At 39.7% G+C, this 69,343-nt stretch overlaps 6 protein-coding genes across 11 annotated transcripts in view; 3 read left to right on the top strand and 3 right to left on the bottom strand.

Moving 5' to 3' along the window:
* The first annotated feature begins 1,205 nt into the window (after positions 1–1,205).
* Positions 1,206–12,180, top strand: LOC145499384 (secreted frizzled-related protein 2-like). 2 transcript variants are annotated; one of them, XM_081478904.1, is made up of 4 exons: positions 1,206–1,232; positions 6,592–7,202; positions 7,600–7,674; positions 10,867–12,180. In XM_081478904.1, the coding sequence occupies exons 2-4, from the start codon at positions 6,713–6,715 to the stop codon at positions 11,196–11,198; spliced, it is 897 nt and encodes a 298-aa protein (XP_081335030.1). In that variant the 5' UTR covers positions 1,206–1,232; positions 6,592–6,712; the 3' UTR covers positions 11,199–12,180. The 2 variants fall into 2 exon arrangements, with proteins under 2 accessions (XP_081335030.1, XP_081335029.1); XM_081478903.1 differs by lacking the exon at positions 1,206–1,232 and having other exon boundaries at positions 6,410–7,202.
* Positions 12,181–12,783: 603 nt separating this feature from the next.
* Positions 12,784–29,380, top strand: LOC145499383 (CCR4-NOT transcription complex subunit 11-like). The gene is made up of 16 exons (XM_081478902.1): positions 12,784–13,765; positions 14,954–15,059; positions 15,596–15,730; positions 15,981–16,088; positions 16,742–16,798; positions 18,180–18,292; positions 19,379–19,431; positions 19,999–20,078; positions 20,640–20,715; positions 21,004–21,068; positions 22,178–22,243; positions 22,957–23,036; positions 24,296–24,365; positions 24,823–24,927; positions 25,850–25,900; positions 26,967–29,380. Exons 1-16 carry the CDS (start codon positions 13,728–13,730, stop codon positions 27,087–27,089), a joined length of 1,326 nt encoding a protein of 441 aa, XP_081335028.1. The 5' UTR covers positions 12,784–13,727; the 3' UTR covers positions 27,090–29,380.
* Positions 29,381–31,923: 2,543 nt separating this feature from the next.
* On the top strand, positions 31,924–50,848 carry LOC145499819 (beta-1,4-N-acetylgalactosaminyltransferase 3-like). 3 transcript variants are annotated; one of them, XM_081479338.1, is made up of 17 exons: positions 31,924–32,949; positions 33,135–33,211; positions 35,398–35,503; positions 35,827–36,122; positions 36,502–36,688; positions 39,468–41,215; positions 41,525–41,580; positions 41,838–41,916; positions 42,017–42,038; positions 42,539–42,652; positions 43,519–43,568; positions 43,704–43,807; positions 44,327–44,399; positions 47,228–47,302; positions 47,512–47,590; positions 47,749–47,875; positions 49,151–50,848. In XM_081479338.1, exons 1-17 carry the CDS (start codon positions 32,820–32,822, stop codon positions 49,383–49,385), a joined length of 3,558 nt encoding a protein of 1,185 aa, XP_081335464.1. In that variant the 5' UTR covers positions 31,924–32,819; the 3' UTR covers positions 49,386–50,848. The 3 variants fall into 3 exon arrangements, 1 of the variants encoding a protein (XP_081335464.1); XR_014050992.1 differs by lacking the exons at positions 47,512–47,590; positions 47,749–47,875; positions 49,151–50,848 and having other exon boundaries at positions 44,327–44,916; positions 45,987–47,250; XR_014050991.1 differs by lacking the exons at positions 47,228–47,302; positions 47,512–47,590; positions 47,749–47,875; positions 49,151–50,848 and adding an exon at positions 45,170–45,955 and having other exon boundaries at positions 44,327–44,916.
* Positions 50,849–53,974: 3,126 nt separating this feature from the next.
* On the bottom strand, positions 53,975–57,143 carry LOC145501689 (acyl-coenzyme A synthetase ACSM3, mitochondrial-like). The gene is made up of 4 exons (XM_081481104.1): positions 57,088–57,143; positions 56,544–56,640; positions 55,185–55,307; positions 53,975–54,333 (listed from the first exon to the last, which is right to left on the bottom strand). The coding sequence occupies exons 1-4, from the start codon at positions 57,141–57,143 to the stop codon at positions 54,241–54,243; spliced, it is 369 nt and encodes a 122-aa protein (XP_081337230.1). The 3' UTR covers positions 53,975–54,240.
* Positions 57,144–58,388: 1,245 nt separating this feature from the next.
* LOC145500745 (5-hydroxytryptamine receptor 1E-like) lies at positions 58,389–61,011 on the bottom strand. The gene is made up of 2 exons (XM_081480267.1): positions 60,346–61,011; positions 58,389–58,737 (listed from the first exon to the last, which is right to left on the bottom strand). The coding sequence occupies exons 1-2, from the start codon at positions 60,943–60,945 to the stop codon at positions 58,699–58,701; spliced, it is 639 nt and encodes a 212-aa protein (XP_081336393.1). The 5' UTR covers positions 60,946–61,011; the 3' UTR covers positions 58,389–58,698.
* A 1,544-nt stretch (positions 61,012–62,555) lies between these two features.
* Positions 62,556–69,343, bottom strand: part of LOC145499742 (acyl-coenzyme A synthetase ACSM4, mitochondrial-like) — a 6,959-nt gene continuing 171 nt past the window's right edge. Inside the window, exons 2-9 of one of the 3 annotated variants that reach the window (XM_081479267.1) lie at positions 67,871–68,225; positions 67,278–67,358; positions 66,419–66,520; positions 66,258–66,309; positions 66,026–66,101; positions 65,099–65,195; positions 64,329–64,451; positions 62,556–64,022 (exon numbers count right to left, since the gene is read on the bottom strand). In XM_081479267.1, the coding sequence (XP_081335393.1) occupies positions 63,939–64,022; positions 64,329–64,451; positions 65,099–65,195; positions 66,026–66,101; positions 66,258–66,309; positions 66,419–66,520; positions 67,278–67,358; positions 67,871–68,225 (970 nt within the window). In that variant the 3' untranslated portion in view covers positions 62,556–63,938. Of the gene's footprint in view, positions 64,023–64,328; positions 64,452–65,098; positions 65,196–66,025; positions 66,102–66,257; positions 66,310–66,418; positions 66,521–67,277; positions 67,359–67,870; positions 68,462–69,343 lie in introns of those variants that run through there. The other 2 variants (XM_081479265.1, XM_081479264.1) reach the window with 2 other exon arrangements.

Here is a 69,343-nt window from a genome sequence, read left to right on the forward strand (position 1 = left end):
TTATGACCTGTATTGGAGTTATCAGTATGAATGTATGAACGTGTTTCAACACGCCTTTCCCTTTTACTGGAACACATTCATCCGACGTGAACATTATTCTCAAACTCAAAAAAATCATGACCGTGACGGTGTTGGATATCTGATCTTGATAAGCATAGATTTTTTACGACTTTATTTCTCCGTTTTCTCCTTGGTTTTAGCTTCGATTGAAAAGATATATGAAACACGAAAGACTGTACTTGACCACATTTCCAAACCCCTCATATGTCGTCAAAAGTACCCCGCAACGCGTTTTATTTTCAACTCTCTTCTTGGTGTTTGGAAATATGATTAAACACGGTCTTTGGATATGCCAAATCGCGCCCGAATTCAGTTTGAAAGCCTTCGGAATTTTAATAATCTGATTATTTCCCAGATTGGGTAGCTAGGCCAAGCTATGGTTGGGATGTAACTAGATAACATTAATAACAATTCCAATGATCCGTGTCCAGAAGTACTGCCAAACGAGGTCAAACACGACTTGGCGGCCGCAATTGTGGTTAGAGTAAGTTTTTAATCCAATCTTTTCCCAAAACGACAATTCTGTGGTCCTTTTTCGTGGATATTATGCAGATTTTGGTCAATGCTGTTACGTTTGCAACAAAATTGGAATATAAACTAATTTATCCTCTTTTAAACTAATTTAGACGATTTTGTCGAAGATAAACTAAAACAACAAAAAAGAGCAAAAGCTTAATAGGAATTTCCATCGAACTAGTCACGTTCCTGACTTAACTCATTACATTTCCTGAATTACAATAGTCTCCGCAACTTTGGATTATCAGAGATTCTTTCGCGTGGTTTATCTTGCCCTTTAGACCTTTTTTCTTTACCAATTTCCTTTGAGACTTGCCGGCCAAGAAAATTTTCTATGCTTTTAAGGGAATCAACCTCGCGACATTTAGCAAGAATAACTGAGAAATACAAACACCATTAAAAGAATTATGCAATTAACAGCTTTACTATGAAATAAGTCGCTTATCACATGGAAATGTTTATTAACTTAAAGCTTTCCTTTTCGGATGTGTTGAAAGTAACATTTTCGAGGGTACGTTCCGAGACTTAATTATAATGAGCTTTATTAATGAAATGTCTGGCTAAGCACGCCTATTAAACCCACTGTGGCTAGAATACGTTCTTCAGTTGCTCAGAACGTTCGACAAATTTGTCGGTTGACTCAAGGCGGAGTGAAGGTAAGTTTATAGCAATGTACCATGTAGGACAACAGATACTTTCTTGGTAGTTTCGATGGAAAAAGCTGAACATCAAATTGCTAAAATACGGACTAGTCGTATTTCTTTTCCTACTTTTTTTTCTGTCGGTGATAACTATCGAGGTTTCATTTTCTAATTAACAGTTTCCGTCGAAGTAATATCTTAATTCCAGTTCCCTGCAGTTGTCCATCTTGTTAGTCCCATAGATTAGTCCAGCACACTCTGTCTGAAAACGTAATTGAACTGAAACTCTGGCAGTTTTTTCATTTTAATTTCGTCAAGCTGTCCAAAAGCTGCATATAGAGTCTATTGAGTGCCTTGATGACAAAACGAAACTCATTATCCTCAAAGAATTTATTATCTTTCATAGTCAAAGATAGATGAATTTTGTTATAGGTATTATTATCATTATTATTATCATTATTATTATTATTATTATTGGAAACGGTGTGGCAAAATTTGTTATTTTACAATTGTTGTTCTTTCTCCATAAATAGCTTTAATTGGTATGATGATTGACAAATTGCCGTTGTTTCTCTTGTTACGGAATTTCTAATTCCACATCTTAAAAACAAAGGTTACTTACTATTTTAGGAAATAACTTTTCTAACCGTTTTTTTTTACGTCTATGGTATTAACATTTATTCAATTATGAGCTGTTATGCGATATTACCGAAGCCACTATTTGCCTTCACCGGACGTCCCGTTCCCCCATTTTTCCGTCAGTTTCGCGCTGCTCCCAAGCTAAGGCACTCAGAAGTGTACTGTTTTGTTCAGAAATAATTTCAATTCATCTTTGGGTGTGAATAAATTCAAATGGATAGTAACAGGAGTGGTAACGTTTAAAAGCAAAATACTTAAATAGGGTCAATTTAAGGAGTTTCCTAATTAAGTATGGGACCTATGTCATTAGTCAGCCTGAAAGGAACACATTCTTGCTAATGTTCTTGTTTGGGAACGCAACTGCCCCTCACAAAGGTTTTACAAGAGGGACAACTACACGCGGTCAGAGTGATCAAAATCCAACTTCTCAATTATCGGTTCGTGCTACATTTAACCAGCGTGTTTCGAGAATAACCAACATGACCATCTCAGCTTAGAGTTCTCTGGAAACTGCAGGAAAAGGAAAAGCTGAATTTTATCCTTGACTTTTAGAGGTACAGTCTGCGGCAATTTTGTAGCAGTGTAAAAGGTTTGCTAGTTTTCACACTGTTTAATTTGTCTCTCAGATCGTGAAATAAAGACGGGTTGTTGACCATGCGTGAGGTCAAGATGGCTGGATATCGGCCAAGATCCTTTTTACGTGTTTACGGACCGAGACATCTTCCAGGTCCATAAACACGTAAAAAAGAACGAGGCCAAATATTCAGACATGTTAATCTGAACAACCTTGGTAATTAAATGATTTAATTACCAAATTAAATGATTTATTACTGGGCATCACTGGGCACCACTTTCTTGATAGATGGAAACAGAGGTTAATCCCCGCTCCGGTAGCCAATTGCAGTGCAGGATTTGGCTATATCTTGCTAACTCGTGGAACTTGCCACGTAACAATAAGCGATAAAAGTCGAAATTTCCCCTCACGTGCCGGTAGCCGTGAGTGGAATTGCGCACGGGGCGGTTTTTTTGGCGGTAAATTGTTCGCAGAAAACTTCTTAATTTTTCTGACAGATTACAGATTTTGTCCGGCGGTTTTCCGCGGGAAATAAGAACAACAACAAGAGTTACAAATAACACAACACTATCTTATGTAATTAATCTGTCGATATACTCTACAGTAATATGAGTGAAATTTCCTCTGACAAAATGAAGAACTTAAAACTAGAAGAAAAAAAAAGCCGCTTTCATTTTGGTTGTTGGCCAGCGCTTCAGTAGCATGGTTAAAAACTGTCGACAGTCGTATCTTCAAGGACCTGTTCTGTGCACATCGTCGAGTTAATAAACTTATTTATACTCTGACCGTGGGTCCTTCTAGTCAGATTTCTTTCTGAAGGGACATAGATGTGATTTCAAACTTCAAGTAACCCCTCTTCAGAGCATGTTGGTGGTTACAATCGGCGCGTTCGCTCTGTGCCAACTCTTCTAATTAGCTCAGAAAGTTATGTTCTTTTCCGCCTTGAGTTATTTCCTCGGTGAGAAATTTCGATGTAAAGGCAGTGAGTAAAGTACAGATCTTGTTAATCACTTTTTCCGAAAACCCTTTTGAAATTAGATCCACTGCCCCCTTGAAGCATGTATTACTTTTGTTAGAAATGTCAAAACAAACGTTAAACTAAAAACAATCCATGGGGCCATCACAATAAGGTTTATTGAATTTTTCGGAAATAGTACTTTAGATTTCAGATTCCATAAAAAACAAATTCTTGTAGTGAGCCCTTCTCTCAGACATACATTCTTTGGTTAGCCCACAAATACTTTATATTTAATCATTAAATTCGTATGCGTACCTTTCTCTGAACTAAATAGACATGTACAACCTGTTTTGTTTCACCTCGGTTCGCTGAGCATAATGTTGCACGTTTTCCGCGATATCGGTTTGGCAAGAGCACAAAAGGATAAAATTCTCGAGAGTGTACTTGGCACCTGGTTCTCAAGCGCAAACTAACTGACAAGACATCCTTTGTGACATTTCAGTGGAGACTGAGAGGGTGTGATCGAAAAAGTATTTCTGTCACTGCAGAAGCACATTTATAAGTTATAGGAACCTAAAAAATATTCTCTCCACCAGGTAGTTAGTCTGCTAAGGATTTTTTTTTCTGCGTCTCCTTTCTACAATATGCTTGATAGTCTGATAAGTTTTGCTTGAGTCGTCAAATGCTGTAAACTCTTCTTTTCAACAAATTTGGGTTAACGCCAGTTGTTTAAAATAAAGAGTTATGTTGTAAAGGAAATGCTAAAACTATTTGCCGTCTTTGAGGTTAGGAATTGCCAGCCTTGATTCACTGAACATCTTCATAGTTTGCTGTCTCCCAGAATGTTCAAGCCGGACAAACGCAGGTTTTTCTTTGTTCAGCCGGAACTTTGAGTCCTTGCCAGCCGGATTAAAGTAACGTTCTACGGGTTACGTGCAATGTGACATTCATTTCTTCGCCGGCGGTTTCACTCGGTGCGTTGTTGGGAGAGCCGCCGTCCTTCGGGCAAAGACATAGCAGTCATTTTTGAAACCGCAATAACCACTTAAAGTAAGTGTCACTTTCCACCTCAAATCTTTTGCGGTATTGGAGGTTTCCCTCGCCTCAGACACAACAACAGATTACAGCCTTCCTCTTTCACCCATAAGCTAACCACCATCGTGACAAGAGCTGAAAAGAATTATCCCCGTGTTACGCTCGACATGTTCCTCGCCAGAGCTACTTTCTGTTCGTGTTAATCAGCAGGCGGCTCGAGCGGTATTTCACGAGGCAATCCATTTCTCTCGTCCAAACTTCGGATCGCTCAGTTCAACAGGGAAGTGCCCGCCTGTAGGTAATAGTTTCCTTCGGCAGGTGTCTAATTGGAGAGTTCAGGAGTTGCAGTTCAGCTGTCGCCCCAAAAAAGCAACAACAGGAAAGTTAGAAACAGAGAGCTTTGTCACGGTTCCAAAACAAGACTAAAACTGATGATTTAATAGTCCTGCTATCTGATTAACCATTTCCCGGCTTTTATTAATAAACAGCACTTAAAGTTGTCTACATACTGCACGGTATCCTGGAGGAAATGACCGAAATTACTTAGAGATGCATGTTCAGACGGAAGCCACAGTAACAGAAATGCTGTAACACAGATTTTGTTTTTGACGCTTGGGCACAAATTTGAATTGATCGAGGTGATACTCGTTCCGACGCCTCGTTAGCATCCCTGCTTATGTCGCAACTCCGGGGATTGTAACTGATAACAGTTTCTCCTCTAGAGTTGTAACGAGAAAAGAACATGAGGCTCCGTGTTCTTGCATTTTTTCTGGAATGGTAACAAGCAAGAGATTATAATCTAGAACATAATCTCTTGTAACAAGCCAATGTAAGATGTAGAAACGGAAAAAGGGAATGTGGTAAGGTTTGCTCTTCAATCACTCGTTTGAGCATACAGTGAGATGTGACAACTGAGGCTAAACGCAAGCTGGTCCTTGGGCCTTTTGACAACCACTGCCTCAGACAACGAACGACAACCGAGCTACGGGGATTGCTCGTGAACGTCGGAATTCTGCCGATACGACAGTCCAGACACGGAATTCGAAGGTTTCCAGAAAAAGCCACACTGTTATAGGTTATACTATCATATAAGGCCCACTAAGTTTTGATTCACGACACTACAAAATTCTCATGTAAAATTCTCTTAGGCTTGGCCAGGAAGATTTATACTGATTTGACAAAATTTCACGGGAAAAAAATACGGGATAGATGCAATTTTGTAGAACGTGCAAGGCCGCATAATTATTTGCATGGAAGCTATTTTGTGGTCTTTTGCGGTGGCTTGGTGAGGAAACACAATTTTACCGGCAAACCCGGTCCTTTACAAATCTCAAACCTCAAACCCGGTGCGTCCCTTACAACCCTCAAACCGCTAATGCACAGATTTGCGCGGGGCCCACATTTTTTGCTCTAATCGGATTTGTTTCACCTGCTGAATTAGGTGACCGTTTGCGACCAGGCTGAAATCAAGAAGCCGGATGACGACCCCGACAGAGATTTAGCTCAGGCTAAAAAGCACCTTAATCAGTTTTGTTTGTTTAAATAATAAGTGGCACAATAAACGCTTTACACAAGAGAGGCCGGCCAAATGGCATTGTTATGTTCGAGCTATTGTCAATGTCTGTGTAGAGTTGATTGCCGGATTAGAGATGCAAAAAGCTGGCCATTAAGATTTTGTCAGCTTCAATGGTGTGAAAGCCCAACACATCGGTAATACCATTAACTCGCTCATAATCCACTTAATCTTCGTGGGAAGTGAAGCGAGAGATTGCTTGACCGCGGACGAACGCCCGGAACTTTCTTCCAACGAGTAAAACAGACCAAACGAAAGTACTTATCATTGCAATGCGACCTCGTGTTTTCCGTATATCGAAAAAAATGCATATTTTCCCTATTGTTTACAGCAATTGATACGATCGAATGTCACCGCACCGCTCTTTACGATGTGGAAATATTAATTTTCATTGGTATGTAAAGTTCGAAAGGTTGCACTAGTTTATTCAAACGTTGAAGCGCTTTTTCCATGATCTAAAATACGGTCTGATTGACGGGCTTTAAATGAGCTTCAAGACAAAGGCTCATTAACAATATCAGCACTTGCACGGACGACACGCGTAAATGTTTCACGTGCCTTTAGTGTTTGACAGTGTGGCTTTTGTGCTTTTCAGAAGCTGGAAATTTGATCAATATCCCAGAAGCACCGCCCACTGGCCGTTGATTAAAATACACGACTGAACGATTCCGTCTGGAAGATCGCGGATTTGTCGCACGTAGAAAGAACTCCAAATCATGTCGCTTCTTCTGAGGTGTGTTATCGTCTCCTTGGTGGTTTGTACTTCGCGGGCGTATACAGGCTATACCAGAGGACACTGCCAGCCGGTGCCGCAGTTTTGCAGGAATTTAACGAACGGGAATGGGTATGCTTTGATGCGCCTTCCAAACGCGTTCAACAACTACCAACTCAATGAAACTGTCGAGGCCATCAAGCCATGGCAACTTCTCGTTGGACAGTGTCATGCAGGACTGAAGTTGTTTCTCTGTGCCATTTACGCTCCGATTTGCCTCCACGACAAAGAAAGCGGCAAAGAAGTGATCATTAAACTCTGTAGATCGTTCTGCTCCAGAGTGAAGGCGAGCTGCGAGCCCGTGATGAACAGTTACAATTACTCCTGGCCAACTCACGATGCCTTCAATTGTTCGCAGTACAAGGACGACTTGATGTGTGTCCGAGAAGACTTTGTTGTTGCTCCCACGACACGACCGCCAGTGGTGCTCACAGGTACGCTACTAAAGGAGTGATTAGATCACATTAGTGTTCACAGCTTAATTTGCAGTTTAACGTGTCTTTTAATAAGGCGAAGACGATAAAAGCATTATAGCTTGGGCCGGGCAGTAGATAGACCTTGTATTTTCAGTTAGATAAACTTCGTATTTTTAAATTTTGCTCGACAAAACGTTGAATAATCTTGACATTTTGTTTATACAGCGCTTGTTGTCGTGCGCGACTATGCTCTTATGCTCCGCGAATTCGCTGGTAAAGTTGTGCTATTTATAATTTCAGACATTTCCTACGGAAAGGGCGCGAGGGATAGTTAACCTAGAGGAATGTGGTTCGCCATTTTCTTACTGACAAGCAGTTACTGACAAACAATTCTTTATTTTCCATTTTGCTCCAGATACCGACGTGGCTTGCAACCCGAAGTTAAATAGTGATGATGTCCTACGTGCGAAAGCCTGTAACAGCCATTTAGGTAAGACCCGCTTAAAACACCATCGTACCTTTTTTTTTTTATTTGCGCAAGCGTATACAGAGTCTGATTGAACTCAAGAATCACCCTTTTGCGGTTTCAATGTGTCTGTCCGCTAAAATACACTGAGGAAAACGGTACCAACTCTGATTCTCTCGTTACATAGCCATCAAGTGTTTACATCCTTTACATATCTAAGAAACGGTTCTCGCCAGGACGTGAGTACATCTCTTTTTGCCAAAATGCGTTTTATTTTATCCCCGGGAGACATTGACACAATTGGATTGTCGCGCGTGGGTAGGGATGGACAATTTCTCGCCTCAAACCTTTGAAGAGGTGTCAACAAGCGTACAAATGTTGGCACATTTTTGACGCCAATGCAAATCTTTAGACCACCAAATGTGCGTCTATGTTATAAGGCTGGGACTGTCCCGTTTTGCGATCGTTCAACCCTGCGAATTACAACCATTTTGAACGTTCTAATTTTCATTTCAGTCTGACAAATCAGCCATTATAATACACTTTGTCCTACTGGCGCAATTGTTGTTTGAGTTTCGCACACATTTACGATTCTTTGCAAACCAATACGCGTGATTATCATGACAAGAGAGTCCTTTCTTTCAGATGTCTTACAATATAATTGGGGCTGGGCAATGAAAATGCGCCTCGAAGTAAACACATGAAAATAAACCTCGAGGGCTTGGTTAAATTTGCAAGGTGAAAGAGAGATTTTTTGTGCGGCACAACTTTTATCATAATGTGTTTTGACTATGTACTTCATACACGCCGAAAAGGAGCAATGATAGAAAAGTCATTAGTATAAGTAAACGGCATTTATTACTAATGAGCGTATTTATTACATGTCTGTCAACTTGGCAGGCTTTGTAACACGCTATGTGAAAGCTGGCTTGAATGTCTGATCGAGAAAACGGGAAAGCGCCGGTGTTTCAGAACTGTGGTAGCCCTTTCTGTGCGCGAATAACCAAAATACGAAGGAGTTTCCTTGCAGAATGAAAACCAGATTGGCCTCGAATCTAACTTGCCGAGAGTGAAAAACTTTTGGCCTAGTACAAAGAGCTTCATTGTAGCTCATTACTTCTTTTAACAATTCTAGCTTTCGTCTTGTTGGTTATTCGCTCAGAAAGGAAAACTCAAGGTCAAAGTCTACTGTTGGATAGCCTTCGGAGGAAAAAATCCGACGACTCCTCTTTCAGTCTTGTACTTAGGACATTGCGTAATGTATCTTTTTCGTATTGCTCTAAATGGAACAATTAGACGGAGAGGTAAAAATATGAAATCCTGCAGTTGCTCGTGTAAACTACTGTAGTTTACAAAAATTCGGCTTGTTCACTAATTAGCTTGCTAGAGGTTTGTTTGGAGACGTTGGTTACGGTATTAAGCAGTTTACCAGGCTTTTGAACACAGAACCTCCCGTTTCTTATCAATCGGCGCGATATCTTCCTGTTGAAGTCCTTTGCAGTCGACCCGTTTAAGATAAACAGTGGTCAAAGTGATTCGGTGTCTTTAAGGCAACGATAAGGGCGAGTCAGGCAATAGTTCCAGCCGACCTCAAAGTACTCCGACTGATAAGCAGAGCAGAACAGATATCGAGAAATATTCTTTCACGTGTGATAACACATGCAAACAATTTATAGTCATGCAGATTTTGACCAACCCATGTTTTAATTTACACGGTGCTATCCATGATATGAAATTTAAACGTTTGAAAAATGAGGGTGATGAAGGTTGACAGATTCATCAGGTTGCGAGGTTCAAGAGGCCAACGAGAGAAGGAGTTGTCAAAACATCTAGAAACTACGCAGAAGACAAACATTTTTTTTCACAAGATCGACAAAGTTATTTAATTAAAATTTTTTTTTAAAGGGTTAGTGGCCTACATGTCTGCTTGCTCGATCAATTAGTTATTGCTGTCGATAGATGCGGAGTAACTCTCCTTTGATAAATGTTTTTTTGTGCTTTCTTTTCGATAACACAATATCCATTTAATAACTCTTTATTTTGCCAAAAATCGATCATTAACACAATCATGGGTGGCTCAGTTTACTGCAATAATAACAAAAAAAAAGTCGTGGCATAGGGAAAACAGACTGTGTTTTCGTTGTGAATCACACCGTCTGGTCTGAGTTGAAGTCCAATCAACACCTTCTGCCCAAAAGGGCAAATCGCTTTCCCATATTTGGAGGAGTCTTGATGCAGCTCACCTGTCTTTCACCAGCAACACAATCCCAAATGTAAGCACAAGATGCTGGTAAAGCACTGAAAAAACAAGCACAAGCACCACTAGTTCAACACATTTTGGTTTCTTAGTGTTTGCATGGCTTCCTTGCTTGCGACGGTTGAGAAACCTTAAGAGACAGGTCTGTTTTGATATTCTGTTTCCTCGTCGCTCTGTGGCGTAGTGGCCTAATTATAAGCGAGACGGCGTCAATGTGTGTTGTGCTTAGGGCATCATTCTTTACCCTAGTTGTCTCTCTCGAAGATGTCCAGTGGGTAACCAGACTGTAGACCAAGGTGCCACTTAGGGGAAGTGGAAATTCTCTCACCCGATGCAGTCTTGAAATCGTGCAAATAGTGTTTATGGCTTCGCCATTATATTGGGGATACCTTCTTGATTTTAAGCGCCTCGGTCTAAACTGCTTTGCCTGGACCATATGAATTCTCTCGATAGAACACCACATGGCACACTCGGCGAGCGGACAAGATGAACCAAATCCTGCACTACGATTGGCTACCCAAGCGCAGAGTAAGACTGCCCGATATATCCTGCAAGAAAATGTTGCCCAGTGCGCAATCAAATACATCCTTTTTGACCAGGCTTGTTCGGTCAAGATGAGCATATGTCGGTCACGGCCATTTTTGTGCGTTTATGGACTTCGACTTTGTCTCGGTCTCTAAACCTGGCCAATATCCAGCCATTTTGACCGAATAAGCTTATATCACATATAATAACACGGCTATATCATCATCATCATCATCATCATCATCATCATCATCACCATTATTATTATTTTTATTATACAGCTGTTCTGAAGGATAGCCGCTGACTTGTAGTATCGCGCACGTCATAACTTCTGTCATTTCAATCTCTGAACGATTAGACTAAGAGTGTAAATGTTCGCATAGAAGTTTCTTCTTTCTCGTCGACTGACACTGCAATTTGTTTTTGCATTGCAGCCTTCAGAGCAGACGTAACGAGTATCCGTGAAGCGAAAGGTTCGTTTGCGTTGCTCAGATTCAAGAGGCACAAGAAATCAGGCAAGCAGAGGTTAACACGGAACTCGCGGAAAGCCGGCAAGAAAGTCACGGACAGTCTTGACCGCGCGTTGATACCAAAACACCGCTGCCGAAACTTGACATCGAGAGTGAAAATAGATGAGACATATTTGATAATAGTTGACAAAAAACAGGGCAAGAAGACTGTCAGGTACATCGTCAAGGCGATTGTACCGTGGAACAAGCGACACAGAAGGCTGACCAGGAAGAGCAACGTGTGCAAAGGACGTTGAACAGCTTCGAGCAAAGGTGGTCGACGAAACTTGACGAAATGACCGAACACTGTTCATTGGAGAAAGCAGTTTTTGAGAAAGCGTCAATTTAAAATAAATTGAACGGTTTTTTTATTCATTTTCCATAAAGGATTTCTCTCCTAACGTGAAAGGGCCGTGTAGTTGTTCTTTTGGCCAGTTTTGGATCTGCTAAGTTTACTAAGCAGACACCTTCTTTTGCGATTTAGAAGTTCGTCATAATCAATTTTGTATAGGATTTCTTTTCAGACGACCTATAGCATTAGAAACGTTCAGAAATAACGTATAGACTTCTCAGTATAACGTATTTTTAGCGAGATCGTTTTGTATTTTTTCTTCCTGGCGCAGTAGGTCGTTTCAAAAGACTACCGTTTAAAAATATTTTTTATCGTTTTAAATCTCTCAGAACGTCGCAGACAATCCAATATAATTAATGAAATGGATGCGTCGCTATAAATGCATGTGTGTTAACTAAACTGGATATAATCTTGGATTGCTTGTTTTTGTACGGTGTAGGAACTGCGCTTTTTTTTTGTTATGTCTATATGTTATGTGTTGCACAATGAGCAGTTAGTGTAAGCCACGTATGTAGACGTATGTAAGCCACGTATACTAAGTGCCTTGTTTTCAAAATGATACTTTGAAATGAAGAAAATTCTGGGCATTGTTCATACCTTGTCTTGTAAATTAAGTTGAAAATCTGATCGTGTGGTTCAGTGAAACCACATCAAGGCTTGGAGAAATCAGACAAAACGTCTCCGTGAGGGTTGAGATGTCATTGACACACTGACGAGTGGAACAAAATACCTGTGTCGAGTGTGTTAATTTATTGTATAGTTCAGAGAACAACGCATTTATCACACGGTAGAGAAGATTAATATCCTTTGTTTTGTATTTTGTAAGCACAAGGTGCTAATGCCCACTAATATTGAGGGCAGTTTTATCCATTAAAGAAATATCATTCAAAAAGGCGATTGTCAGTTCGTTTATGCTTTCCCATTCTGTTCGGATTGTAACAGAAGTGAGAAGTCGACTCCCTCAAATCAATTTGCATTTGAACGTGGTACAGCTCAACAACGAGAACTAGAAACAAAACAAATATTCCCACCTGTAGCGATTTAATGCTCATTTTTATAGCCTCTTTCACAGCCAGAGGAACCTAAGAATAACTCAAGAATAAGGCTGGTTGGCATCGATAACTTATGACGTCATAATGGTAACAGTACCCCTGCGACTGAAGCTTTGGGGAATAAAACAAAGAAATCAAATCCCGCCTTAGGGATGAATAAATTATTTACTCTGTTTTATTCCCCAAAGTCTCAGAGCCAAGTTAGGCAATTTTCGTTTATCGAAGTTTCCCTTTTCAACTAGTTTTTACTTATCATGATCGTACATATGGCGGGTCAGTGTTTTTTTTTGTGACATTGAGGGTTACCAAAGTGTCTACCAAGACCAGGTTCTTGGTAGACACAGGAAAAAACATTTTAACAGTATTGTCGTTCATTAAGCCCTTTGAAATCACTCTAAATGCACAAGGTTTCAAAGCTGCCAGGAAAAGGGCGACTGTACATCACATGAAGTGTGAGGCAAGGAGAGTTTAACAGAGGATTTGACAGACTGCGGTAACTTAATCCCCTCGTTTGCTGGTAGACTACTTATCTTTCTTCTAGCTTGCATCAATTCTCAACACCAATTCCCCGAGCTGTGAGATCTCTTATTTATTGTTACTAACAAAAAGTTCAAAACAAAGTCGACTCCTCTGCTCGTTAGCCATGCTTATTACTGCAAATGGTCCAATTATAGGTGTTCACTGTTCCCTTCCCACAGTTTACAGAAAAAGCGCCTTGAAGACGATTTTTTATTCCGTCCCACCGAATTTATTCTCTAAATAGCTCGAAATCGCGGTGATCCACTGCTGAAATACGCCTACAATACTTAATGGATAATTTGTAGCTTTCCAGATATTTCGGACAGTCAACGTGCCGTCTAAACTCTACTGGCTTGTCACCCAATCTTTTCTCCCCGATCTTCTCTCGTCAAGCTGTTATTCTTCATGGGCCAGTGGACTGAGCCAATCTCATTCCTCGGGCGCGAGTATTCATTTTTTATTGTGCAATCTTGACAAAACAAGCAACTCTCGAGAGTTCCGATTTGATTGATTGATGGCTGTGCATGTGCAATTCAACCGGAAGTTCAATATTTTCCGACTTGAAATCGGATTTTTCCTAGCCTGCGAACACAGACGGATTTCCGGCTTTCGGCGGCGCGAAGCAAAAGCCGGAAATAAGTCTGTGTTCCCGGGCTAGATTTCCCCAAGGTTCAGTCGTTCTCAGCCGCTGAGAATGAACAGGTGGGCTGAGCCTGCAAGCTTTGCGATCTGCGAATATTCGTTTCAAGCATGAGGCATCAAGCAGAGGAGCCATGGCACTAGCGAAAGCCAAGATGGCCGATTGATCAAGCTAGGTGTCGTCGTCTTCTCTCTTATCCGTGGATTCTAGGCTTCGTTTGAACATGACGCTGTCTCCAAAAGAATTGTCTTCACTTTTAAGGTATGATAATATTTAATTCTTTCTCTTCTATAGTGTTGAAGTAAAATTTTGTCGAACATCTCGAGTTAACTCAAGCCGATAACCTGCTCGAAGGCTGCAAGTATTTTTATTAATAGCTATTTCACGATTTTCACGAAAGGCTAATATCAGCACGTTCTATGTGTTTACGAGAGAAAAGTAAAGGAATGAATTCATTCGGTGTGAAAATACATATCAGCTTACATGCACTTGCATGTACTCCTGATAATATTACTCAAGTCTACAACGAATAGGCCACGTTCGATCTATCAATATTCTAACTTTTCTCCGAGGCTTTCAGGACAAACTTGTATTTTTGGTGCTGTTTTCTTTGTATCCAAGTCTCTTTTTGGAATTGAGAGACAAAAGAAACTTAAAAAATTTACTATTTTGACCCGAAAGCCTCGGAGCCATGTTAGAATATTGATATATCGAACATGGCCTATTTAAGAACATTTGTAAGGATATCTGATGAGTGAATTCAACTCACTTTCTAATAGTAAGAGTACTATTTTCAGGTCGAGGACGGTTAACCTAGGCTGGAAGCCAATGTTTTGAACACAATATGACGTGCAACATGTACATAGAGGGTCATACAAGGGTATTCTCCTGATGCGTGATTAGCTGATTTTATTTTCCATGAAACTTGAATTTAGGAAATTACTCTTTGTGAGTTGTGACCTGAAGGTTTTACATGACCCATGAAAAACCTGAATTATTAACTGATATTCGTGATTTTACCACGCTATTCTACGTGATTTTTAGACGCAAGTCCTCTGAATGGTTAGAGTCGTCTATCGCGAGTGACTTAGGTATGCGATTTGCAATATAAAGCCTTGACTTAGCCATTCGCGATTTTACTTTCTTCAAACACTGCTTCTAGTGTAAGAACAGGTCATTAAAAAGAGTACCTTACTTGCTTATTTTCGTGATTTGGGAAAACGAAATTTTTATATCTGTAATCCGTGATCCTCAATTTTTTAACATTCGTGAACCGTACCAGAGACCCCTCCTGTACGACCCTCTACATACAGTGGTGTATAGGGATGACAAATGGTTAAGTCAGTGACTCACTGAGATGCTGAGATCTTTGTTTGAAAATCTGAGACTTAACAAGCTTTGTTGGTAATATTTGTGTTCTGTTTAATTAATCTGCTTTGTTTCTTGTAGTATTCTTGCAGAAGATTCTCTTGCTGTTTCATCATTTGAAGCTATTGCATCTTCATTACACCAGCGATTTAACAAAAATGAACATTTCCAAATTGGGAGTGCAATGGTAAAGTTTAAAGTGCATAATATTTTAATTTGCATTAACATATTTGAGTACTTTAAAAAAGCCTGGTCACATTACATTATTGCCTGAAGGACTGGAAAAAAGAGTGTTTCGAGTTGAAAGATCTTTCTCCCTTGAAACATTATTTATAAATGTCCTCCTAATTTTCCATTTTTGGTATCCTTTGGACTGATGTAGATGGTTCTGTTTGACTTTGGTGCATGTGACAAACTGACATGTTTTTTGTCCATGGAATGAATTTTGTGAAAGTTTAACCTGCAGCTTGCTTGCTACTGTTGTGTATGGCACAAAAATACCATAGTATTTTAAACATATTTTTATATGCATGATATGAAATTTGTGTTTTATTTTTGCATGACTTGAGTAGTGTGCACTACAATAGTTATTTGCAGTAAAGTTGTACTGTTTAAAGGAAAGAGGAAACAAAGTTGATAAATAAGAAACATTTTGGATCCTTGTACATAAAATTTATGAAAATGAGAAGTTATTGTTTTTTATTTGTTCTTGTCAATTTTCAGCTGATGCTTTTACAGCAACCAGACTTGTTGCCTTCAACCAGCCAAAGGATTGTGGTCTTGTTCTTGTTGTATGAAATGTACAAAGCAGAGCCTGTAGCCAATAACCCATTTGCTTCTGTGTTTGTCCATGTTTTGGTAAGGGATTTGTGCCAGATTCACGATGAACATGTACATGTATGTTCTCAATCAGTATAAGACACATGGAAACTGGAGGTGTATGATGCCGTTAATGTAGTCAGCTTAGGGTATAGATTTGTTCGTCATGGTCAAATTTGCTTGACTGTGTAAACTAAGAGCTGTATTGTGTCTGCTTTATTTTAGAACAGTATTTGGGTGACATGCAAGTGCTTTCATATTATGTTTTTGATTTCATGTTAATTCCTAGAGTTCAAACAATGATGAAAACAGAGTATGTGGCCTTGAATCTCTTCCTGCCTTGAGTCAAGCTGAGAAGTCATTCTTGTATCTACTGATCACTTCTCCATCAAGAGATGTAAGTACATAAACATATTGATTCAATGAGGAAACCTGGTTAATGCGGCCACCCCATTAATAGGGCCAACAACCATATCTGAAATCCCAACCTGTATAATCCTTTATAGTTTTACCCAAGTGACACGGCCGCTCGCTCCAGTTATGTTCATCTTTCCACTGTTACAGTCTTTCCCATATTGGTGACTGTATTAATGGGGTTCCACTGTAGAAGGTTAAAGTCTGCATACGAGCCAAGGGGCCCATCAGGCCGGATCTTATCCTGGTTTCTATAGTGTGAAGTGACTAGGAGTATTTCTGCTCCCCCTAGATGGGATGCTACATGTAGTCCATCGCAGGGTTACCCCCAGCATTATAGGTCACCGGCACCCATTTATACACCTAGGTGGAGAGAGGTGCTGTGAGAGTAAAGTGTTTTGCCCAAGAACACAACACAATGTCCCTGGCCAGGGCTCGAAGCCGTACCACTCGATCCAGAGACAAGCACACTAACCATGAGGCCACTGTGCCTGCCATTCCACTGTAGGAGATTGAGTTATTATAAGTTATTTGCTTGTCACGTGACTTAATTTTGCATTGTCATTGTATTATATTGCAATATAATGTTTGAAAGTAATCTTGTTGTGTTGTTTGCTGTATTGATTTGCTGTTTAGCTGTTGAAGAAAACTCCTCGACAAGTGTTGGTCCTGGACTTTCCTGGTGGAGGGCAGGTACTGTACACATGAGACATGAATTCCATCTAGCAGGATATTGCACCTCATACTTTGTATCTATTGTGCACCTTTACATGTAATTAGAAATAATGGGAGTCCTTTGGACTGTTCACACTGCAATTTTTTATTAATATGTTTTACTCTCAAAAATATGATTAGGAGGTCTGTTCCAAAGCCTGACAGAAGAATGATAATGTGTAAGCCCACTTCAAATGTTGAACTATTCTGACTTGAACCTTGATGGAACATAGTCAGTCAGGAATATCATAAATACACTCTATGGGCACTTTCTATTTGACCAAAAATTCCGATCTGAATTTCTGGAAATTTCTTGGGGCATTTGGAACAGAATTTTTCGGTTGACTACACCAGGGTGGAAAAGGATGAGTGGCTCTTTTCCTTGCTTGGAATTTTTCAACGATTTCGAGGTTTAAATTGCAAATATAGAAGCAAACTGAATGGTGGTCCATTGACATGGTGACTTTTTATAGACCACAACAGCATAGATCTTATACAAATGTCACAAAACAGCAAGAATGTCGTAAAACAAAGTGTTTAGGAGTGGTGCAATGTGTAGTTCCAGAAAATATCCGTCCCTTCTCCACAGAAGGAACTTTTTTCTAAGACCCCCCCCCCCCCCACCCCTCTGGAAATTCCAATAAAGCTTCATACATTTCTTTAAATTTTTGGGTCTTATACAGCCCCCCACCCCTCAGTAAATTCCAATCCCTTCTGTTGGGGGAGTATGGATATTTCCAGGAACTGCACAATGGCTTTCCACGCATTATAAATCTCAGTATATTTCTTAGCCTTCCTATGCAAAACTAACAAGTACACCACAGGACCATTTTTTAAAATTGGAATTTTAAAAAGTGGTTACTTGACAAGTTAAGCTGTAGCTACATGTACATGTAGTATTTATCAACAAAAAAGTGGCAAGATTGTAAAGTAAAATATTAATCCATTGTTGAATACACGTTGATGTCATCTTTGCCTGGGATGTCCAACTCATTGTGATCGCAGCCAAAAGAACTAGCGTTGAATAGAAAATTGCCAATTTGCATAGTGTCAAAAAAAAAGACAACCTCCTGAGGTATACCCAAATTTCTGAATTTTTGGTGGCATTGAAAGCGCTCCAAGTGTGCATGTACTGTACATCTCCAGAGTTAGAATAGTGCCAAATTACAATTAGAAGATGGGCAGAGTCTAAACTGGGTAGCAATCCATTAAATAACTAAAATAACTACAATCTAAAAATATAGACTCGCACTTTGATTAATCGAAGAATAATTTTATCAGACAAGGAATGATGGACTGATGACAAGAACAGGATACAATCAACAATCACGTGTAATTGGCTATATATTTTTGCTCTCAGAATATTGACCTGAGTTCTCTGCAGTTGGCACTAACAGAGAAGAATTCACAGTTACCTGACATAAGTTGTTGTGGGCTTCCTGCAGTATTAGCTGATGCTGACCCTGATGTCAGGTAATAAATAATTACAATGACACATGTACTTGTAGTACATGTAGTTTCTGGAAATGAATGTTGTTTTGGGTAGGTGAAGATATTTGCAAGGCCTGGAAGTCTTTTAGTCTTGACAAATCCACAGGCGGCCCAAGCTCTCAATGTTATCCTCTTTTTTTCCCTTTTTATGCGAACGTTCAGGCTAACGTGACATATGGCATGTACTATTACATAATGACCGAATTTGACCACGCGAAACATGGCTCCCGCCTTGCAGCATATTTCGAGCGGCGGGCACTCCGGAAATCAGTGTCCGGCCTTGTCTTTCTTTTAGTAGTGGAAACCCACAGAACGATAACTCGCCGAAATCGCGTTAGATCGGCCCGAGGAGCTGGCAAACAACAAAGAATACAACACAGCAACAGGGTAAGTAGATTTTATTCACAAAATATAAGAATAATTGGGTTTTCAAGCAAAGCCGTTGCATTCCCATACAAACCTTTATAAATTCAAACCGTTGTAACACAACACCTCCATATGCTGCAAGGCGGGAGTCATGTTTCGCGTGGTCAAATTCGGTCGTTATGTAATAGTACATGCCATATGTCACGTTAGCCTGAACGTTTGCATGAAAAGGGAAAAAAAAGGATAACATTGAGAGCTTGGGCCGCCTGTGGACAAATCCTTGATTGAGCTGCTTAAAAAAGTACATTGTAGGGTTGGATATTTAAACTCTACATTTCTACAAATGTATATTACAGTGTACTTGGCCTTACAAATTAAAAGTTCTCTGTGTGGGTCTAAGTAATCCACAGCTATTTTGTTCTGGAATCTCCCAACACAACTAGACTTGACTTGTGGTCCAAGCCAGGCTTTTAGCCAGGATTAGAAAAGTGGCTGTCCATCCATTGATATAGGGCCGGCAATCAACAAGATCTGCTATATGTTTATTTATTTTCTCCTGAAAGATGGCTGTCCACAGGACAGCTGGACAGCCACCTGGCTAAAAGCTTGGTCCAAGCCAGCTGTAACATCTCTACTCCAATCGAGACTGCCAAAGATTAATGTTTCATTGACTGTCTTCCCTTATTTTGCCCTGTTGTACAGTTCAGGGTTTGATTCCACAGCAGCTTTGCAGATCACAGAGACACTTGTGACAGGTAAGCTAGAGAAAGAGAACCTAAGAGACAAATGTATGCTGGATAAGTACTAAAGGGGTTTAAGGGGGCAAGCACATGTTCCTCTGAGAATTTGGTGGTATGTCACAATATCCACAGTATCCTGGCCCACCTATGATATTTCATCTCAGTTGTTCTCATTCATAGCCAGTCCTACATGTGGCTGTTTTTCAGCCATCATCTCTGATAATTGACCAAAGAAGATAACTGAAACAGTTCGTTTCATATTGCCATTTGTTGTTGGTTTATACTTGGCTGAGTCTGTTGTTGTTGGTGAGTTTAGTGGTGAGTTTGCTGTTGGTTCTCGCCTTGTTCCAAGGATGTTTCTCTTGGTTCTCCTGTTTTCCTCTCTCCTGAAAAACTGATATTCCCAAATTCCAATTTGACCAGGACAGTGGACCTACATGAAAACCAGCTAAGGCTGATGTACATGTTGTAGCTTTGCCTCTAAATATTGTACATATAATTTATTATTTATTTATTGTTTATGATGCAGAATAGCAGTGTCAATTAAATCTATCATTGTTTAATTCATATTCAATTGTACAGGGCTTAATCCTCCGTCAGAGTTAAATCTCAGACCAGTGTTTGCAAGAATTCCTCCACCACTTTACTCCTGCGAGGATGAGGTATATTTTTAAACTGTTTCTTTGGTTTTGCGGTATGCTAGACACTTTACAATAAATACTTTCATGTACGGTGTAGTATTAGACATGTTAAAATTCAACAAGTTGAACTGGTTCCGCAGTTGGGTTTATAAATTTTTCACCTTCTAACGTCTCTAACGCTCACACATTATTTTGTTGAGCAGTGCTATTCTATGGGGCTTATTAGTGTCCGACCATTAGAACAGTCACGTGAGGAGGGGGAACAATTGTACTGTGTACAAAAGAAATATTCCTGCAAGGGAAATTGCCTGATAAAACATTCATGCACAGCGAGCAACCTAGATTTTCACGCTGGTCTTTCATGCCAGTTCCGGAGCTCCTCCTCCTTGCATTTGGGTTTGAGCATCACAGACACTTTTGTCATTTTGAGCTTGGCTTTCACAGTTGGACAAGTCTGTGAGCAAGCCAGAGAAAGTATTCATGTGAGCCCTCCCTGTTCAGGTTTTGAATCCTTGTACAATTTCGTGTGGGGCTCTAGGGGATTAATCACTTAATTAACTATTGTGCTTTGCTGGTTTGTAGCTCTTGTGGATGAACCCAACAGGAGAGGTGCATGCCGTAGAGTGGGACAGTACAATGTGTGTTACAAACAGCGCTGGTTAGTCAATCGATATTGTTACACTTTCTATAATTGCATTTGCATGTATGCTAGATTATCGGATTGAGGTTTCCATTAGTTGATAGCTGACGACGCTTAAGGCCAAATCAACTACATGTATCTCCTTAAAGAAATCTAGAGCGAATAATCTTATTGTTTTTAATAGAATTCTACCTAAATTTCCGTTAATTAACGAAATCCAATTATTTTGCATAAGCCTTCCCAGAGACGGGATGAAATTAAATTGGCTGAGGTAAATATTTATATGTAGGCTATTATATTTTTAAGGTGCTGAGGTCCGTCGTTTGATGAACAAAGCTTTCAAGGCTACACTGGTGTTGCAACAACAGCAGGTGATCGCTCGTGTAAAGTATTGTGATCGGCTAGTCGCAGCCGCTGCGCCAAAATTCCCCGACTTTCAATTCATGGAGGGTCTTAAAGGTTTTGGGATCTGTCAGGCTGTAAGGTCCTCGTGCAATTTGTGGCATTTAGGCCCTTTTCTGGACACCTTGAATCCGTTTTCCATTAGCTAGGGCAGCAGTGTTTGCTTTCTAACATTATTTAAGCTATTTAGAAACCTAGACCGCCAATCTTTCCTTTTTTGCCTGATTTTCTGGTCAAGAAGACCACGCACTCATACAAAACCTTCTGCCAAACTGTAATAATTGTCTGAGTCATGTGAGGGGTCTTTAATTTCAATGTGTCGGAGCTCTAGAGTAATAACTTTTCGTTTAAATGACAAAACTCAGTGACAGTTTCTCTTACTTAACAGCCGCCATGTTTGTGTCCCTCCGAGGGGCACCAACATGGCGTCTCCATACAAAGCTCTATGAATTTGGGTGAAACTCTTCTCCAAATAACGCGCGAATGAAACACCCCACAGACCTCAATCTTGGCGCGGGTTTTTCGTATGTAACAATCATCTATCATATCCCAGATTCTTGAGTCAATTTATTGAATGGTTACGATTTTTATTTTTGATGGCGTGACAGTGCAAACCAGCAATTGACAGATCGAGTGTGGTAGAATCAAAACCAAACCAGTTACTTTCCTATTAGACTGCTCAGCCAATCAGAAAGTAAACCAAAACCAATCGTGACTCGCTTCTACACGTTTCCCCGCGCTTTGCGCCAGCCACATGTATTTACTCAGAGTTTTGACCGGTTCGTTGGATTGTTTGTGCCCTCTGTGATTGGCCATAGTGATTACGTTGGTTTTGGTTGAGCGATAGAGCGGTTTTCAATTTAGTGTGGTAAAACCAAAACCAAACCAACTACTTACCAATTGGACTACTCAGCTAATCTCAAACCTTAGCAAAAGCAAAACCCAAACCAAAATCCAAACCAAAGTACCTGCCTCATTACTTGCGATACTCAATTGAAAACCGTTTTACTAAGGGTACAAAGCGAATGCAATGAAGCGCAACACGGAGTAATAGGAGTTGTTTGTGTTTTCTTTGCAGCAAGTCTTGAGTGAACTTGAAAAAGATCCAAAGCTTGTATATCATGTGGGACTCACTCCTAACAAGGTAAGGTATAAAGAACGTAAAGCATGCCTAAACTATTAGGTTATGATCAGGAAATTTCAGACTAACGTTGAGTACGGTGCATTTCGATTATATTCCAAAACTGGGATGATAGGAGGCGAGGAAAGAATCACGTGAGCCTTCTCCAAACAAGGTATTGTATCACGTGGGACTGACGCGCAGTGTATCTCATCCATGGAAGGAAATAAATAAATATTTGGGGCAGGGGGGGGGGGGGGGAGGCGGGTCACACCTAGCCTCCAATTGTTTTACTACTGAATTTTTTTAGCAGTACGAGAACAAAGCCTTAAACTGCTCACAAATGAAGGGCAGGTATTGCTGACGAAGCTATAGCTGAAGCACTAAAAAAAAACGCGGAGAATAAAGTGGTGTACGCATGTTCATGTAGAGTTGAAAGTATACTTTAGTGCCCTTCAGTGTGTCTGTTATGCTGATTGTGGAATGCATCGATTTTATTTAAGCCTCATGCCACATCTTCGGATTGTTTCAAAGCCTTTTTCCACGACTGTCTAACTATAGAGCAAAAATACAGAAGGGAATGCAGAACAACGTTACAGTGTTTCCAACATCCTTTTCAAGTCCTGCTGGACCTCGCACACAACGTGCACTTACTAAATCCCATTCACATGTGCGAAGTACATGTATTATTGGCACTGGCATATAAACAGTATTTACATGTATGTTTTAATTTTCAGCTCCCTGACCTAGTGGAGAATAATCCGTTACTTGCCATTGAAGTTTTGCTGAAGTTGATGCAGTCAAATCAGATAACAGAGTGAGTAGTAATCAGATTCAGACTTCTCCGAAGTCAACCTTCTTCTCCGAAGTCAGTCAAGTTAGGAGAATATAGCACATTATCTCTTTAGAAAAAAGTCTTTAAAAGAAGGTCCCCCATGGAGAATAAAAGATAATGCATGCATGCAAAACAGTTGGGTGAATTTCAGTTATCTGTCATCAGCCAACTGATTACAGACAAGTAGAAACTCTTTAAGCTACTTTGGCTACTGATCACTGACTAGTGTTTCGATGTAAAGATGGAAAGCAAACCCAGAACTATAAACTTTGAGGGTTTGCCTTCCGAGAGCTGATTAGCCAGCATAAAAGCCTGGGTCCGGTTGTTCGAAAGCCGATTAACGCTAATCCAGGATTAAAAGTTAATCAGAGTTCTAATTTCTCTTGAATAAAATTGTTTTCACTGTCCATGTTTCCTGGAGTTTGACATTATTCAAAGCCAAAATTGAAGGACAAAAAATCTAAACATAAACCTTCACTGAAAAGTTACAAAATTGAAATAAACATTTACGCTAATCCTGGATTAGCTTAATAGTGCTTTCAACAACCCGGCCCTGGTCACTGGTGGAGTACGCATAATGCGTTATGGAAGATAAAATATCGTAATCGTCCACTCGCCAATGGGGTTTTTCACAGCCAAATGAGGAAACAAACAGTGAAACAAATATAGCCAATAAACACAATGTCGTTAAAAGTCCCAATTGGTCAGAGGGACACCAGTTGGCTATTTACAAAGCGTAACGTAGGAATTGAACTCGGGGCCACCGAGGGACCACTGAGGATCCACACCGTTTTCCTCCGTTTTATGGAAATCGGTCAGATTTTTCAGAATGTACTCAGAAAACCCAAAAGTGGACTTTAGGGATTAAAAAATCCAGAACTTTTCGTAAGGGAGCATGGCCCTGGACCCCTCTAGAAGGCACGAGTTTGTTGTTTCGGAAATCAGTCACCAGTCATCCCAGATCTACGCCTGCAGCTAGTGGTAAGGGTGGAGGGGTTGGACTCGGGACCTCCGGATCTAAACCATTCGGCCACGCTGCCTCTAATATGTCGAAAATGAGAAAGTAATTTTGAGTCCTGGCCCGGGTTGTTCGAAAGGTAGATTACACTATCCACCGGATAAACCATTATCCAGTGGATAGCGTGGTCTGTTTTTTCAACTTAAATCCACCGGGCTCAGTTCGGTACGTGCCTTTTGGATTTGTTTACCTGTCAATGATGTATTTTCTTGTCATCTGGCAGGTATTTTTCAGTCTTAGTAAACATGGAAATGTCACTGCATTCTATGGAGGTTGTCAACAGGCTAACAACGGTAAGTTTTATAGAAATGCGGTGCTGTGAATGATAATGTACCTTGAAGGCTTTTGTGTCTTGCATATTAACAAGTAACTGAGAACATCTAATCTTCGAAATGGGCTTACAAAATCACGAAAACTTATAGATCTACTTTCCATCTTGCGACTATTTAGGCGCACCAATACGTTCTGTTTTGACCAGTTTGAGTGCGAGAAAGCCAATCAGATACAAGTGAATGGATATCAACTAAGTGCGATCAGTGAGCCAATCAAACTCAAGTGTTTGGAATTTTGGAAATTGTTATGAAGCCAATCAAATATAGGTGTTGTTAAGGGAAGCCTACTAAAACTATGTGCGATGTGATTTGCTTGTGCAAAAGGAAATATTAATTTAAAAAATCTGGCTGGTCACTTACTTGAGATCGACGACCACGAAATGTATAACAAACTAAAACTAATGTTTCTTTGTTTTAGGCTGTAGATCTTCCGCAGGAGTTCGTTCATCTTTACATCTCAAACTGTATCTCGACCTGTGAAAATATCAAAGACAAATACATGCAGAACAGACTTGTCAGACTGGTACGAGCTACTGTTACTTAACTGGGTAGAAATAATTAGATGGTTCAGCTATGTATTTCATTAAAGGACCTCCTGTTGAAAATGATTGAACATGGAAAGCAGTCTCAAAAAGAAATGCTGCAAGAGTGTATTTGGTAACAAATCACAGTAATGACTGTCCAACGTGAACGTATGGACGTCATGTTTATCTGCATTGTTATTTCTGCTTCCAATCTGGTAAAGGGTAGTCAGACTTATTACGCACCAATACCTTGGCATTTATCGGCAAGTACTGTTCCGTGGGGGAAGGGGCGGGGGGGGGGGGGGTTGCGTTGGCCTAATGGTTAGCGCGCTGGACTCTGGACCAAGTGATCCTGGCTCCAGCCCTGGCTGGGGACATTGTGTTGTGTTCTTGGACAGGACACTCTACTCAGGGCCCCTCCCCACCGAGCTCCACCCAGGTGTATTGATATGTATCAGTGAATTTTATGGCAGCCTGATAGAATACTAGAGAGTAGCCTCTGATGGACAAGCATCCCATTCAAGGGGGGGGGGGGGGTAGTGATACTCCTAATCGTTACATGCTACAGACACGAGAGTTACACTTCGAGAGCTATAAGCCAGTTGAGCTTAAGAGGCTTTCCTTTTTACTACTCGGTACTATTCTTCAAATTCAAAGCTAACTTAAATTAAATAAAGTACTAAGGTCCATGTGATATTGATTATTACTCGATTTAGGTGTCAGTGTAGAATTGTGGCTCGTGTAATTACGATTCTTCACGTTTCGCTTTTCAAATTTCTATTTCTGCGACCTTTTAGTTTAGCCTTAAAAAAAGCGTATTTAGTTTCTGTGTTAAAAAAATCTTCATGCAAGTGTTATAGAACAAGGAATTTTTTTGATTTTGTCTCTATCCAGACTGACATGTTATTTGTTGATCTTTAGGTCTGTGTTTTTCTTCAGTCTCTCATTCGTAACAAAATTATAGATGTTAAGGTAGGTATATATTATGGAAGCTAACAGTAGTTCAGTTCTTTTGTTATTCATTAGTGGTTTAATTGGCATATGTTCATTTTTAGCGTAAATCTACAAGCGTTCTGTTACGAATGCTCCTTCACGTCATCGGTGATCAATTACTTGGCACGGAATCTATTTGTTAAGTAGATAGCGAGTAGCCTTGCAGTGTGCGGTTGGTAACAAAATGGCGGCCGCTTCTTTGCGTTTCAGAAGTGTCTGTAAAGAGGATTTAGATAAAGTTTTGAACGACTGGAAGATTTATACGAAAACGATTATTCACGATCGATTTCTATGCGTCATGGTTGTTGACTCGGGTTGCACCCCCGCCAACGTTCACGCGATAATCCCATTCAGGCGAGGTTCCGATTGTTTACCAAAGTTTCACGCAGAACTTAAGTGGCACATATTGTCCAATAATTGGAAACGAAACTTAGCGGGATTGCCAAACTGCACTTGACCCATAGACTTTCCCGGTTTGGCAATCGTGAGAATTTTCATGATCCAATTATAGTCGTGTAGTTGGGTTCCAAAAATATCGAGAATTAAAAGGGACCTTGGCAGACGACTAATAAAATACTTAAATAGTTTCTAAATAAGACAGCAGGTATGAAAATACGTGCTTGAGTAAAGTAAATAATTGGATACTTGATTCAATGGGATTTAAGGCGTGCAATAAATTCCTGCTGAGTGCTAATCCTATAGTAAAATCTGCTCAAGGCAAAGAGAAATCTTGGCAATGAGTTTTACGCCCAGCACTTTCAAAGTGACGTTCCCTATTCACCGATTGAACCTCGATGGTCGAGGCAGTGAAGCTGGAAATGTACAGCCTTACTGCTAATCGCGCGCAACACGTGTCCGTATTGTTCTGCTTGTGGTTTAAAAAGAGCGCAAGATCAACGTGATAAGACTCACGTTGCCTTGCTTGACTTGCGCTATTTTAGCGCTAGATGAACACGATGAGGTTCACACTCCGGTGCTTGACTCCCGCTACACCCAAAACCCTCAAAACCACTGCAGTGAGTGATAGTTTTTTGATTTGTTCCAGGACCTTTTTATTGAAGTTCAAGCGTTCTGTATTGAGTTCAGCCGGATACGAGAAGCAGCTGGCTTGTTCCGACTCCTTAAGACGCTGGACAGCGGAGAGGCGAGTCCCGCGGCTATCAAGTAAACGGAGTCACGCTGAGAAGAAACTATCCACACGGGAGACGTCCTTCAATTGAAAACAAGAGTAGACGATTTGTCCGGTGCTAATTGACATTTTTTGAAAAATGTTTCGAGAAGCTACTTCATCACACAACAGATGCAGCGGTTCCGTGCTTTAGTGTCACTTACATACTAAGTCAAGAGTGAATGAAGGGTAAGGGAGATAATCCTTGGGATAATCTCCCTCATTGGCCTTATTCCCAAGGTAATCCCTCTCAAGTCATTTGTAGATCACTTCCGGTTTCTAAAATCTCAGGAGGGTCTAGAAATAGACAATGTGACAGAAATTTTGGTCACGTGGACATCCTAAGTGGCTTTACTCGCATTTTACCCTTCACGAAAACATCCACGCAACATCCGTGGTGACATTATTCGCGGTAGAAGTGGCTAACATCTCTAAAGATTACTGAGGAATAAGGTCCATATGAGGGATTTTAAAACTCTCTTTTCCTCATACTCTCTTGACAGACTGGTTTAAAACACGGCGGAGAATAATGGAAAATGTTAGAAAGCACTCTAGTAGCAGACTTGTTTTCTACGTTTGGAAATAATCAGCGTATCTTACTCGGCGTATCTAATCGAACAAAATCGAACCAAAATTCAATCGCACCCAATCGAACACCAATCGCTCGATTGAATTCGGCAATCGAACAAAATCGAACATCTCTTTTGCTGTGAGTTCGATTATCGAACCAATGGAACAAAATCGAACGCAACCGAACTCAATCGGATTCGATTTTGTTGGGAATCCATTTCTAATTATAAGTAAATCGCGCAGGAGTAATCATAATCAACCTTTATTGAATGGGATTAAAAGAAAAACGTTTAAGTATCAAACTGAATGTCAGTGTTCGGTTATGCACTGTACAAGAAAACAAGAGTACGACTGTGGACCGTTCGGTAATCGAACGGTCGATTTTGTTCGATTGTCGACCGTTCGATTTTGTTCGATTGACCAAATTTTAGTGTGAGTTCGATTATGTTCGATCGAACACCAATCGTTCGATTGGGTTCGATTACCAAGCGTTCGATTAGGTACGGCGGGATCTTATTAGAGCATAGCACACGACGCTGGTTTCTCTGCATGCTTTATGACACAGATCTGTACACGTGAAACAATAAAACATGGTTTTCCGTGTCTAATACCCTGATAAGAGCTTAAAGAAAAATTGTGACGGCGGCTAACATATCTCGTTTTATTTTTTCGAAGAGGGCGCGATATCTAATCTTGAAATCTGATTGGTTCTTATTGCGGTCCGGATTTCTCTATCTCTAGCCGCGGTCAGGGTAACGCTCCCGTGAGGTTTCGTCCTTTTTGTTTTAAGAGAGAGAAAGAGGAAAAAATAAATACGGTATTTGCTCAAGGTAAGTCAGTGAAAAAACTGTGACCTCGGACGCGTTTAAGACCTCGGTCACAGATTTACACGATACAGACCTCCCAGCCGGCAAATAACATATATGTAATAAGTATGTCCGGGAGGTTGCTATAAACTTGCTTTAAACTTGCTTTAAGCTTGCTTTATTACCATACAATAGGAAAAAAGAAGTTAATCCTGGCGAGAGCAAAGAAATATCAACCGTTAGTAAACTTAAGGCAAATCAACTCAATGTAAACCCCACTAGGTTACGAGACTACACGCGGCGGCTTAGTCGAGATGAGTTGCTCCTCCCATGCGCTCAATGGTGACGTATTCTTGGGAAGGGAGGGGTGGGGGAGGGGGAGACGACACGAGTTGACACAAAAACCGACGAACTATGAACCGACCAACATCAATAACGAAGAAACTTCCATTTACTTTGTCAAAATTAATATCACTCTCTCTTAGCTTTGTTCATGGAAACAAAAAAAGAAACCGTTTCAGGTCGAAGCAGTGGGTATAAATATTTTCATTCAAAGTGTATGAACTGAGAACGAAAAACACGAGTGAAAACAGGATTTAATAACATGCAGCCCGTTATGTGCGTTTTCCTCCGAAGTGTGAGTTTTTCACAGCCTAATGTAAACCATCCCAAGGTAAGACGTTGGTGCTTGTGTATGTGCGGAGCTCAACAGCTAAACCACATATCCTGAGGATTTCATAAAGATTGATAGCACAAGTAGGCGGGCGAATCTTCTTAAAGAACTTGAAAAAGAAAACAAAACAAAACAAAAGCTGATTCTGAGAAGTTAAGTCTTAAAAAAAAACCGCTGCACCTGTTCTATTTGCTCAATAACATTGAGTTGTTCTGTTTGCCATTGCATTTCTCTTATCTTCTTCCTTCCTCCGTCTTGATTATTCCTAATTTTTTTTAGGCCCATTTTCCTTTGTAAGGCTGCCTTGGCAGCTAAATTAATAAAATTGTGCCATTCATTGAAATATTTGCAAATGCATTTTTTTTTTCATTTTGAGCGGAACACGTTCGTCAAGAAAGACGTGTCGTGCAAGAGATAACCTGTACCCATTTTGTTTCCGAGAATTTTTTTATAAACATTGCTGGCTTTTTTGTAATTTTCACAGTACGAAGAGGTTTTACTGACTGTCAAACTTATAAGGATTTATTTTTGTAGGAAATGTTACAATACTGTAATATTGTACCGTCGCTCTCTCGGGCGCGTTTGTCATACCGGCGTCTAAACATGGTTCTAGATTCTCCGCTGTTTGCGCTCCAGGAAGTAAAATGCTTTATCAGAACTCAAGTTAGCAGTTGATCTCTGAAACTTCAGTTTTTCAGTGAAAGTTCTGTCCAGTCGCTTTTAGTTTTCCATACATTTGTCTACGACTTTTTTGCCGCGAAGTGGCGCGAACTTGTGAGCCGCCTACAAGTTCCCGAAAAAAAAAAAAAAAATGAATGGAAAATAGAAAACGCTACTGGACTCTATCTAGGGCAGCTACATCTCTCAAAATAATTTGGTCAATGCAATCCTTTGTCCAGTATCTTAACTTTTCCATTCATAAATTTTTCAAAATTCAATTTTTAAGAAAATTATTTGTCATCCGATATCCCAAATAAATATTGTAATTTCTGTCGCTGTTGCCTACCCGTCGAGATGGCTTTCAAAACCGTGATAAGGTCTATATCGGAACCATGAAAGACCACATTTTATTATTTTTTGCAAATTGTATGCAAAACTGGTACAACGCGAGCTAAGAAACTTAATTTGTCAATTTTTTTTTTCCACAAAACTCAGCCATAGTGTCTCCAAGTAGTTCTTCACGCATTTTCATGGCTTACTGGAATTACTGTAAGGCCGGTTCAACTGGGTTCAACTATTCCTTGCGTGTCGGGGTAAGTTGCAGGAGGTAAAAGTTTGCCAGTTTAGCTTCTAAAAGTGAAAACCCAAGAAACAAGTTTTAATTGCCCGCATTCAACGTGCATCATATTGACTTTAATAATTGCTGCAATGTGGAAGTGTTTGTGGTCAAAGTGGTTTGTTATTTTTAGAGAGCGTGGTTTTAACGCAAACCACGTTTTAAACAAAACAGGGCTGATATTAGTGTGCTTTTTGAAGTGATGTCCACACTTACGAAACAAAATTGAAAAAACATGTTTTTATAAACACGGGACTGATTTTTCGCAATATTGGTTAGTGTCTACTGACCATCAAAATGAGCTGTGAAGCGTTTGGATCTCAAATAAATATACGTTTATGGATATTCTGATTCCAAATTTGCACTGAGATTCATGTGGGTTTTTCTCTGTCCCTCCGACGAATGAATGAAACATTACCCGCTTATTAACCTGCTACCAGGCAGGTATTACTCTTTCAAGGAGCAGATTTTAAGATACAGAGGAGATCAGAATAAAGAAGTCGTTAAACCTCGTTAATTTGTAGCCTTTGTGCCGGAATTCACAAGTCAGCAAGAGTCTTTTTCAACTCAGTCATTCCAATTCTGCACCGTTCTTAACAGATTACAACTGGTTTCAGCAGAACCGAGTAAAACATCAAACTTATTTTTATATCCGTTATTGTTATCGTGAAAATAATCTATTGACACTGAAAGTAAATAATGTTAGTTAGCTTTTATTAGGCCTTTTAAGCTAATAAGGCCCAGGAAATAAAATAGACTACGAGGTTAGCTAAATTTACTTGCGCAATATATAGAAATATATTTTATTTTGATTGCGCAAATATAGCGCCGAGAAATTATCAAAGATAAACGAAAAAGGAGAGACAATGAGATGTCAACTTTTCCATTTTAATTTTTGAGATCGCTAATGGCGAACATAGGACTTCTAAGAAGTTTAATGACACGGCTTAGGAAAATGATTTTAATGCCGGCAAACTTTGCTCTTGAAGTGTGAATTCTCGGCAGCTTAATGTAAACCATACGTCACAACGAAAGTGATTCTTAGAAAATGCGAAAGCTCAAATGTCTTTTAAGACGAAAACAAGAAGTTATGATAATTGCCTAAACGAAATAACGTAAGTAGAGATGTCAGTACTAATTCGTACAGCGTAGTTGTTTGACCAGATTTACGTGTAAGGCTAAAGGAAATATTTTTCCAGTGGAAAATTCAGCAGCTCAAATCACGGAATTGCAAACTGATTTAGGCTATATTTTACTAAAAGTAGCATAGTCCCAAAATATGCCCCGAAAAACGTCAAATCGGGTGTTTTTCTAGACTGAAACAGGTATTTACAATTTTAATAACACCGGGAAATTGTACTATTCACCATGTCTTTGTTAGGATGATAACGGGCAAATCGTCCCACATGGGTAAGATGACAATATTTCACCTAGAGCTAGTTCGATTTTCCACTGGCCGAGTGACACTCGCACCTCAGTCTGTCAGTAGAAGGGACTCAGAGCAAGCGACACTCGACCGTCTCTGAATCTGATCGTTTGCTAGTAATAATTGGTCGAAGACAGGAATATAGACTCACAGGCTATGACTGTCACTGTTTTTATCGATTGGTAAATTGTGAGAGCAGATCCTAACCGGCGTGCGACAGACGGTTTTGACCACTTGATTAATAAAGGGGAGAGATTGGTTAGAATCAGTGGGTTTCCCACTGCTTTCTCTTCGGGTCCTACAGGCTTTCCGTGCAGATTCCCTCGGCAAACTTGATCAACGATTCTCCAAAATTGAAATAAACCATGGAATTTGACAGTGGCTGACAAACACAAAGCTGAAAAGATAGAAGTGTGGGGCTTCTTTTTCCCGCGGGACAAGATAAGAATACAGAACCGCAAGACCGAGAGAATTACACCAAGCATTTCTAAAAACCCTCTGGTCAAGATACGTTTTAAGCGGTTAAAGCCTCAAACCACTACAAGTGCAAAACTGACAAAACTAAGGAGTAGATATATTTATTATTTAGAGCTTGGATCTGTTCGGAAACTAGTAATTACAAATGCAAATACACTTAAGCGCCCGCTTGAGCGCAACCTGCCAAAGCAGTTGTGTTACACAATGTTTCTATTCGAGCGTACTTTCCGGTATAAACAAGTTCACTTCCGTTTCCAAGTCCCGGATGAAAAACTTCTAATAAATCCTAAATAACCTGAAATCATAAACTGACCCGCACAGACCTAATTGAATCGCGATTGTCAGTGATGAGTAGGACTTTAGTGCGTTGAAATGCTTCCCGACCAACGGATTTTTCCTCTGTGGATAACGTACTCTTGCCTGGAAACAATGGTTTAAACATTCCTCCGCACTAAGCATGGGATGAAATGAAAGATAACAACCCGTTGGCGATCCCGACAGCATGGTGGCGATTCGAAGAGTCAAGCGCTTGATTCAGCTTTCGGTTCTAGCTGTTTTGCTCGTCACGTTACTATTGTTTCTTCAGTGGAACGAAATATCAGACTCGGAGAAGTTCAATCCCGTCAAAAGAGGTATAGAGAATCAATTTAAAACGTTAATTTCACCCGTGACTAAATTTTGTAGGTTCGTCACTTATTGTTGTTGATTCTTGTGATATTTCGCCCGCATATCGCGATTTAAAAGTTTTTCACTCGGATAAAACAAAAGAAAGTGATATGTTCTTTTCGTGTTTTCTTCTCATTCTTGTATTTTTAAGGGAAGACGTCCTTGGATGTGGAGTATCGAGGTCTTACGGACCCCGAGCGAGAATTTGACGTGAATGAAATATTGAAGGTAAACAAGGATCTATTGTGGTACACAAGTTCGTGTCAAAAGAACTCGTCCGGTTATGTACCCTGAATGATATAAAGCAAGACTTAACTAATATTGATTCACTTCCCGTTCATAATTGCTCAAATAATGTCTAGTAAACGATGCTTTCTTAAACAAGACAATGAAATGTCATTTTCGGAACACGTTTATTGATTCATGTCATCTGCTCTATTACTGTCAAATTCCAACGTTCAATGCTTCTAGTCGGAGTTTGTAGACATCAGTTTGTCTCGCGAAGCAATCGATTTGAAAATATATATATATTTCTAAACCTTTTCAAGAAACCTTTTCATGTACATGACGAAAGTATCTGCTGTTTTTAGAGAAAGATGTAAAAAATTACTTTCATTCCGACAACCGCAAGGCACTTTCAGCTGCCGCATGTAGAGGAATGTTTGAAGATTTTCCTCGCAATAACAACCAGTATTTCCTTCCCGATCCCTTACATAAAGCTTTCTTATGATTGACAAAGTGGAGTACCAGATATGGCAAGCTGTTTATCTTGTTTCGAGCCACGCTCTATGGCGTCCTAAACACAATTATATTTTTTTTTCCATGTTTGATCGACATCCCGGACGCTTTCGACCTCGACTAATGTTTGTTTCATTTCAATTTCATATTTGTGTAAGAGCTTCAGATGTCACGCCAAGTTCGCGTGTTCAGCGAAAACTAATTGGACGCATATTTTGCAGAAATGTAGAGATAAATAACTTGCCTTACGAAGACTCTCTTTTTTAGTTCGTGCATGATCTACCATTAAATCAAATATTTGTATATCTTCCTGCGGTTTTCATATTAATCCGTACCCATATACAAATGTATCGTAGTTTAGTATTATTTCTTGCTCTTGCAAATTTAATTCGTGTCTCTATTGTGGCGTCAAGACTGCATTTTCTTTATCGCCAAACTATTTTGTTCCATTAGCTAGGCTGATTGCACTTTCTCCTCTCGCTTATTTTGGTGGAAAATTAAAATACATGTCGGTGGAATTATTTTGTTTTAAATACTTTTTAAACTTAAGTAATTAAAATTATTTGCAGATTAAGACAAATGTAATTAAAAATTCATTACAATTGGTCACTATTACGAAAAGCAAAATAGTTTTTTAAAATCATTTTTCTTTCACTTAAATTGCCCAAACATTTTTGTTGAAATGTCACATGTTGTCTATAATCTGATAAGGTTTTTATCAGATTGTCTTGCATGACTGGGTAAGGTGGAAATCATTTCTCATAATTGGATGTAGGTGGTGTCTAGAAAAAGTTTTTAAAGATTGGTTTTCATGGAATAACAGGCTGGTCACATATATCTGATAAGATTAAATTTTGTTTGAAAGTATTTTATTATTTTGTGGCAAGCATTTTTTGCAAATATTAAGAATTTATTGGGCTATCGACTCAAGTTTTTTGGCAAAAAAATAATTTTTTGTAACTGAAAAACTCTTCCTGCCAACCAGTATTTTGCTTTTCTTCATGCATTTCAAGAAGTGAAAATGCAGTTAAGTTACATGTACTTAATGGAAAGCTTTTAACTATATTTTTGTCCTGTAGTGTTTTTAACCTCTAAAATATATTAGCATGATTTCTATAGCTCAGCCTGTCAATTAACCTGACTCTTTTGCCAATTAGGAGGTTTTGCTTTATGGACAGCGGACAACCATAAATTGTCTGTCTCAACCTTCTAGAGTTTTCTAATGTCAGATCATACCTGTCAGGATGGCTGAGTGAAGAGATAGTAACTGTAATGGTTGCTGAACAATCTAGAATTTGGAAAATCTCCCAGTGGTAGATCTACGGTGGCTGTCCAGGGATCCCGGCCCCCTATTTTGTTGATTTCAAAAACAAAATGTAAGTCCATTTGAGCCTGAAAATTTTTCACTGTACCCATCCTCCATTGTGTCTTTTCGAGCAAAGTCTGCATTAGGCTGAAGTGCATTTTACCATTGTACACTCCACCATTCCCAGGATAGGATCTACATTAGTCCTTTGTAGGGTTACCCCCTGACATTAAGCTCTGTGGCGCCTGTGTGGAGAGACATAATATGAGACCCTAGAACAAAATGTAACGACCCCAGCCATGGCTCAAACTTGGACTACTTGATGGGGAGATTGTATTCATTAAGTTTGTTGGCTTTGGTTTTTTCCCAGGATATACAGGGAAACAATGATGCAGGTAAATACAGAGCAGAAGACTGGAAAACAGCATTTAGTGAAAAAGCCAAGCATCAAGTTGAGAAAAAAAACAATTTCCATGGTGAGTGTTTGTTTCAAAGCTCACTCAATTGAGTAACAGGTTATGTACTTGTTGCTGTAATTTTGTATATATACTGTACGTGGGTAATGAGCATTTTCAAGTACACGGTAGGACGTACCTGACTATTGGTTTTGTACAAATACACATGCATGGCTTCTCTGCTGTGTGAGCAATGATTTACCTCAGTCATCGCTCATTGTTCAAGCAATAGGGAACAAATTTTTCCCTCTCCCCCTTTCCCATTTGTGCAACTTTGGATCAACATAAGATCTTACTCAGCATTTTATTTTCTCTTCCTGTCACTGTTTAATTCTTGTTTGAAGGCAAATGGAAAGAGACTGCAGTTAGAGAAAAGATGGACCATGTAGAGAAGAGGAAACTGAAACAGTTAATGCCAAATGAAAGCCAAACATTAAACATCACTACTTCCAGTACCACGACTCACGACAATGCGACAATTCAAGTATTGACCACCTTGCCGACTGCAGCTGCAGTCAACAACAAGAAAAAAGGATCACCAAGACCTACTGCACAAGGACATGAAAAAGAATCACACACCCTTTATGATCACCACATTCAAAACAACCTTACCAGGAAAAGATTTCCATGGACAAAAGAGGTGATTTATATATTTTTCAGAGCTCTCACTCATGTAGATCTAATTCTAGAGTACAAGGGTGTGTGTTGGGGGGGGGGGGTTTGGTGGCTAGAAAAAGTGTGTGGGGGAGGGTAGGGAGAGAAGGAGTTAAGGTCACTTCGACTTGGTACTGAGGTGCCGCTAAATGTCAGTTTGTCATTTGCATTTTACCTCTTTAGTTACCGGAGTCCAAGTAGCTCAAGAGTTATTTCATTTGGAATGGCAATAAGCGGTGGACTTAAGTTTGTAACAAGGAAAGAATCATTTCAATGTAAATTGGTATTCACTTAGCTGTCAATCTACGGGTTCGTATTCCCCTTACATGTACTTCTACTAAATTCTTGATACCATATCTCTCTAGATGCTTGGAGGTCTAAACGTTCACATATGGCAGGCCTGGTGTGGAAGTACAATTCATGACCTGCGAAGAAACAGATTCTTCCCTTTGTACCCGGATGTTCGCCTGACCATAAAGAAATTCTTCCTTCGTCATATGGAAACTGACTACGGACAAAGAATATTTGGCTACATTCTTCCCCCTGTCTCAGGTATTACACACTTGCTAAGTAGAACTTGCCGAGTTACAAAAGGCATCCGTGCGTTTTAATAGCGATATGCTAAAGCTTATAACGTTTAGGTAATGGGAAGTTTAAAGACAACGGGTTCATTCTTTTAGCTGCCGCCTCGATAGATCTTGATAGCCAGCGAACACAGACGGATTTTCGGCTTTTGTTTCACGCCGCCGAAATATAGTTTTCAGTATTTTTCGGCGGCGTGAAACGAAAACCGGAAATCCGTCTGTGTTCGCAGGCTACTGCCTTGTCGGAAGATCAAGAAAAAATACATATAATCCACTTTCGAAAGATCAAAGAAAATTTGGCGGTATGTTAAACCAGAAAACCAGAAACCTCACTTGACAAATAGACTTTCAAGAGAAGACGATTGCGAAACTGCTTCTGCTCCCGAACTGCGGAGTAGAGAACCAAATCATTCCCATGATTCCACTGACTCGTAGACAGGTACGTCTCACAGAGCAGCTTTCATACACCAGTCTTTTTCGATGTTTCGGTGCAGAGAGGATGTAATAATGTTTGATATACATGTACTTAGCAGACTTTAAGAAAACAAATCAGTACATTGCCGTTTTATGCAACATGAAGTTTTGGCGGGGAACATGGAGCAGTTCGACGTGAGAATTAAGCAGCTCGACATGTACTATGGCGGGAAAACACCGCAGAACGCGTACGATTAACAAATTGACGTCACTTTTTCATGCGTCTGCCCTGTTATTGATGTTGAATTTCTTCATGGCATTGTCAAAGTAGCTGTGGATCTACGAGGCGATAGCCGAGTGGATCCGCAGACTACTTTGACAATGTCATGACGAAATTCATTGTCAATAACAGGACAGACGTATGAAAAACTGACGTCAACAATAGCATAACAAATTGTCAAATTGTCCTCTCTTGCTCGTTGACGCATCGCATAAATTATAAATTCATGTGTCTGTCCGCACATTGACGATGAAAATTAGCCAATGAGCGCGCGAGAACTTCTGCAGTTATCGTAAGAAAAGGTTTTACTAGTACAACGTTCGTGTGTTGAAATTCCCTATCGCGCTGTAAAAATTGTTTCCTTTATCTTTTATCTAGCCAAAGCATTCTATCGGTCGACTTGCAAGGTGTTTTACTCTGTGATCAAATTTGTTATAAATGGCCTCCGTATTTATAATTCTTAATAGTTTATGTTATATTTGATTTATCTGTTTATTTATTTGCAGTGTCCCCAATTCGCACATTTAACAGTGCTAAATACATTTGACACTTAAAGGAGAAAGGAGGACGAAAACCCAATTTTTAAAAAGTCGTTCTTACGAAAGCACATGACACGTCGCAATCAAATCGCTATGTTTTAGGATGTGAACTTACCTTTGAACCTGATTGTAACAGCAAAAAGCTCCGTACCAGAACAATTTGAATGTCGGCCATTTTGGAAGCCATGTGGAAGGCTTGGGCGCATAGCATGACGTCACTGTGCAAACGGGAAAAATGCGCGAATTTCAAGTACTACGTTTTAACTGAGATTGTCGTCAAATCGAATTATATCTAGCACTGTTTGTAGAGCTTGAAATGTTACGTTTATGTATAATCGAATCTTATGTTGGAGGATTAACCGAGCTCAACGAAACGTTCGAAATAAATCTCACAGCTAGCAAATCATTTGTGACCATTTGTGTACATGGCGCTTTCATGTTATTTAGTTCTCTTGGTACTCTCATTCCTTGACATAAACCCACGATAGTGGTCTCTAGGACTTTCCTTTGTAAACAAATCGTTTGAAAGCGGGGGAGCTGTGTTATACATCTAGGAGTTGGTTGATCTGCCTCTATGTCTGAACCAAAATAATATAAACAAGTTATATCGCAACCATTTCGCTGTCATTTGAGCCTGCCACGCACGCCACGACAAAATACGAAATAAATAATTTAAATCAAACAACACTTTTTCCTACCGAGTCCATGGCTGTTTATTAGCTTCCTAGTGCCAAAATAATTAACATCTGCTGAATACAAAAGTACTATTCACCTGAAATTTTATTATATGTACGGCTTCCTCGATCTCCTTGCAGCGTAAACATTCTTTCTCTTATTGCACTTCCCAGTTCACACGACACTCGCATACACACCACGATGTATTTCCTCTTCAGCTCTCATCTCGACTCTCGTGAACATCGTCTTCCTCTGACTTCGAACTGCCTCGCATAGGTTCAAAAGAAAAAGGCTCGATCTCAGCCATAATCTAAGCTAAATGCAGTTTCGACACAAGATTCTTCACAAATTTTGTTGACATGAAATGCATGTGCGCAGTGATGTCATAACATGGCGGCGGGCATTCCTTTTATGGAATTAATCGGAAGGAAAGATGTCCAAAATGGCGGACGTTCAAATTGAAAAATGACGATTGCTTTTGGACTCTTTTCGTCACTTTCGAAGGGCAAAATTCACTTTTTCTTGCATTTTACTCCAAATCTAAGCTATTGCAATAGTGTTAAGCTCCCATGTAAAATACGACTCCTAGCCTTCCGTTCTCCTTTAAATAAAGTTCTTCTTCTTCTTCTTCTTCTTCTTCTTCTTCTTCTTCTTCTGCTTCTGCTTCTGCTTCTGCTTCTTCTTCTGCTTCTTCTTCTGCTTCTTCTTCTGCTTCTTCTTCTGCTTCTTCTTCTGCTTCTTCTTCTGCTTCTTCTTCTGCTTCTTCTTCTGCTTCTTCTTCTTCTTCTTCTTTAGAATAATCACTAATTTTTCTTTTTTATATATTTTTATTTCTTCAGGAAAATACACTTTCGCTATATCTTCAGATGACAGTTCTGAACTCTGGTTAAGCTCAGATGAAAATCCTTCGAAAGTCAAACTCATTGCTTGGGTTGGAAATCGCACTCTTCTCAGTGGCACGTTTAAAACTAAAATCGGGCAGTTTACAAAGTACAAAACTCAGCTCTCCCGTCCTGTTTTCCTTCATAAAGGACAAAAATACTTCATTGAAGCGTTGCATAAACAGGCCAACCTACAAGATCACATCTTGGTCGGATGGAAAATTCCAGGTTTGAATCATTTCAGACACTTGTCTGGTTCCTCAATCTCGGCAGTTATCGACGACGTCAAAGCCCCAAAAGATGTAACTGAGTATGCTGAATTTATACCGCAGGACCTTCCAAGTCATTCTCATTACAGAACTTCGAGAGTTACACTTGACCCGAATTTTTTCAGAGTTGGATCGGACGACTTGCGTGACAAGGCGCACATGGCGAAGTTAGTGGACGAGCGTGACATCGAGAAGATATTCCCTAGTTGTCCGTACAGTCCTAGTTATTTAGTGGACTTCAAACTGAGGCGTTATGATGGCGTGAAGCTAATTCACGATACTGCGCTTTATCCGAATGATTATTCTGATCTGATGCACATGAAACAATACGACCAATGCGTGCGACGAAGGGTCAAGGACTCACATGGCAGCCAAGTTGGTTCTCTTCCACCTAAACTGAAGTCGAATCGAAGTCTCTACGAGAATGGAAGCATCGCTGTATTTCGTGACGGTAAAGCGTTTTTACCGTTGTCGTTCGCGAAAAGTGCGGAGGAAAGAGAGCAAGCGGAAGAACAGTTGCTTGAAACGCAAATGGACTTGAGGGATATTAAGAGACTGAGTCAAGAAGTTGAAGATTCCACTCAGTCATCAAAGGAAGCTCATCCTACCAAGCAGGCGCATTCTTCACCAAACCATAACCAAGAAAAAATGTTTGAAATGAAGAAAAAAGCGAAGCGGAAAAAGACGATCACAGCTTCTAATAAAAGAACGAAAAGGAGCTCTTCAAAGAAGGAAGAGTCCCCTGAGAAAAGTAAGGACAGGAAAGGGAGAGATAAAGGCAGGAATAGCAGGCCTCCACAGGCTTTACCAGTTGGATCAAAACGGGAAGATGTACGTGACATCGAAACAGCTGCGCCTGGTAGATCACATGATCAAGCATCACGTGATTTGACGACAATCCAGTCAAATCGAGAAGATAGTTCAATAGGAACTCGGCGTAAACTGTTGACCATCGATACTAATAGCACTGTGGTACGCGCACCCAATCGTGGTATCGCATCAAATGGGGTCAATCCTGCGGGGTCGTCCCGCAATACTCTTGCAGTGAGCAGAATCGACGACAACCTTGAGCCGAGCAGGCGTCATAATTTCTTTGGATATGGCTTGTTCAATGCGCACCTAGAGAGAGGACAGAACTCGAGCTATAGCAACTCACAGCAACACGGAGGACGCATCCAGTTTTACCCCGTTGATAAGCAAGACGATCAAATGACGAGGATGAACGCGGCAAGGGAGTTCGTGCGCAAGATGATCTATGCCGTGCAAATCTACAACCATCGTGTCAATTCGCGCTCCCTGACCGAGGCTGTGTTCAGGAAATTTGGAGTCAAAATGAAGATACCGAACATAGTGAGGGTTCCAGATTACAATGGCTGGATTTTTCATCAGAACAGGACTAAGTGCGCCAGCGATGGAAATCTGCTGCTAAACACTGACGTAAGTACCCTGACTTTGCGCCTTTACTTTTACATTTTAATGGCACTAAAATTTATTTCGCTATCGGAACACTCGAGTACTCGCTTTGTGCATTTGGTGTACTTTTTTGCGCATTGCGCAATTACGCGTTTTCCTGCGGTCGCCGTTTAAGAGAGGGAGAATCTTTACGTTTTGCTCTGCAAGTATCAAAAAAAAGAGTTTTCTCAGGTAAATAAAAATGACATCAAAACGATGCAAAAAGTTTAAACGATTAAGTTGGAACGAAGATATGTTTATTGTTGGTGAGAATGTTTTGTTTTTACTACACAGGTGGCGATAAGTGTCGTGAATCGATACATGCGCGCACTGAAGAAAGCTAGTAACAGGTAAGAATTCTAACGAAAACGTCATGTCATGCGTGACAAAAATGTTTACGTCGAACAATGTCAAGTACCCTATCTCTATAAGCAAACTAAATTACTTAATTTTCAAATTCAACTGGCGGTTAACAACCCTCTATTATTTAGCATCGGCGTCATTTTTGAAATAACCCGTATGCGTTGTAACCGGTGCTCTGATTGGCTCATTTGACCATTTTTCCCTAATCACTAACTCGCTGTTCTCGTTTCTTGTAACTCAACAGTAAATACTCCTTGAAAGGTATCGTGAATGTGGAAGAAAATCACGATGTTATGAAAGGAGACAGATATCTAATTGAACTGGTAAGTCAATACTGCATTACCAACGTCGTTTGGAAAACATTTTTGATCTGTCTTCAGCTCAGCTGTTGTGAACTCACAATTACATTGTCTTTCTTTGCAGGAGCTGAATGTCGAGGGAAGAAGTGAGTGGTTGTTATCAAAATTGAAATTAATTCTAAATTATTTGTGTCACTGTGTAACTGATGAAAAGAAATACTGTGAAAAGAGAAGAAATATCGATAACTAGAAATCACTAGTTCAGCATTTTCCGAAGCATGATCTTTCTTCGATCTTTTGCACGCTAAGAATCGGGGCCTCTTCCACTCTTCGGAGATTTTCGGAAGAGCATTATTTACCCATGGCCTCGACGAAATGGAATAAAGTTGCCTTTCAATCACCTTCCACTCTGTGTTAAAACTCGCCTCGCGTACAAAATAAACTTTACACTGATCCTTTGAAACTTCAATTTTGTACGAGACGTTTTCCGCAGCTCATTATTGTATGAATCTTCCGTTGTGTTGTGATCAGAAGTATCAAGAGTGCTTTAATTGAACACGTGAAACAACGATAACACTTTTCCTTTCACCAAAGCAGAATCGAAAATGTATATTTTTGCCGCTATTTTGTGGTTTTCATTTTGTAGATTCATCTGTTCGCTTGTCACAGTATATATATCAGAAAATCGGCAGCACGGAATTCTGTTTACCAAAAGCGTTTGTGTTGAATCAACACTCCACGGTGCATATCATTATCCCAGGTTAGTAAATACATTAACTGTTAAGTAACTTGTTGAGCCAGTTATTCGCGCGTGCCCTGACGCACCCTATTCACGCGAGGTCTTGGATTGTTAAACGACTTGTTTTCATTCGCTCATTAGCATTAGCATTAGCAAGTAAGGACAGCTGGACATAAGTATAAGCATAAGGAGACCGCACATGTATCGTTCTCGTTATGCCTATGCAGGAGCGGATCTAGGGGGAGGGTGCAGGGGGTGCGCACCCCTCCCTGGGATGAAGCCTTCTTCGTAATCACTTTTAAAATTTGTTTACCTCACCAGTCAGTTATTCCATTCCTTAGTGGTGCATCCCCTCCTGAGAAAAATCCTGGATCCGCTCCTACTATGTTATGCTTATGTCCCAGTGAGAACGTCGGTGACACAAGTACAAGCTTAAGCACGAGCTAGTCAACCAGTCATAACTCAGTTCGACCCAGACCTCTGCGAAAACATCGGAAACAACAAGGCAGACTCCGCCGTATTGTTTAACAATTGAGGAGGGCTGGTAATAATTCTCGTCTTCAAAGCCACGTATTTATTTGATGAAAATATCTGGTATCCAAAATCCCCTTTATTCTGTGCTTGTGTATGTCGTTACCCTATGTTCAGGTGTCCTCGTCATCTTATGTTAACGCTTTCCTCTGTTAAGAACCAGCCTTTTAATGGATTCTTTGGCGTTACTGAACAATTTATTGATAATAATTTGACAATAATTTTACTATGATACTTTAGCTACAAGTTCATTCGTTTAGGCCAGAACTTTACAATGCTGCAACTAAATTGTGAATTTTAAACTTCTGTTTGAGCTAATTCAATTTTCGTTTTTCTCGCGTTTCTGTTTTATGCAGTCAAGAACCAAGGAAAGTGGGTTCAGCATTTTATTGACAACATGGTCGAGGTAAGAAGCAATTGAATTTGAGTCTAAATGCTATAGACGGGAAGTTTAAACACTACTTGGTCAATTATCAGTTTTTTTTTCATTTTACCAGTATTGTCCAGAGCAAGTTTGACCTGGTTTTTGTTTATTTTCCAGCTCTACTTACAGACAGGCGATCCTCATGTAAACATAATCATTGTAGACTTCAGTAGTACGGATATTGATGTGTTGGCCGCTTTGAAACGAAGCCAGTTAAAAAGGTAAAGAACCTTGATTGAATTCATTTTGCTCGCTAATGCCACAACTCACTGAAACCTTGTTCATCTATGGGTAGAAAAACCTTTTCACATAGGATTGCCGAAATCATGTGCAAGTCTAAACCAATCACGATTTAGCTACTTAAATAGCGCGTGACACGCTTTGTTTGGTATACCTCCTGATTGGCTAAAAAAATCACGTGGGTTTATTCAGAAAATATTGCAAGCTCTACATTCGTTTCAGTCCAGGACAACGAGGGAGTTACAAAGATAGACATTTGTTTTGAAGGCTTATGAAGAAAAAATGATAATAGTTTGAAACGTTCTCTCGCTAAAAATATTTTAAAACACAAGTTTTCGACTGCCTAAACTGCATTCTTCAGCGGGTGTGCTCTGAATGCTGTGATGTTGCACGAGAATGAATTGCTGATTGGCACGATATTCAATTAAATTTTTTACGTAATTGTTTGTAAATTGACTAATTGTTTGTAAGTTGACTCAGTTGTTTCATCTGCTGTTCAGGTATCAAGTAAGGAAATTAAAAGGGGCTTTCCAGAGAGCGTATGGTATTCATGCTGGTGCAGCGTTAGTCAAGGTTTGTTGCGTAAAAAAATTGTCTCACTTCACCTTGGGGTACTATGTGACATCACATTCTTTAGCTTCAATGTTATTCAGTGATAGAATCACTCATTCACAACTTGACCAGCTCCTAGTTCGTAACCTTTACATGTAATTAGGTGTCTCAGTTTTGTGACTTGTCATTGAAATCGGGTAGCAGCTCTCGTATGATCTCACATGAATGGCTCGATACCCAATAGAAAACAATGCCTCTAATCAGTCCGGAATATCCCGATAAATTAGGACAGTCATGACGTGATGAAGCTATTGTTAGCCGGGAAAATGGCGGATCTTTTGTGCGGACCAAGAAAATATGTTGTTTCCAGTCTCGCATAGAGTCTGGCCAGCATTATCCAGGACTTTCTGGGACCAAACGTTGAGAAGGAGAATAAGCGGCCATTTTGGTAGTGGGAGAACGTTGACTGTCTTCTAATCATTGAGTTTTTTTGGTGTCAAGCGACGATGTAGACGCGATTTTGTGGCCAAATATTAAGGTTAGTAAAGTGTACGCGTTATTTTCTAGTATTCACGTATTTTTCATTGAGCTGTGTATATTTTTTACTGGTTCTAGTGTTGTTAAAGTTTCATCATGCCAAATTACACGGTTGTAAACAACGTCGATATTTTGTAAACTCTCTTTGAATTTGAGGCGTTACAAGTGTACCTGAACCGCTGTTGTTATAAGGCTTGAGTAATGCATCATTCCTTCATTTTTATGACAGTTGTTTTCAATTTCTCTCTCTTAAGTACATGGAAGAGCATACTCGACTGCTCGAGGCACTTTGCCGAATTTTTGGGGAAAAAACAAAGGGAAAAGAGAGGAAAGAAGACGTCGCTAAGTACGCGGACGAAATTAAACAAATTTGGGAGGTCTCTGTTTTGGTGGATTCACCGAATGTGCACCCCAGTTTTATCACTGGAGAGCCAGCAGCCTGTTGAAAACCACCTACAGCACAGAAGTGGCAGCGAAACAGACAGGCCAGGGGTAGTGCAGTGATTCCCTGTAAATGAATGCTATCAGTATCCCAAGGAATGGCACAAAGGGTAGAGAGATTGTTTGTGCTCATTTACCAGAGGTTGAGGGCCATGGAAACATGTAAGTTAAAGTTTGTAGGCGGCATTGTACTCTTTGTTTTGGCATTTTTCAAAAACTATACACACTGCAGCTGTACCTAGTAGATGATGATTCTTTTCACCTCCCCATGAAGCTTGAATGTACCAGAAAGTAATGTGTTTGAAAAATAATTTTTATGAACGCAAAGACTGAAAAAGTACGAGAGTTTAGAATGTAGTGTCGAGTGTTGAACATTACTAATTGTGAAACTAATGCGAAACATTAATTGGTTGTGAACAGGAAACATATCAGTTTGGTTAAGAATATGTAATAAAAAATAGAAAACATAAGAGTTATCAGACCACTTGAGGGCAATCTCTTATTTAGTGAGACTAATGTGGTAACTACATTCAAAATAAATTCATATGTTAAAACGAAAAATACATTTGTAATAATATTGACTTCTGTAAGCAATGTAATAATCTTCTAAGAGCTTGGGATTTGTTTCAGGTCCTGCATTCTGCTAAGAGGCAAATTCAAGGTTGAGAGTACCTAAAGAGTGAATAAAATAAAATGGATTTCACTTTCAAGACTGAATTTGTTTTGTATACTTTAAATAAATATATAATAAAACCTTGGGACATATGGATGGATTGTGAATGCTCCCTTGTCAACCTGTCCAGGAATTATATTTTGATATTTTTGGGTAAATAACTTGTGAAAGTCAGCAATTGTATGTAAGTTTTCATAATTTAAATGTGAAGATCAGACATGATATCTTTTAGCACAGTAACAAATAGATACAAGAAATATTTGAAATAAATACCAAAATGGAGAAATTTCAGATTTACAAAGAATATATTAACAGAATTTTTGGCTATCCTTGCATCTGACAACACTAAAATTTTGGATACATTTTTTCTAGCTTAGTTTATTTTGTATAAAAGAACAAGAATTTCTCACTCGTATGCGTTATTGAAAATTCTGTTTTAATGATGATTTCATTTCCTCGATTTAGCCAAAACGTATAACATTTTGGACGTCTACAATTTATCTTTGCTGGCATATAAGAACACGAGCGTGCTGTCGATTTCGGCCCGATAATCCCTAGATAGGAGGAAAGCCTCAATTCTCATATCGATCATTTCTGTGCTTAGAAAAATGCAGAGTAAAGATGCTTACCGATTGTACGGTCTCTTTCCAAAGAATGATAACAGCAGCTCGTCGCCCGCATTGCGTTCTGTGGTGCTTCCTTCGGTCCGAGGATAATTGTTATCTGGGCAGAATTGTCTGTGACATTGAACGCGAACACAAACTTTCCTTTTACTTTATAATTTGGACAGTATCTAACTCAATTCGAGATAAATATATACCTCCTGAAGGCCCGCATTCATGGCATTGGAAAGTATTCGCGACTCTCTTTGTCCGCCATCTTGAATCTCTTGGTTTGTTGTGAAACACAACACTCCAATCAAAACACGCATTCTCATTGGTTGAAACGTGAGTTTCGTGACATCACAGATGTCCTAATTTATCGGGATATTCCGGGCTGCTAATCCCAAACCAATTACAGCTGCTACACTGTGACGACAAAAAGAAACACAAGCTCACAAGAGCGGCTACACTTTGCCTCATCTGATAGCTTTGTTATGCAAACCGTGTCTACACTCGAACAAACCTTGCTCCAAATTGTTTATCATGTAGTTAGTGATATTTTGGTGGGTGACGCGACACTTATTTCCTTTTTCTAGAATCCCCGTGACATTATTTTCATGTGCGATCTTCATCTTCAAATCCCAAGTAACATCGTCGACATTATTAGAAAGGTAACAAATGCTTATGAGCTAATTATTATGGTTGTCGGTTTCTTTTCGGCTACGAGGATTGATCGAGGTCATGATTTGCTAAGCAACATCACGTTAAGTGACTTCATCAAGCTGACATGACGGTGCAATTTCTGATTAACAAAAAAATGGTTAGAAACTGTTGTGTAAATTTTTTGGAAAGGGTAACTGACTAGTATTTGTTTTTGCAGCACTGTGTTCAAGGAAAGATGGCATTTGCACCGATTGTTGCTCGACTTCATTGTGGTTTCTCGCCGTCGCTTCCCTTCGGTAAAGTTGTTGTCTTGCAATTTTTATATATTACAACAGATAATGCATGGAACGCCCCATGGGTGGACTTGGGTGAAATACCCCGAGGTCGGCCTTGTCTTAACCGAGCCCAGTTATCTAACTGCGCCTTTCCTTGTAATTTATCTTTGCTGCCATAGGTTTTTGGGAGCTTCAAGGTTACGGGCTGTTCGCCATGTATAAGTCAGATTTCACTCGAGTTGGTGGAATGAACTACAAGGAATTCAGGACCACGTGGGGAGGAGAAGACTGGGAACTATTGGACAGGTAGGATAGAAACGTATATGAAGTAAAGTAAGGTCAATTTGCAAGCACGGGGCTATTGATATATTGTCGTCGAGTAAATATAGAATGCTTTCATTACGTAAGTAGGATGTTACAGATAAAACAATAAAACTCTTAGCACAGTAACATATTAGATCCTTTGAGTTCCTCACAAATCCTTCTTCTAGATCCTAAAATCTATTTAACCCTTTGAATACCAAACTTTAGCCAAAAAATACCGTTTTTAACCGTTTAGTCAGGTTTTTTAGCTGCCATGACGCTAAATAAACCTAAGTTTTGCTAAGAAAGCTTTTTTTTGCTAAAAGGAGAGATTTTTCGAGGATTAGGCACAAAATTGAGCAAAATTTCAATTCCGGGCATGCGCATAAGCCAAAATTTGGACTTTTCTTTTTTTTTTTTTTTGCCATTAACCGTTCTCAATTTTGTTTATTGCCCCTTTCCTTTCTGTTTTTCTGGGCCCTTTTACACTGGCTACCTTTTGCGTTGTATATTCTTTCTGGCTGCGGTGAAAAGTTGGATGTTAATTACGGGCGAAGCCTAGAAATGGACCTTGATCAATCATAGGCGTAGTGGACCATTTTACCACCGTTTTTGCACCAAAACTAATAACGTTTTTCGATTTGCGACGTCGGAATGTCGTCGATATCTAGACCTGACCATTGTGCGGAAAGGCCTAGCCATTACTACTATCTGCTCATCAAGAATATCTGATGACATTTAAATTGATGACGTCACAAGTGTTACAAAGAGCGCGACCATTAAGTGGCCGTATATGGCCACTTGGGCTTCAAAGGGTTAAGGACGGACCATAAGTTTTTGATGGGGAAAGGGGGGCGGGGGCGGGGGGAGGATTGGGCAATTTCCTTGGGCATGAAATTGTTTTCTCACCTTTAGATTGTGCATGTTGTTTTTTGGTGGGCAATAGGTTGTGCAAAGATTATTTTTGACAGGAAGTAGATAGTAGAAAGCCGTTGTTCAATATTTCCCCCATGGATCCCCTTGCACGATATTTTTTTCGGCAGTTTTCGCTTTGCAGGAAATTTTTTTTGAAAATTGTTTGATTGTCTCTTTAGGTAAGCTGTTCCATTAATTTACAATATTAATCCGCGGCTGGAACTTAGATAACGTAAATTCGGCATTACTAAGACTGTAGAACAAAACCTTGTGTCGCAAAATAAACTGATTGTTTACGGTAGGGAACATCATTGTCGCTTTACTGCTGGCCCGTTGATAATTAACTATGCTCCAATTCTACAGAGTGCTCCTCTACAAAATGGAGGTGGAGAGATTACGTGTGCCCAAATTTTACCACTACTATCACTCCAAGAAAGGAATGTGGGGAACCAGGAACATGTTCAACTCAAACAACCGTGATATGTTTGGCCGCTTTGATGACAACAGTGAAATTATACCACTGTACAACGAAACGAAAGAGCGAGAAGAAGAGAAACGTTTTATATACTACAGAAAGTATTCTCATAGCAAAAGATAGTTTAGCTGTAGTTTTTAGTAGTAGTGTACAAATTTCAGTCATAAAATAGGGTAGTTTTAGTTCACAATATTTCTGCATTAGTGTGAACTGCAGAAAATTTCATTTAGCTAGGCCAACTTAAAGACACCGGAAATAAGAACGACTCTGGAATTCAGTAATTCTCCAAGTATGAGACGAATAATTTGAGTTATGCCCTTTCAACACCGCTAAATCTTCAATAAGCCGCTAGTAAAGTTGCCTGTAAATGTCTGTAGATGATCAACATTTATACAGAGCAGTTTTTTCCCTTTCCTTTTACATTTGGCATAGTTATTAACTTTCATTTGGCGTGGTCAGCACCTTTTACATGTTCTGTTCTTTTGTCATATTTATTATTTCTTTTTCATCGGGTTAATTGTTTTTAATCATGCCAATTAGGTCGAGCTTGTTGCCCCTTAGAGTTTGGCTCTGAGTGGGTGATTATAAAGCCAACATGTTATCAAACAGTCGGGCCTTGCTAATCTGGTGATAATCTGAGTTATTAAATGGGTGTCCCGGCAATAATTGTGCACGTAGTAACGAGGTGTTGACGCTGAGTAAGGTGTGGGGTTCGGTCACATTGGTAATAAGGTTTTATTTGGAGGAAAAGCGAATTAATAAACATATATTATATACGAACAGAAATTATACATACATTATATATGAACAGAAATTCCAAATGTATATATATTTTGTGACAACGGTTCGTCTGTGTTACAGACACCAGGAAAATACCAATTTTTTAAAGACTTCCGTCAAAGCTAAAATAATGACAGTTGAGCATCGTCATGTTGAAGATGAAACCTGCGGAAATTTTTTCTCATTAATAATTGAGATACTTTAATACTGTAATAAATTTCTCCTAGTCTAATTGATAAGATGCAGCTGGTTTCATCCTGCCAGTTCTATTGGATAAAGGGAATACTATTTATACATTTATGGTGAACATGACAACAGGTGACTGGATTTTTATCTGTGAGTACATATCGGGGAGGGGGCAGGGGGGGGGGGGGGAGGAATTGGTTAGTTACTTATAAAATCGAGTTTACTTCACATGACGTACACATTAAAACTAACATGTAAAACTCTACTGTACAGTCGGCCAGGGAAATTGCAGGTTTCAATACATCATACGAGGCTTTACATTAAAGTGTCAAATGGATATACGAATCTTTAGGAAATCTATTAAATTACGAGGTACAGTACCAAAATGGTGACACTTTTCTATTTAAAAAAAAAAACAGTGTGTAATCGCGTTTGTACGCCAGGCCTGCGAGCAAGCTCTGTGTGCGGAGAAGTGATTAGCTTAAGTACATAGGTGGGGAGATGTCAAGACTATGAAATGTCTTAGCAGGTTTACATTACTTTTTTTATTGTTAAGTTGATTCTCAGATTGTTATTATTATTATTATTATTATTATTATTATTATTATTGAAATAAAAATGATGGTCGTTACTTATAAAGAATTGCTTATTAAACGAATCTATTGTCGAGGAAAAGGTTGTTGTTATTCATCGTGGTAGATGCAATAATAAAGTGTATTATCGTTTGTCTCACGATGTAGTCACTTGAGATGTAGATCGCGACGTTTCGACTGCTTACTGCTAGTCTTCTTCAGGCGATAAGGTCGACTGATTGCACGGTATCATTTATATCACAAAGGTCGGCTGTGATTGGTGCATTTCGATCCTCCTATTGTTCCATTGTTCCGGCGAGTAGCTGTTCCCTCAGTGGTCCGCTGTTGTACCGTTCTCCTGTTGTTGTGCTTCTTGATCGTGGGTATCCACCAGTGTCTACAGGAAACCAACACATACTGATCAGTATCTAGCGTATGATTCACACCACCCTCAGTCAGTAAAGCGCGGTATTGTGAAGTGTCTGTACGACCGGGCTAAACGTCTCGTCACCAAACCATCAGTAATCGCTGGAGAGAAGAAACATCTGTCATCTGTACTTGTTTCTAACGGATATCCCTCCTCTTTTGTACAGAAGATCACAAAGGCACGAACAACCCCAAGAAGAGAGCCTGTCTCGGAATTTAAATCCACCGCCGTTTTACCTTATGTCCAAGGAGTTTCGGAGTCTCTCCGCCGCTGCCTAGAACAACAAGGCATTCGCACCGTCTTTAAGTCCGACACGACACTTCGGTCACACTTAGTGCGACCAAAGGACACCGTCAACCCGGCTAAACAAGATGGTGTTGTCTACAGGATTCCCTGTGAGTGCGGCAAAGTCTACATCGGGGAAACAGGGAGATCTATGCAGGAGAGGATCAAAGAACACGACAGGGATATACGACTCGCCCGAACCCAGACCTCCGCCGTTTCTGAACACACCCACGAGACCGGCCACTATCCTATCTGGAATGAGGTCAAGTTTATTGATCGAGATCCTCACTGGTACACACGTAGGGTCAAGGAAGCTATTCACATAAGACATCAACAGGGATAGTGGAATTGAAATTCCTGAAGCATGGATACCCACGATCAAGAAGCACAACAACAGGAGCACGGTACAACAGCGGACCACTGAGGGAACAGCTACTCGCCGGAACAATGGAACAATAGGAGGATCGAAATGCACCAATCACAGCCGACCTTTGTGATATAAATGATACCGTGCAATCAGTCGACCTTATCGCCTGAAGAAGACTAGCAGTAAGCAGTCGAAACGTCGCGATCTACATCTCAAGTGACTACATCGTGTGACAAACGATAATAAACTTTATTAACGAATCTATTGGTCTTCCGTTTAACAGCAATTCACTCGATATGGCATTGGTAATATTAGAGGAATTTAGGTTACGCGAGAATTTTTCAAAAAATTCCCAGAGCGAGAGATAGAACAAACAAGAACAACTTTGTCAATCCAATTACTGAAATAAGAAGCGCTCTTATCCACAAGATTTTCTTTAGTAGTGTATGTAGGACTACATGCGGTCCAATTTGGAAATAATTGGATGAAATTCCAAATTGGACTGGGATTTAGTCGTATTACTTATTAATTATGTTGCATCGAACCTCTCCATATTTCATTGGTAAAGGAGCTACGTCACGGTTTGAGCGTCTGGAAAAAGTTAACCTAAATTTTTCAAGTTTGTCGTTTATAATCCGACTTGTCAATCTTTTCCATCGTTAACCATCCTTGTTTCGCTATGGCTTATTATTATCTCTTTAGTGTTTTTTTTTTTTTTTATCGTAGTAAAATATTATTTTCAGGTTTCCTAAAATTTAAAGGTAATTTTGTACGTGGCCAAAATAACTCAAAATACAGTGACTGTGCTCACTCTAAATTGAGAATTAATCTGGACCGTTTATAATAATTGATAAGTAATCGTGCACACACTTGCGTGGGACTGACAATATAATTATATTTATAGCCTTTCTGGGACGAAAAAAAATACTTCTTCGTTTGGTTTGATCTCTAACCCTACGAACATTCATTGATAAAATATCTTATATCGCGGTGCGGAATACTAGAAACTTCGAGGGAATATTTCAAGTGTCTCATTCTAAGTCACGATGATCTTTAATCGCGGCGATAACGCGCCGCTATTTCCTAGCCTTGTTCCTCTGCCTTTTTTCTTTCGGCACAGAGTTTGACGAACTTTTCGGACACTGTTTTCGTGATCTGATCTTTTAAGCGACGATTTCAGGGCAACCATCGATCTTTTCTCTGATTCTCTTAGAGACTCTATTCTTCATCGACTAACATTTCTTTGAGCTCCAGGCTAGTGAGTTCTTCGACTGAGTAAAGGCGTTTACCATTTAACTAAAAATTTCGAAAATTTCGAAACGGGGACAGATGGTAAGGCTTGTTTTCCTATGAAACCATATTTTGCAAGCCTTCTCCGCTTCACCACTAGAGCTGCGTTTTCCGCGTTCACAAAACTTTTTGCCCGGTCGTGAAGCTTACACTAATAGTACACGATTAGCATCAACGGTTACGAATTAGAGCTCTGGGCCAATGAAAATTACAAAAATATTTTGGATAGGGGAAGGGGTCAGTTGTTCGCCTGACAACTCACATTTGAGAGAACTCAGAGCTACTTTTAAATAGAATTTAGGCTCTACGATCGCATGGTTAAAATACATTGTCAGCTAGGTCAATGACAATTTGCCTGTGACAACGTATTACAAGAAGATCTGTTTTTGTGCGCGTATATTTTTCTACCAATAAACGGCGATTCGGGTGACCGGTACAATTACAGTGGGTAATAGTTTTTTATAGAGATTTTCTTCATCTTCAGTAAGAATGAGTAAATAGACTCCTGAGTAAATAACTATATGTCACATGCCAGGTAGGTTGGAGGGGACTGGAAAAGAGTGAGTTGCCATAGAAACAGAATTTGTTATAGCCGTATGTGCGTTGCATTTGACATAGTCATTTACTCGAAACAACAAAAATTATGATTTGTTGAGTAATTTTATTTTATATAGACGTAAAAGAACTAACTTCATTGTAAGACTTTTTGAACGAACATTACGCTGATCTCCCTTAGGTTAGTCGTAGTTAGACCGAAATTTCGGACTCAGTGTATGCTATCTTTAACAAATTTATGATCGATTTTATGTAAACGACGTAATCTGTTGATAAGAAAGTAATTGTCAAACATTAATTACTAAACTTTGAATCATTTGATCATTGTTTCTCTTTCACCTGACGCTAAAGTAGACTTTTAAAGAAGTTTAAAGAGGTTGAGAATCGCGTGGGAATCAACAACAAGTTATTTTTAATAGTTAATTTTCGTGGTATTAATTAAGAGCTTTTGTAACTACGCTTAAATCTAATCATCCTGACAGGGTTCAGCGTTTTTCCCATGCAATATTTTGTTCCTTATTTATTAAACTGATTCCACTCCTTTTGTTTCAGTTCGTGTCGGTTGACCTTGCCAGTTAGTATAGAGGGAAATGCATCCACAAATTCTCTCTGGAAAAAAATAAACAGGGCAATGTTAGTGTTGGTTCCTCCATGCATGACATTTTTTAATGTAGTCATTCAAGCTGTAAGCTTTTTCCTCAATATGTATTCAGTTAATTTCAAAAACAACAAATCCATAACGCCCCACCATAGTGCGAAGGGGGAAGAGACTCAAACATTTATTTAGTGACTGGTTTAGACTTAACTAGGTTTCCAAGCCTCCAAGTAATTGATTTCTTTTGCTCCTCTACTATTAATGTTACCAGGCACTTCACTCTTTAAATCACTCGGAGATTTTATTTTGTTAAATATCCTTAAAGTCGTTGATTTCACCCTTGGATCACTTGCAGAAAGTTATTCTGACAGAACTGAAAACCTACATTTCCTGCTTTCCTGCATAGCGTTCAGCTGGACCCATTTCTTGCAAATTGACTCGTGTCGCATTTGCTGTTTCTCACTGATATACAAACGGTAAGGTAAGGTCAAGTCTGTATACCAGTCAAGTGGCCCATCAGGCCGGAGCTTATCCCGGTTCTGTAGCAAGAAGCGACTAGGAATATTTCTACTACCCCCTGGATGGGACGCTAGTCCATCGCAGGGTTACCCCCAGTATTAAGTTCGCCGGTAGCCATTTATGCACCTGGGTAGAGAGAGGCACTGTGAGATTAACGTGTCTTTCCCAAGTACACAACACAATGTCCCCGGCCAGGGCTCGAACCCAGACCGCTCGATCCGGAGACGAGCGCATTAACCATGAGGCCACCGCGCCTCCCCATTGCTAAAGTCAGTATAAATTGCATGTATTGATATACAAAACACGCTGACGTGACCAACGAAGTTCTCACAAAATAACTTCTAACCTTCTTTGGGCTCGTCCAGGATGCCATACTCTTTGCCAAGTTATCTTGCAGCTCCTTTATCATCTCATCTTGTTCTTTGTTCTTAAAATCACTGGACAACACGACAAATGCTTTCACGGACGCCTGCGGAATGCACAGAATTAGATCGTGAATACCGCGTTCCCAAAACAAGTTTTCTTTCTCAGACAACTTGAGTAAACTTATGACGGTAAAGCGCAAAGAGCGAGTTTAGAGACAATACGTCTTCGCCCCTTTTGGACTCAAATTAATTTGGTAGACGAAAAAAGTATCTTTAAGCCCTGATTTCAGAATAAATGCTTCATGCTTGTCTTAGATCCATATGTTTCTTTATCGTACTAGCGGAAGAAAAAAAAAACATCTGGAACTCTTGTCTGTAACATGTGTTGAATTGTATCTTGCTAGGAAGTGCGAGACTCAACAAACTCTCAAACAAACTGTGAAGCACCTTCCCCGACGGTAGGAAAGATTCACTCATTACTCGCTCAGAAAAATCGTCATCACGTGATCATTTTTTTTAAAACCGTCAATGAATTCAACGGTCCGTGCTTGAAAGAAAAGCCATTTCAACAGGCGTCTGGGATCCATAGCATCTTTGATGTGCTATTTGCTTAGCGGCGCAGTGTAATCTAGAACCCAGACTTCCCAGCTCGGCCAGCGGTTGCTGGTGGGGCAATCTCAAGATTGGACGCAATCGAAGTTGCAGGTCGAAGTTGCAGGTAGAAGCGAGGCGTTTGAGGTTGGCGACGAAAGTGGAGGCGCTCTCTTCTTCGCGTTGAATGCAATTGTGAAATCGGTATCGTTCGGCGATTAGAAGTTTCTTCGGATCGAAATGGCCTTTGAGAATGGTTGCAAGATCACCATAAGTTTTCTCCGAAGGAGCTTCTGCTGAGCACAGGTCCGAAAGGACGTCGAAAGCTTTGGAACCGATGACAAATATCAGAATTGCTTTGCGTTTGAATCGTTCGCTTGAATCCGCTGGAACACCGTTCGCGATAAAATACTGCTCCAAACGCTCCAAATAACGATTGATATGGGTGGAGGCTGGATCGAACTCCTCTATTTTACCTAAGCCTGGCATTATCCCTTCCTCGTCGCCAGATATGTTATGTTTTCGGGTTAGAAGAGTTCATAGACACACACACAACACACACGCATACAATATGGCGGATCCAACGACAAAGATTGTATTGATAAGAGCACATGGTAATGCACGCGACCGCTGTACACTACGCGGGCTCATAGAACTATTCCAGTTGCTGAATAGTCAAAATAAAACATCTCGATCACTATAACAGTATTATCAAGTATCATTTCAAACAATGACTCGGTCTTCCTGACCTGTCCAAGTGGGTCAGGACTGCTGACCACAGTACAGTCCAAAACCGCTGGGTGTGAAATCAGACATTCTTCAACAAGGTAAGAATTTATATTGTCACTGAAAGAGAATGATTTGTGATTTCATAAATACAGCTAGATACAAACAAAAAAAAAGATGATTGGGGTACAGTGACCTACTGATTAGAGATTCGTCACTTGATCAAATGACCACAGCCGGAGAACACGGTTGTTTACCATTTACACGGAGAAATCGGTTCTTAAAAGGTTTGTGCAAATGGTAAGCAAAAATACCTGATGGTAAGTTCCGTTCGGATTGCCATTTACCATTTACTAAAAAAAAAAAAAATAAACAATTTACCAAAAGGGACAAGGATGGGTTAAACGTGATCATAATTCCAAGAATTGCAAATGGTAAGCAAATTTTCCACTCGGATATTTTGGTTGGAAATTTTGGAAAACCTGTCAAGGCGCTCCGCTTATTGCGCATTTTCCGGTAGTTTAACGTCATCGCTTCTGCATGCATTGCGTGCCGTATATTTTTTACTTGATGTCGTCCGTGTTGTCATCTTTATTAGAGCTGTAACAAACTTTCCCTTCCATTCAATTCATTCCGGAAATTTCAGTCAGAATGTAAATGGTTCGAATGTAAAACCCTTTTGACAAACAAAACATTGTCATTCTTCACAATAAACTTTTAATTAAAGCAGCGAAATTAAGAGGATAATTTCACTTTCAATACAACATAAAGCGAAAAGCGTTACACCGTTGGCGTTAACAACACAAGTGAGGCTCTGAAACGGTCTTTACATGCTAGATATTACCTTGGTCGGTCGAGCCATTCACATTCTGACCGAAATTTCCGGAATTTTCGGGTAAGTGGTGAACAACTCGTGTTTCACTAGCTTTCACTGACAAAGGTTCACGATCAAAACGTCATCTCGGTGAGAAAATAACATGCTATGGTCATCTATTAGCAGTGTTTGTTACAGCTCTAATGAAGACGACACCAAGTAACACCAAGTAAAAAACATTCGGCACGCAATGCATGCCGAAGCGATGACGTTAAAGTACGTTTTCTTAAGGTTATTCCCCTGAAATAAAACTGCCAATAGATTTCTGTTCAAACTTTGTCCACTGAATATTTATCGTATGAGAACTTTAATTATAGAATAAACAAGGGGGCTTGTCCATGCTCGTCAAGGAGCAGTGAGACAGTAAAAATGTCCCATTTTAGCATTATTTAATGCTCATTACATGAGTCCAGACTCATGAAAACACGCCTCAAACTACAGTCAATACTTGTGTCGGACGCAGATAAACTTTTTAAGTTTGATTTTGACGGACAGCTGAATCCTCGTTAAAATATTGGAACCAAATTGCTTGCCACGGCTATCAAACTGCAAAATAGAAAAGACTACAGTGCAGCTGCTATTTTCCTTATTTTTTCAATTTTCAACAATAGAAATCAGATCAGTCTTTTCTCACGCAAAGCTAATGATTAGTTGATTAAAATGACTGAAAAAAAAAATTGGGGTGCCCGAGCTCGTTAGTGAGCTATAGCCATTTTTCAACTGACGGAACTCAATATCAAGGCAAATCCGCCATGTTTTCAACATGCGCGTACACGAGCGCGCGCGAATGACGCCATAAATTATGCGCAGTAAGGATGCGCAATGTAAATGTGAGGAATCACCTTAAGTTCTGGCTGGAAAAAATTGAAAAAAGCAAACAAACGGATATTTAAACGTAAGTAAACTTAACTGAAGGTATGACCCCTATAGAGTGAAGAGAATTGAAGGGAATGACACAGAATGGAAAAAAAAAAAAATGCACATGGGAGTGACTGGAGAGAGCAAAATCCTTTGTTATTCCAGGTCGGTTGTAATTCAATGTGCTAAACTCAAAACTTCTAAATAGCACTAAAAGAAGTAGTTTGTGCCTTCCACGTTAATTATTAGCTATTTTAATAACCATGTGTGCAACTTTAAAGATCCATTCACTGCAGTTTCAAGTCACAACAAGGTGGCTTACTACAGTTTTGATGGATTATAACAGCCCAACTTCTAATTATTTTGAAAAATGTTCCAAGATGTTAATCCTTTGCCTATTTACTGTTTACTTAAGTCTTTTACCATTCTATGCGAAATTTGAAGAATTAAACGTCAACAAATGGCCAAAATGAACGACCGGGTACCTAAGGAGAGACTGGGCACTAGTAGGTTAAATCACGTTTTTCTCAAATTCTACCCTTATGACCCCACCTCAATAGAATTTAGAACATATGCATATAAAAATAATTCATTTTACTCTGTAATGTACCGGTTAATTCGAATTTTCAACTTCCTCCTGTGGGCAACCCCCCGGGCAGTAGATATTTTGAATTTTCGGTTTGTCAAATTCCCATCCCCTGGGCAAAAATTGGTCTTCATATGCCCCTTCCCGTAGGAAATACTTGGAGAAAAAAATCTAGTAAAACAGAAATTAACGTGATTTGGATATATATTATTCTACCCTTCCTTGACACAGAAAATAGAATCAAAGCGGTATATCTTACCTTGCAACGCAACACAGAGGTTTTTCAGGCCCTTTTTCTCCAGCCAGGAACCCACAAACAAACAGGGTTTTCCCTTATTAACGTCTCGATCTCCAAGATTTCTACCGTGATTTCGATCAAGGTAAAAACGCGGAAATTTTGCTAAATCCTCTCTTATCCCTCCCATATAGTGTCAAATTTCCGCCTTCCTTAGCCACGGCAACGGGCTGTTAATTAAATAATCGGGTTATGTCGGTTGGGGAGAAAGGTTGTTAATGTGTGTATTTATCCGGTGTTAAGATGAATTATGTTGGGAGAAAATTGTTAGATCCAAAGTCTACTAAATGTTTATGTAGAGTAAATTTCTTGCATAAAGCAGGATTTTAAAGTGAACCTTTATGCTGAGAATGCTGAGTAAATTTCTTGCATAAAGCAGGATTTCAAAGTCAACCTTAAAGGCTGGATTGTAAATGTCTATATTTTAAAACAACAACATTTATTTACACTTAAACTGACAATTTTTTTTGTTAATGTCCATTCTTGTACAGTTAAAACACTCCTTGTTAAGTGCTGGAAGTTTATGATTCTGGGCATGCCCACTTGGTTCCCTACTCAAAACGTTGCTGCACGGACTCTGGGTTAACGTTGTGTTCCGCCGTTGAAGTGCGTTTCTTGCACATTTTTTAAAGTTGCTTCTTTCACCTCGTCTTCTCCGTTAGTTTTGTTTTGTTGTTGGTTAGTTATGTTAGTTATGGCTCCAGCTCCACTTTGTTTTGAACCAAAAAGTCTTTTTTCAACCTCCTGAGCTTTTGAAAGAGTTTTTCTCGACAGCAACTGAATGAAAGCGACGCGAAAGCATCTTATTCTAACAGCATAAATCAACGGATTAAACAAGGAATTTAGCTCGAGTAATGAAGAAGTGACATTAAAGACGACATGTCTTACATTTACAGGGATTGTGTTCTTCGAGGCTGCAAGAATGACAATCCAAATATTTGTTGGAATATAACACACAAAAACTGTAAGGAGAATGATAGGTGTTGTATAAAAGGATTTCCTATTTTTAAGCAACTTTGCCTTCGCTTCCAAGGAAACTTGATTAGTAATAATTTGTTTCTTGTTTCGGCGAACTTCTTTATGTACAGTAACATGAAAATATATCATTGCGGGGATGAAAACGAAAAGTGTCACGAATACTGTTAATGCTGACATAAATTGTCTGTTAGCTTCAGATATGAAGTCAATGGGAAAGATGATCAGTGCACCAACCCATGACAGACCGGAGGCCATCATGATGCACGCTTCAGTTACCAGACTCGTCTCGTATGCGAGGGAGTGTTTTATCGCCAAATAACGTTCCCCGCTCATCACGAACAAGTGATAGAGCGATGCCAAAGTGCACGTAACGCTCACGGTCCTAGCTGCGACGATCAGAGTACATAGCACGTTTGAAGTCTTACCGCCTTTAAGCACCAAACCAAAGGTTGCGATTTGTAGAGGTTGAAGAACTAGTCCCACAATGAAGTCAGTTGTGGCTAAAAAGCAGAGAGCGATGTTAGATTTGATGCGAAGCTGTCGTTTTGTTTTCACCGCAATCATCACCAAAATATTTAACACAATGGTAAACGGACAGGTGAAAACATTCATGATAGTTTTGACGATGAAAGTAGCAAACACACCTGGTGAAACATTTGTTGGGTTGAGAGGGAGAAAGTCAAAAGCACAGGTAAGTGTTGTGTTGCTGTCTTCGGTGAGATTCATCTTGGCTAGGCTGACAGACTCTTTGCAGCGATTGTGCTGCTGTTGTTCAGAAGAATTTGTGCACGAGTATATATTGCTCAACACAATTAAGTACGTGGATGTTTTCATCGATAAAAATCTACATTTCTATGATTGACCTAATACTTAAGAAATTTGAGGAAAATAAAGGGAGAAAGCGACAATCGACCCGTTCATGGACACAATATTCATTGCAACAGCTGGTTTTTGTTGAAAATATCTTACTTTGCTGTACTTATTGATAATGAAAAAGACGCAAACTTTAATACATTTGGTTTGCTATCTATTAAACAGCATGTACTCCGTTGTTACATACCAGAGACCTACCAGAAAGCTCAATGTTTCGTTTCAACTCACGGCTGCTCGAAGTTTTTCATTAATTTTCGTAGAGTTTACGTCCGGAAAGGAATGGTGTTTTTTTCAGCTTTTGAAGAGTACAAAGTTCCCACGACGTTTCGCACTATTTTTATTAAGCAGTGAAGAAAAAGGAGGAAATTTTATCACTTTGCCAGTTACTGCTTTACTCTAGATGATCTACGTGCAAAAAAAATTCCCAGATTTGAAACTTTCATCTGGAAGCGAAATGAAGGCTGCACTTCACTTGTGCTAGCATTATTTATACGCAACATTTTACTGAACAATAATAGTGTTTTTGCTATACTCGAAGAAAAAGATCCTTCCGTTCCAAGCTAAATCAATTTCCAGAAACAAAAGTCCGCTATAATAAAACAACACTACAAACAATCTGGGAAGCGATTCGGATTGGTTAAGCCAGTTTAATACGCAATATATGATAAAATCTCTTATAAGAACAAGACGTCAATGTGGTTTGTAAGGAACAATGTCTAACTGTCTGTTATCCTGATGACCCTTTTGCTTTCCATTGTCTACGCCCACTCTGTGCGCTTTGCAATCAACTTACTGGATGAATGTAAAGGGACACCACCATGAAAATGACCTCATCTTCTCTTGTCAAAACCTATTGGCATATTTTCATTCAAGAAGATCTAAAATAGCTGTTTAGTCTTTAAGACTGAAGATAAAATGTTTTATTTTCTTCTCAAGCATATGAGCGGGCCGGAATCCTAAATCCTCGAATTTGATTGGCTAATCATCCGCACGTGAGCGGTCCAGCTTTTCACGATACGGCCCACGGGCCGGATTTTTTCCCCGCTGCCTAAATTTCGCTCCTAAAAGTTAGCGGTAATCGTCAATCTTTTGCCTTTTTTACACATCCATCGACAATTAGTCAACGCAAGTTTATCTCTGTTCACTTTAAAGTGGCAAGGAAAGTCACTGTAAGTAAATTCAATTGAGTGTTTTGAAGTTGTGAGAGTTTGCTTGGTTGTTTGTAGCTTGGCGCTGTAATCCTGTGTTTCTCTCGCCGTAAAATTTGAGTCAATTTCAGTCGAGTTTCCCTCTCTAAATCGTTGCTGTATTTAGGAGAATTTCTATGGAATACACTTAACGAATTTCCTCGCTTTCTGCTATTCAATTTACGGTAGAAAAGTCTGATTTCAAGTGATTTTAAAAGCAACGACTGACAGAAATTGTTTTTGTAGTAAAACTTCAAACTTCGCACGAAATTTCACACCGCAAAATTAATTTTGAAGAACTTACCTGGTAAAATAAATGCAACTAACAAAAAGTAGTTAGAAAAAAATCTGTTCTTTAATACATCTTTGTTTGTCTATTATCTGAGTTACTCGCTCGTTGCCAAGATTTTTTTTACAAACCGTTAGTAGATGGCGCACAAGCGGATTCAATGACAAGAGCTGCGTAAACAAACCCATATGTACTCTGTAAAACCAATTTACTGCAGCAAAAAAATAAACATGTTATTTGCTCGGGCTTGAAAATGCTTCCCTCGGCCTGCGGCCTCGGGCAGCATTTTCAAGACCTCGGTCACAGTTTTTCACTATACGGACCTCCCAGCCGGCAAATAACATATATATAATGAATGTTCTTCAGTTGGGCTGACCCAACGAATAGTCAGAGCTTCGCGGTCCTTCACTACATCAAAGGTATTACCGAGCCTCTTTCTAAGAATTCTCAAAAGTCATGATATTCGAGTAACCAACAAACCAATCAAAACACTACAACAAGAGTTCCCTGTTCCCAAGTTTCGACCTCGGGTCGACGACCAGTGTAATGTTGTTCACAAAATCCCTTGTGTGTCTTGTCCCTGGAGTTACATCGGTGAGACAAAAAGATCGTTTAGTACAAGGCGAAAAGAACATATCAGAAATACTAAACAATGTGCTAAAGGCTCCAATGTAGCGAAACATGCCTGGACCTTTGATCATACCATCGACTTTAACAATGCTGAGATAATTGACAAGGGCAACAGCCGCATTAGAAAGACGCTGGAATCCTGGCACACAGCGAAAACGGCCGAGGCCGACAACAATTCGTGCCCTCTGCCGGGACAATATAACATTCTATTTATATTCTATTTAATATATGCCATTCGCTTGTTATATTCAAAAAAATTTTTAGGTCTATTTTATCATTTCATTTTTGTCCGTCGAAGACAGCAGACTGGCTGTTGAAAGTTCACAACTTTGAACAATTTTACCAGAGAACGTTTTTTACCTCTTTTATAATGAATCCTGGTATCGGATCTTCAATATTTTTGCGATTTGCTGTTAAATTGAAAAATTCTGAACACTTTTCAAAATATGTAATAAAGGTCCATAGTGTCTCGGAAAAATTTCTAAAAAATTAAATTTTACATTTAATTTTCTCTCCCTTCAGCAATTCAATATGTAAGGATGGAGGCGGGTGTAGGGGATATTTGCCTTATTAGCAAAAGCGATTCAGTTTCTGATCAAGCTACAAAAAGATCATTTCTGAATATTGAATTAACAAAAATCGTATTCTAAGAATCTAGCCAATCAAGCCTGTGTCTCCAGAGCCACATTTCACTCGTGTCAAGGTCCCGCCGGCTGAGAAGAACGGGTGGCTCTGGGGACGAAAACTAGTAGTTAGATGAAGTGAGTTTCTTTCTCGGTATTAAAAGTTTTTGTTTGCAACGTCGAAATCTAAGCATCCTAATAGCGCTTGATTCCGTTCCCATGCGATTACTGGTTCCACTCCTTTTGTTTAAGGTGGTTTCGATTGACCTTGCCAGTTAGCGTAGTAGGAAAGGCATCCACAAATTCTATCTGGAAAGAAATAAAAGGACAATTAATGTTGGTGTTTGTTCTTCCATATATGTCATTGAGCTAGTGTCCGTGCTAGGCCAGTGTTTTACGTGTACGTGAGTATATCTATTTCTAGATGGTGATTTTGACAGTTGATTGATGGTTCCAGTTTGGGCTTTAAGAAAGGACGTGAGCAAACTTTGAGAGTCAAAATGATAAATATAAGTAAACAACTTTATGTAAGTGTCAAATGTACCAAGCACTGTTGCGCTAACTGGGGAAACTGTAAGTAAATAAACAAAGAGTTTGCAGTTAAACATAACTGACCTTCCTTGGGCTCATCCAGGCTCCTGTCTTCTTTGTCACGTAATCTTGCAGTTCCTTTATCATCTCATCTTGTTCTTTGTTCTTAAAATCACTGGACAACACGACAAATGCTTTCACTGACGTCTGCAGAATGAAGAGAATTAGATCATGTAAAAAAAAAAAATGTATACGTAATTGGCCACTCCCCATCGGGGATTTTCGGGACCAATGTAAACAAACAATGATAAATAAATATTCAAATAAACATAACTAGGTTAAGAATCCCAACTGGCGGGAGGCAGACCAGTTGGCTAGTTACAAGCGTAGTCGAGAAATTGAACTCGGGGCTATCGAGAACAACATCACTAGCGGTCAGAACGGGATTTGAACCCGGGACCTACGGATTTCAAATTCGGCGCTCTAACCACTCGGCCACGCTCCCTCCCGTTCCCAAAACAAGCTTTCTTTCTCAGACAACCTGAGGAAAATCAGTTCCAGGAAGCGTGAAGAAATGCCAAAGAGTACTTTTTCGCCTCTTTGGGAATCAAATTAGCTTGTCAGACGAAATGTCTTTTAGCCTTGATTCCAGTATAGATTCTTCTTATTGGTTAATTTTAGCTCCAAATAATTCTCTACCGTCGAAATGATAGGTATTTGCTATATGTCATGATCTGGTTTCAAAAGGCTTCTTGCAATGAATCCCTCTCGAACTGAACGTTTATAATCCTTGATGTACTGGAACTTTGAAGCGAATTATCATCATTTTTACTCGAACAACAACTATTCCTGACCTGTCCAAGTGGGTCAGGACCGCTGACCACAGCACACTCCAAAACTGCTTGGTGTGAAATTAGACATTCCTCGACAATGTATGGATTTATATTGACGCTGAAAGAGAATAAAGTCTTTGAAATAAAGTCTTTCATTCGGTCGGTCGGTCGCTCACTCGCTCACTCGCTCACTCGCTCGCTCGCTCGCTCGCTCGCTCGCTCGCTCGCTCACTCAGTGAGTGTCTCTGGCCAGAGGCAGGTCACGTGATCCAATGCTCACAGGCACATTCTTGTTGTCCCATTTCGCGAGCTTGCTTTGGAAAGGGCTCACATTCTAAAGACAGCCGTGAAAATAACCTCCAGGCGCTTCCTCTCCAAGATAAGTTGTTTTTGCAGGCGATAATAACGACCGAAATGTTTTTGCGTAAGTCACATCTTATTTTTGTATCGTATAAAGCTGTGACAGAGTGTAATCTGCATTACTAACCTGTCAAATTATAAGCAATCTAAAACAAGAAGTTGTAGCAGCAAAACAAACGCTTAGATGTGCAATGCAAATGGCTTCCTAGATGAAGTCTCTACCAATTTAATATGGTCCGTATTGGAAGTAGATAAGTAAATGGATAAGTTATAGACCTTTTTCATAAATGGCTGCCAATTATAAATTCTTTTGTAAGTATTAAAATTGGCCTGACTAACCTCGTTTTTGAGTTGATAATTCAAAAGAATTTTACTCCCAAACAAGTTTTGTGCGGCTAATTTAAATGCATACAAAAGAATTTTAAATTGGCAGCCATTTATGAAAAGGGTCAATTGGTAGCTTTTAAAGTTAAACTATAAAGGACAAAGTATATTATAAATGTTCATATTTACTCCTTACGTTCGATGTCGGTCTATTTGCAGGAAAAAACCTCGTACTATCGGCTAATCAGTACTTTTTTTTCTTACCCGTTAACAAAGATGATGTCATCGGTTCGTCCTACAATCCAGAAGTAACCGTCTTCGTCTTTATAGCCAAGATCACCTGACCATTTATAGGATAGAAGTTTATGACTAGGATTATCTAAAGTTATGGTCAGATCATACAAGTTAACCAATGTATGTCAACTGAATATTGACCCAACATTGTTTATTCCACAGACGTCAACCCTAAAGATGAACGGGAAATGAATTCACCAACCTGTGATGTAGAAGTCTCCTGAAAAACGAGCTGCTGTTTTTTCAGCATCGTCCTGTTGATAGAAAATAGCACTTAGTAGCGACTAAGTCATCAAGAAAAAGTCATATGGTGAAAAGCATAATTTAAAATACTGTTTGGCTCAGTTGTAAGGTTTAACTCACCACATAACGACTAAACAATCCCACAGGACGATAAGGTTTCACACGGACTACAATCTTTCCAATTTTTCCTGGACACAGTTCTTGGTTGTTATCATCAATAACCTGAAAAAGAAATGGAATAGATTACGACGCGTGTGAAATTTATAGGACTAAAGCTGCATACATAATTGAAACTGCATAAATCGACGAATTCAAGCACATTAAAGTAGCGTGCCGTTTTCTTAGAGCGCAAGCAGGCATTGCAAAACGTAGCAAATCCTTTCAACCGATTGTATTGGTTCCAAAAGGCTGTGGAAAATTCCGATTTTGCCTATAATCTACGTGGTGCCAAAACATTTTTAGCGAGTGCAAATACGTCACAGACTGTACTCAAGATGTTCGCACCTCCCGGCAGGCAGGTAAAAAAACCACTGGCGGAGTAATACACAACTGATTGAGTAATTTACATACTGCAAGCGGTGGAATTAATGCTGTGAAGTCTGAGATACCAATAACTGGTGTTAGACTGGGAAAATGTAAAACAATTTCTGACTAATGTTTGAGTAATACTCAATAACTGTGAAATGGAGAAGAAGTAATAAACACAATTGACCTGGATAAATTAATTTTCAGTTGAACAAACGGCATGTCATGGCCGTGTTGTATTTTAAAGAAAGTGGAAAGGTTTATAACTGGACTCGGTAAACGATGCCCAACGTTCCATCAACAAACGCGCCTTCTCACGTAAATGCATTCGTTATCTGCGTGTTGCATTCCTCGCAGTTTCCTAGACAGAGACGGGTAAGAAGGACTTGCATGACATTTGAGTCGCAAGACTCAAATTGACTCAATGTAAAGATGAAGTGACTGCACAACTTACTACCACATCCACGCCATGGCATGCTGGACCCACGGAACCAATTCGGTGCTCCCCATTCCTTGGTGTGCAGGTTATCGGACCCTTGAGTGAGGACGTAAAATAATTTAAATTCCAAAGATATTAGTATGCTACATTTGTGAACAACATCTCTTTATCGCATAGTCAGAAACAATATCCCTTTCGGCAAGCTGTGTTGTCCAGTCAAATTTATATTTCTAGTTATGAATGTGATTGTCCAATTAAATTGCTTGGTTAACACTTCTTGTTTACGAAAGTGTGTGTTCGCCATTTTGTTGAATAAATGGACGATTCAAAGTTGTTTTTTTTCTCATTGTGAAAGAAGTGACAACCCTTCCTGAACAACGTGTTTAAAGTGTAGTGAGAGCGTGGGTCATTAACCGGCTAGTGAGTTAATTACCCGGGTTAACTTCAATGTTGTCCTGCTGGTGTCAAGGAGCAGGAAACAATTTTAACATGAAAAACGTGATTATTCTAGGAAAGTTTAAATTTCAAATACAAATTAAACACCGGTTCGTTTTGCTCATCAGCCATACTCTAGCTTCAACTGTAGCCCCCGCATATTCATAACTAACCAGTTCTGTTTGCCCGTAAACTTCTCTGAGGTCAATCCCAGTTTTTTCTTTCCATTTGAGCATGACTTCTTTGTTCATTGGTTCACCAGTTGTAATGCAACTACTTAAACTTGGAAAGTGGAAGCTTTTGAGGTCCTCTTTTACTGCACCGATGTAGATACGTGGTAAGAAGAAGACAGACGTAATGGGAAACGTTTGGAGAATTTCTAACGCTTCTCTGGCTTCTATGTCTTTGTAATGGGCAAAGATGCCTGCGCCAGCAGACCATGATGATATGGCCGAGACAAGAAGTACAGCCCAACCAGTTGAACTGTGAAACCAGCATAGATCTGACTGTATAATTCCAATCCCATGTCTGTAGAAGACAGTCACTAAGTCAGACAAACAAAGGGAACAACTTAAGAAGAAGAAGAAGAAGAAGAAGATGATGATGATGATGAAGACGAATAAGAGAAAGGACAAGATGACGAACAAGAGGAAGAACCACATAAAGAACACGAACAAGCTAAGAAGAAAATGATATTTGTTTATTATTGTCTTTTCCGCCTGTCTTTCTGTCTGTCTGTCTGTCTTCGGTCGGTCTGTCGGCATGTTTGCTACTCGAATAGTCTTGGCTTCAGAAAGTATGACCAGATTTCCGAAGGTCTGAGAACCCTTAAACGGCTTACCGTAGCCGACAAATTAATCATGTTTTAAATTACATCATAATGGTACACAAGTGTCTAAATGGGCGGGCCCCAAACTACCTAAATGAAAAATTCACGCGAAGATTCTACGAAGATCTAAGCCTGCCAAGATTCAGACTGAAAACAGGGCAGAGATTGTTCGCATTTAGGGAAGCTGCACAATGGAACACGCTTGACAAGAACTTAAAGGACATAACGGACAGCAGACTGTAAAGAGAGCTTCAATAATATGTACGTAGAGTCGAACCTCTCTAATACGTCCACTGAAGGGACAGAGTGTAGTGTCCGTATTAGAGAGGTGTCCGCATTGGGGAGATCACTATGATGACGCCATTTTTAAATCTCCTCTGATAGTTTAGAGTGTCAAGTAACTAAAATCAGGCCCAAAAGTGACATTTTGACATGTTCCTGTGTTGGTGTCAATTCGTGTGAATGTTTGTGTAACCGCCGACAGGAAATGGTGCATACTGCAAATTATCGATACCTGGTTCCCGGAGTGGCCGCAATAAAGAGGTTAAATTTGTCATGAATTTGCTCCCTAGGGCCGAGATTTAGTGTCCATTGTCCGTTTGAGAGAGAGTCCGTATTACAGGAATTTTTAGAGGAAACGTATGAGAAAGTTGTTCGGCACATAGGAAACTGTCCGTATTAGAGAGGTGTCCGTATCGAGAGGTTCGACAGTATGTCTGTCTGTCTGTCTGTCTGTCTGTCTGTCTGCCTGTCTGCCTGCCTACCTGCCTGCCAGGCTGTCTGTCTATCTCGTGGGTAGTTGGTTAGTTGTTACATT

The sequence above is a fragment of the Orbicella franksi genome, chromosome 10 (genome assembly GCF_964199315.1).
Source record: "Orbicella franksi chromosome 10, jaOrbFran1.1, whole genome shotgun sequence".
In the NCBI taxonomy this organism is placed as follows: domain Eukaryota; kingdom Metazoa; phylum Cnidaria; class Anthozoa; order Scleractinia; family Merulinidae; genus Orbicella; species Orbicella franksi.

Coding starts and splice junctions, on each gene's coding strand:
- LOC145499819 (XM_081479338.1), top strand. CDS start 32,820: ATGGTGGCGATTCGAAGAGTCAAGCGCTTGATTCAGCTTTCGGTTCTA. Junction 41,581..41,837: donor CTGAAGAAAGCTAGTAACAG/GTAAGAATTCTA, acceptor GTAACTCAACAG/TAAATACTCCTTGAAAGGTA. Junction 47,591..47,748: donor CTCGCCGTCGCTTCCCTTCG/GTAAAGTTGTTG, acceptor TTGCTGCCATAG/GTTTTTGGGAGCTTCAAGGT.
- LOC145499383 (XM_081478902.1), top strand. CDS start 13,728: ATGACGCTGTCTCCAAAAGAATTGTCTTCACTTTTAAG. Junction 20,716..21,003: donor GTGTGTTACAAACAGCGCTG/GTTAGTCAATCG, acceptor TATATTTTTAAG/GTGCTGAGGTCCGTCGTTTG. Junction 21,069..22,177: donor TGGTGTTGCAACAACAGCAG/GTGATCGCTCGT, acceptor TTTTCTTTGCAG/CAAGTCTTGAGTGAACTTGA.
- LOC145499384 (XM_081478904.1), top strand. CDS start 6,713: ATGTCGCTTCTTCTGAGGTGTGTTATCGTCTCCTTGGTGGTTTGTACT. Junction 7,203..7,599: donor ACCGCCAGTGGTGCTCACAG/GTACGCTACTAA, acceptor ATTTTGCTCCAG/ATACCGACGTGGCTTGCAAC. Junction 7,675..10,866: donor AGCCTGTAACAGCCATTTAG/GTAAGACCCGCT, acceptor TTTGCATTGCAG/CCTTCAGAGCAGACGTAACG.
- LOC145500745 (XM_081480267.1), bottom strand. CDS start 60,945: ATGAAAACATCCACGTACTTAATTGTGTTGAGCAATATATACTCGTGC. Junction 58,738..60,345: donor TGGCCTCCGGTCTGTCATGG/GTTGGTGCACTG, acceptor GTCTCTCCTTAG/GTACCCGGTCGTTCATTTTG.
- LOC145501689 (XM_081481104.1), bottom strand. CDS start 57,143: ATGGAAGGGAAAGTTTGTTACAGCTCTAATAAAGATGACAACACGGAC. Junction 55,308..56,543: donor GTCCTGACCCACTTGGACAG/GTCAGGAAGACC, acceptor TGCATTCCGCAG/GCGTCCGTGAAAGCATTTGT. Junction 54,334..55,184: donor CCTGGACGAGCCCAAAGAAG/GTTAGAAGTTAT, acceptor ATTTTTTTCCAG/AGAGAATTTGTGGATGCATT.